At 38.1% G+C, this 72,089-nt stretch overlaps 1 long non-coding RNA gene across 1 annotated transcript; it reads left to right on the forward strand.

Annotated features, from left to right (window-relative positions):
- Positions 1–5,294: 5,294 nt before the first annotated feature.
- LOC309825343 lies at positions 5,295–34,851 on the forward strand. Its single transcript, XR_014297027.1, has 3 exons — positions 5,295–5,568; positions 8,162–8,277; positions 34,782–34,851. It is a non-coding gene; the product is annotated as an uncharacterized lncRNA (long non-coding RNA).
- Positions 34,852–72,089: the final 37,238 nt, after the last annotated feature.

The raw sequence follows: 72,089 nt of genomic DNA on the forward strand, positions 1-72,089 counted from the left end.
AAGAAAAGAAAATGACGCCACAATATATATTTATGGTTACTAACTGAATTAAACACATGGAATAAACACGTGGCCTCTAATTTTAAATTTCCTTAATCATAGACAATCTTATGTTGTACTTTCTCACAGTACCATGCAGTTTCTTACCAAGAAAGCTGCAATGTACAGCTGAACAATGTAGATGATGGATTATTTACTGCAGTAAAAGGAATTTGGTCAGCTTTATGCACAAATTCATTTGTAGATTCTGCTACAGATTATCTTTTGAGGTAATAATGTTAGGGAAACATTTTCATTCTAATTACAAAAAAGTATTACTTGGTAGAACTCAAATACCTTAAAGTAAATTGTGGACTACATTTAGATTTTAGATTTTTATGTATAGAATTATTTATATTCCAGATGAAATACTTAGAGCTAGATGCATTTGTTTAATTATTGTACATATTAAAATGTATAAAATATTTGCCAATACACTCAAAAACATAAATCAAGGGAAAGGAGAAATTCCTGATTGCCTTAGTTAGAAATACTGACACACTAGTTTATCTTACGAATGATCATATCCAGTAGCTTAACTAATAACCTGCACCATTGTCTATTCTACAGTGAAAAGAAAATTTGAGCACAAACATGACTGAACAATGAGCAGATGAAAATGTTTACATTGTTCTAAAAAATGGTTTCTTTTAACTCTAAATATTCTGCTTTTCAGAAATCAGTCTTCTAAGAATAACCTGTAAACTCATTAATTTGCTCAAAAGTACCAACTTTAAAAATGAAAAAAAGGGCTTCCCTGGTGGTGCAGTGGTTGAGAGTCCGCCTGCCGATGCAGGGGACACAGGTTCGTGCCCCGGTCCGGGAAGATCCCACATGCCGCGGAGCGGCTGGGCCCGTGAGCCATGGCCACTGAGCCTGCGCGTCCGGAGCCTGTGCTCCGCAACGGGAGAGGCCACGGCAGTGAGAGGCCCGCGTATCGCAAAAAAAAAAAAAAAAGAAAAAAGGTAAAATATCAAAGCTCATGTCTTAAGAATAGCTTATAATAATTTTATTCTAATATGGTGCTCTTAATACTTCAGTCAAGAGCTCATTATTGTATATTTGAAAGCTTTATGAAACTGCTTTACCTTTTTCCTATATAATACTATTGAAAATGGTATTCAAATAAGTTATAGGCTTCATGTATCCACTAAAATTTCACCATAAAATAAATCATTTGGGGCTAAGACACAGTTTCTGTGAGCAGAGAAATATCTAAAAATATGCAAAAAATAAAAAGGGCAAAGAAAACGAGTATTTTTCAGGCTTCTATAAAATATAATGTGCGATTATTCAGTTTTGGCCTACGGTGCAGTTTATCTTTTTGCATGATCATCTGAGGAGAGGGAAAGGCAGGGAGGAAGGGTAGTGGCTTGGTAAGCAAATGAAGAATGCCCTGCTTGGCGCTGTTTTGAAGCACTTGAGAAGTTTGCAAACACTGTAATTGCAACACAAAGGCCACCCCTACTCAGCTCGACCTTTGATATGAAAACTACAGATCGCTTCTTCCTTTAATAAAGCAGCATCTCTAGAGAGCAACATTTGGGTCCTGCTGGTTTGGGAGTTAACACCTTTCTCCTTTTTCAGAGGACATTTTCCTCCTAGTAAATTTGGATCACAGGTGGTTTTACTGCTTTGCCTTGCGGCTCCTTTGCAAGCCACCAAGCAGCTTTAGTGCACTGGCCTCCCAACCCAGTGAATCATTAAAACAGGTGGGGGTCAGATGGGTGGGTACATGAAGGGATTTCCAAAACTGGAGATTTTATTTCCATCCCTTAAAAAAAAAATCCCTTAAGCTGCCTTTGAACTTTGAAAGATAATTTTTGGATTATCGTTTTCTTGTTATTTGCAAGGTGTGAACAGTGGCCATGCTATATCCATGAGCTGTAAGCTTAGTGGTATGTAATAATTTTGTGGAAAATATTCTGTGGCCTCCCAAATAAATAGGTACACGTAAAGTCAATTTACCCTCTAGAAAATGCTATCTTTAACAATTTGACACTGGACTGAGTCCCAAGTATTCAAGGACTCAAGCAACTCCAATGACCAGCCCAAGGAGGAACTTGGCAAACAGAAATTTTCTATGGAAAGACTGGCCTCAGTGTATCAGGAAAGGGATGGCACACCAATAGGGTAAATGAAGAATATTTAATCAAGGGACTACCTAACAGTGTGAGGTCAGGGTTACAGGTAGGTAAAAAGTGGCAGAGCGCCAGTATCACCACTAGACCTGAAAGGCAAGGTGAGGAAAGCAGTTACTGGGACCCGGAGAAAGAGGGAGCTCCAGCTGATGAAGAGCTACACCATTGGAGGCTTTTCCCAATTGAGAAACCAAGCTGCTGACAGCCCACCATCTGCTATGGAAGAAAATCCCCAACTTCCTTCCCCTGAGCTCTCTAATCTTCTCCGTGCCTGTGTCTCTGTTACAAAGCTTAAAAACTTTCCAAAGGGCAAATGAGTTCCTCTCAGGTCATAGGTCGAGGTTGAAATGAGGTTTTTTTAGAGGTCAGGTCTCTTCTTAGGTCATGTAGTTTCTCCTGCACATAAAGAAACTAAAAAAAAAAAAAAAAAACTAAAAGAGAAGTTTGTAGTCTTTCTCTATTCTTTCAATATCTGAATGATTTTGTGGCACATACTTCATGTTTATTGGAAAAAAAGTCCCTCGTTTGTTCTCTAGTTTTTCATATAAAACACATATGCAAATATTTGGAAATGAAATCCTATGACTCATCTCTTTCTCTTGTAATTACGCTCCATAGATGTAGAAAATAGTTTATTTTCCCCTTTGAAGTGTGATACAGGGTTGAAAGTGCAGTTTCTCTGGAAATGAGTACTTGCCTGAGGGGTTACATGCGTTCTACACATCCTGTGCTCTTGAGCTCTGTCACCCTCCTGGTCATAGTTTCCCTCATTCACTTTCTCTGGGTAAGGCTTTATTTACCCAGATTTGTCTTACAGCCAAATACTAATTTTATGGTTTTGATAAGTGTCTAATCCATATCTACATCTCAGTGGTAACAGGATGTTAAGCAGGGCTCTTCCTGTTTGGGTTTTAGCTGAGACCCAAACCAGAGGTGACAAGCGTGCTGCCACCTCACAGTTGAGGTGCTGACTAGCGGGACTTGTACAGGAGGGGCTCTTGCTTCCATCAGCTAACCATCTGATTCCAGCGTATAAAGCTTGAAAAGCTCAAGAGAGAAGAAGGGGTTTCCGAGAGGATTCTTTAGAGAGAGAGAGGCATCAGAATACTTGTGGTTCTTTCTGGTGAGAGAGGGTCGAGAGGTACATCTTTGTTTCCTCAAGTGAGAGGGGTTTTAAGGCCACACAGAGACTTTCATAGGTACGCCATGGAACTATGGAAGTACGGTAGACTGCAGTCATGCCTGAAAGCCTCATGAGGACAGGTGTCTAGCTGAAGTGGCCCACAGTGACGGAGGAAAGCACTGCTCTTGGAAGTAACTGCATGGCCCACAGACAGAGGCCCACACGGGGAGCCACGTACAAGTGCTGTCTGAGTGGTTTGGGGGGTTCTTCCCAACAAGGCTTTGGAGGGTCAAGGAGGCCTCGTCACAAAGAGCCCGGATGTGACCTCCAGAGACTAAGAAGTTGCGGAATGTAAATGAGACATCTCTAGTGATGTGGGATCTCAGAAGAACCCAAGAAAATATCCATAAAAGAGTCACTGTAAACACCTGCCAAATGCAGAGAAGTGAAAAGTCATGGACGTTTCAGCGGGGAGGGAAAGAGCTAGGTCCACAAAACAGCTGTGAATGGCTGGGGGAAGAAAAAGAATAAAGTTCTTCTGTGATTTGTAAATATAAGTTTTACTTTGTTTAAAAAAAAAAAATGACTCAAATCTCCTTACATGTAGTGGGCATTCTTTTGTCAGGTGGAGAGAGCCTATGGAGGTCCTTTACAAAATGCTGTGTCCTACGCATCACACACACGTACACAGACTCCCAACATCTGAACGCTACAGAACACTTCTCTATGGATTTCAAGCATCCTTTCTATTAATTAACAAGAATTTGTTACAGGCAGTGTGCAGAAAACACTAGTGCAATAATTGGAAATCTGTGTTTCAGCTAGGTGGTGATTTACAATAAACAAGGACTTGGAATTTTCTTGACTGCTCTTCAAATATATGCCTCTGATCAGAGAGGGGTCACACATACATAATGCAGTTTCTACCTCTCTGTCCTCTGTCCTTATAGTCTTTTCTAAGACTCAGAATTTAGGCAACAGCTCACACACACACACACACACAAAAACAAAAACAAAAACAACCTCAGGCCTTAGAGTGCTTCTCTTTGTGCCAGAACACATTCTTTGGGGTCAGAAAAGGGTGTTCTCCCTCGAGAAGACACATTTCAGCCCCATCCTATAAACCCTCTTCTTAAAACACTTCTCTTCAAGTGTTATGACCTCACTGTAGCCTCTAAGTCCTTTCATATGTCTCCCTCAAATTCCCCTTTCCAACTTCCCTATTCTGGTAAATGACAGAACTATTTTCCCTAGTGACCAGTATCAAAATCATAGTCATGTTTTACTTCTTCTTCTGCTTTGCCCTTAATGTCCAAGCATCCCTCTTTATATTTTCCAAACACCTCCCACAGCTATACCTTTCTTTGCAGTCTTATAAAGTGTCACCTGTTGCCTCAATTTGTTCGGTCTTCAAAATTGTTTTTTCAACTTCCAGTTCTCCCCTCTTCTGGTTTATCCCACTCACAGCAGGAAAATTACTCTCGCTAAAACACAACTTCTGTCTGTCCCTCTGTTGCTTAAGAACATTCTGTGGCTTACCACTGCCCTCGGAATAAACATAAAATTCGGAGCAAAACTATAACATCATCTATGATGCCGCTTCTCTTCACCTCGTCAATTATATACTTCACTCCCACTCTGTAAAATGCCTTCATGTCCTCAAAGGCAATTTCATTCATTCACTAAAAAATGCTTGCAATTCTGCTAGGTGCTGGGGATGCATCAATGAAAACGAAAGCCCCAGTCCTGGAGCACACATCACTGGAGTCTAGAGGGACATGCGCACAAGAAAACAAGTTTCACTCTGGGAAGTACAATATACTATTGGATAAGAGAGGCGCATAATATCCAGGCGTGGATTATCAAGAGAAGGCTTCTCAAAGGAAGTGACATTTACCCTGTGGCTTGAAGGCAAAGCAGCAATTACCCAGGTAGAGAGTGGACAAGCAGTGCCCCAAGAAGAAGGCAAAGACTGTGTGAAGGTCCAGAGGTGAGACTGAGCATGGTCTGTTCAAGTAACTGAAAGAAACTCTGCTCTGTTGGAATTTAATATAGTGGTGCCTAAGAAAGAAGAGAACAAATTTGGAAAGCCAAGACAAAACATGTAGACTACATTCTAAGAAAAATGTGGAGCTACTGGACATTTTTAAAGAAGGAAAATATAATGAGAAGATTTATCCAAGAAATTACACTCTGGCTGAAGGTGCAGAATGGGCCAAGAAGGGATGCAGAGGACCAGGGAAAAAGCCACTTCTAGACCTAAATGTAAGTTTATGGTAGCCTAGACTTGAGTAGTGGGAGTGAGGATAGATGTAAACCACTGAAATTAGAAAGTGCTTGAGATAAAAATGATAGGGGTTCTCATTAGCTGTGAAAATGGTAAGTCAAGTTGAAAACCAGATTTCTTTTTTGGGCAATTGTAAGAATGACGGTCTCATTTACTAAAATAGGAAACATAAATGGAATGGATTTGAGATTAGAGAGGCTGGTTTAATTTTTGACAAGTTGATCTGGAGGTGTCTATGAGACTTCTAAGTGAAGCAGCACTATAGACAGACAAGGAAGTGGGCATGAAGCTCAGGAGAAAGGGCTGGGGCCAAAATATAGTCTTAGGAATTGTGAAGGTGGTGGTGAAAGCAACAGGAATAGATGAGGCCACCCAAGGGCACTGAGAGGAAAAGCAGCCTTTGAAGAGCCATAGCCCTGAAGAGCACCAGCATTTTTAAAAGGCATAGAAGGGCTTCCCTAGTGGCGCAGTGGTTGAGAGTCCGCCTGCCGATGCAGGGGACACGGGTTCGTGCCCCGGTCCGGGAAGATCCCACATGCCGCGGAGCGGCTGCGCCCGGGAGCCATGGCCGCTGAGCCTGCACGTCCCGAGCCTGTGCTCTGCAATGGGAGAGGCCACAACAGTGAGAGGCCCGCGTACCGCAAAAAAAATAAATAAATAAAAGTAAAAAAATAAAAATAAATAAAAAGGCATAGAAGGTGCAAAAGAAGTTGAGGAAGAAGACAAACAGATTGCAGTGGCATCAAAGGGCCACAAAAAGGAGAGCTTTCAGAAGAGGCCAACATTTTTCAGTGCCATTAAGAGCCTAAGATAAAGCTGCAAAGCTGCACAGTAGGTTTGGCACTGAGGTTGTGCTGGCTGTCACCTGTGTCCCCAGCCTTCTTCATCTTGCTCCATGCCCAGGAGTTTGCCCAGTGTGGATGGCCCCCGTTAACTCTATCCTATCTTCTGTTGGAGTTAGACCAATGGTGGGCACTGGTAGAAGATAAGAAGGAGGGAAGAAGGGAGGAGAGGATATTTTCCCCTCGGCTTCTTCTTTGTGGATTTGCTTCCTTGACCTAAGGTCACAGTTCCTGTCAGGTAGTTCTCTGCTCACCCCTCTTGGGGTAGGTTGGGAAAGAGCTTCCTGCATTTATTAGCTCTGGAGTATCAGGCTATCCCTTGAGGGTTCACTGTACTCTACCAATGGATTTTTATTGTCTTTTTAAAATAATTAATTAATTAATTAATTAATTTGTGGCTGTACTGGGTCTTCCTTGCTGCATGAAGGCTTTTCTCTAGTTGTGGCGAGAGGGGGCTACTCTTCGTTGCAGTGTGTGGGCTTCTCATCGCGGTGGCTTTTCTTGTCGTGGAGCATGGGCTCTAGGCCCGTGGGCTCAGTAGTTGTGGCTCGCAGGCTTCAGGAGCTGTGGCACGCGAGCTCTAGAGCGCAGGCTCAGTAGTTGTGGCGCACGGGCTTAGTTGCCCCACGGCATGTAGGATCTTCCCAGACCAGGGCTCGAACCCATGTCCCCTGCATTGGCAGGCGGATTCTTAACCACTGAGCCACCAGGGAAGTCTCTGTCTTTTTTTTTTTAAATTACATTCTCTTCAAATTATCCCAGCTTGAATGTCCCACCTCTTTTCTTTCGGAAACTTGATTGACACAATGGTCATTTGAGACTTTGCTGGGAGGCCTTTCTGGGGTGTGGTGGAGGCAGAGGCCAAATTACAGATGGATCAGAGTGTAAGTGGGAGGCGAGGAAAAGGTAATGGTAAGGAGAGCAGTTTTTCTAAAAGATTGGCTATTAAAGGGTTCAGATAGAAGGGATAGGGACCATAGAGAGACATCCAGAGAGGTTTTATGGATTTTTTCTTGACGTGATCACCAAATTATTTGTGAGAATAAGTCAGTATAGGAAGAGACGTTGAGGATACAGTGAAAGAAAGAAGCACTGGAGCATGGTCCCCTAAGAAGTAATATGACCCCCACCAATAGAAGGGTGAATCTGAGGCAGAAGGAAGGGAGGCACATATGGCTGGCACACAGGGGAGTCTGTACTATGAATGGGAGACTGAGGCTATTCTACCTTGATGGCTTCTCTTTTCCTTGTGAAGTTGAAAGTAAGGTACCTGATGAAAGTGAGAGTGATGAGGTTGCAGATTTTAAAAGAAAAGAGAAGTTCTAAGTATTTTGAAAAAATAGGATTATCAGAACTCTTTGAGAAGTCAGTTGAGTCTGAAAATCATGCATTTAGGCTCGCACCAATGTGTAAGTTTGTTTGAAATTTCCCCGGAGGCACTGAGCAGTGTGGGTTCTTTCAGAAAAGGTGAAGAATTAGACTGGGCCAAGGCTGGGTTTTTCCATATACTTAAACTGAAGGACAATCGGAGAAGAGGGTAGAGGGATTAGGAAGCAAGCATTTGAAATAATGGAGCATAGAATTTAATTTGGATAGAGAAGGTAGTGAAAGAGAGAAGGGTCTAGTCAAGAGACTAAATGTCCCAGAGAGACTGAAGACAGACATGGTGGGGCTAATAGAGTGGGACTGGTGATCAGAGAGCTGATGCTTGAACTTAATATTTCAGTAGAGCCCTTCTGAATACGGACAAGGTCCTGGATGATGGCTGATGTGGAGAAAATATAAAGGTCCTTGGACATTAGCCTTGATGGGTGATCCATGGGATAGATGGTTGCCATTCCTCAGGTAATGTCTTCTTTGCATAACCTGACTTTCTTTTTCAAGCATATTATTTATAATTAATGCCTCATATGCCATTTATCAAATTGCTGTAAATCACAAATATACATAGTAATATTTAAATGTGAGAGGGTTATTCTTCACAATTCCAGTTTTGAGTCATTTAAATCCTTTACTTAAACATATTAACTTCAAAAATATCTTTTTAAAAAGAGAAAACAGGTGGGTTTCTTAAACCAGGCTGCCCAGAAAAGTTCCTCATTTGGTTTTCTAATTACAAAAGCACAGAAGGAAGGTTTGGTTTGAAGTTTTAATTTACCAGAGCTATACCGGATTAGTTTTTCTACATGCAATCCAGTATTTGACAGTTGTTAAATATTTGCTTTAACCATGAATTTATTTTGAGTACAACACAATTGCACCTACTATCTCTGCATGACTCTTTTAGGAATTGCCATACACTCATAATATTTAACTAGAACAATGAATGATTTAAAAATAGAAAATGCACAAATTACTGTACTCCCTTGGAAACACATAAGCTCTGACAGAAAGTGGAATAAAGTGGTTGTACAAAGAGCTTCAACATAATTTTTTTCAAAAAACCTTTTCTTTTTGTTAGCTTGAAATATATTTAACTCTTCAGTGGGATCTCTTTGGAATACACACTCAAAATCCAGTACTGTGCATCAAGCCTATGATAGTGGGCCTTAACTTTTTTCCCTTTGAAATAGTAAGTTATTATATAATAATGATAATAAAGATTCACATCTTTGAAATTCATAGACATGTGCACACATTTATGTATATGGACCTGTGTATAAGTTTGTCTATATACATATGTGTGTGTCTATCTTTCAATTTAGCTTTAGATCTAGATATATATCTAGATATAGATATATACTTATTATATACTTATTCTGATCTTGGTATAAGAAGGTGACACTATTACATTGGATAAAAAGTTGTGATGGTCATTTTAAACTGGAAGCATCCTCTTACTCAGTTTATTATGTGACCAAAGAGTAACTTAGGTGATGGAATAAGGATACAGTGGGTTTCTGGCTGGAAATAAAGATACAGTGTGTCTTGGTGCCAAGAAAACAGATATGTTCAATTGAACAAACATGAACTTGGTCTCATTAACTTCATGATATAAATCACTGTGACAACCATTCAGTCATTCATGAAACATTTATTGGAGGTCCACTCTGTGTTAATCCCTGAAGATAAAGTAAGTAAGATATGGGATTTGCCTAATACGGATTGGGTTTGTAACTGATCGATTTTATTTAATGTCTTGTGTTTTATTTGTGGAAAAGATATATATTCATCCTGGAAATGTTTTTTATAAACCAATGTATGCCAAGAATTTTTTAAAATTTTAGTAGTTTTTAGTTATAAATTACACTGATTCTCATACATCACTCCTATTTACTTTATGAAAACTATGTCTTTCTATGTTGTCCTTTCTATGACCCACAGCATATTTTGTTGATTATTTATATTTTCTTCAAAGTCTTACAGATTATTATTGTATTTCATAGCATTTCTTTTGATCCTAGGAAAAAAATATTTGTAATTACCAACAAATACTAAGATTTAAATGTAAAAACTCTCCATGTCTATGTATATAAGCTGAATTTTAGAAGAATTAGAAGAAAAATGTGGATATTCCAACTATGGGGTTTTGCTTTGATTCATAAATTGTTTTCCCCTCAACCATTACAAACTACAGATGCTACAGATGTGACCAAACACTGAGCGTTAAGCAACTAAAACTGTTCAAGCATGATTCCTGCTTTGTTACCTTTCAAAACCTGTAACAATCCTCTACTCATCAATAATCTTCTGCAATGACAGATTTTCTGACCATTTCCAGGTGCATTTGAGGAGCCAGAATATAATATTTCTATATTAATGACAATGATTAAAGCACTAACTTAAATTATAATTTGTTTAGGAAATATTTGAAATATGTAAAGACTACCAATAATCTTATTTATTATGCTAGCTAGTTAAATACCTAATTTTTTAATTGCTAATCACATTGATTTTAAATACCAAAGATTTGGTTATTCATTTACATATTCATTAAAAACATTTTACAACATCCTCAAAAATTAAGTAATATCCCTACTACTTCAATGCTAGCCACTGAGTGTACAGTGGTAAGTAAATAAGAGTCCAGACACTCACGGAGCTTCTAGTCTGAGGCTGTATTATTCAGCCTTGGGTGCTTGTTAGAAGTACAGATGTCTGGGCCTTTGTTCAGAAGATATGGGATTTGGACTAGGAAACTGCATTTTTTAAAAAATCATCCCAGGAGATTTTGAAGCACATTCTCAAGTCTCCTTTTGATGGCTAGTCTTTGAGAGTAGATCTTTTGAAATGTTTATCAGATCATCATTCTTCTACTTAAAACCATCCAACAGCTGCCTGCTGAGTTTAAAAATTTCCAAACTGCTTAGCACAGCCCCTGCCTTCTTCTTTAACCTCCTTTGGCCAAGCTTTTCCTAATTGGTGAAACCGATTTTACTGGCTTGCTCTGTTCCTGAAAGCCAGCAACCTCATACTGTGCTCAGGGCCTCTGCCTTTACTATTCCCTCTGCTTGGAATCCACTTCCTCTATATTTTCTCATCATTCAGACCTTGACTCAAACACCACCTCCTCATTGGCTTTTCTAGTCCACTCTTACCCTGGGATTCTCTACCAAATGCTTCCTACAATTGCCTGATATGACACATCTGAGCAACGTGTAAAATAATGGATTTATAGGACTCACTCCACATGTCATCAATCTCCAAGCCCAGGAATCTGCATTTTTGACAAGGCACGTAGGTGAGTCTTATTATCAGGCAAATCTGGAAAACTGCACTACCAAATGTTCTAATTATCATTTTCACAGACGCTATCACTGTCAGAAAGGAGCTTTGTCTGGGTGAGAGCAGGAACTTTAGGTTATTCCATTCTCTGCTCTCAGGACTTGTACATGGTCTGGGCACCTTGTAGAAATGGCTTAATAACTGTTTCTTGACTGAATGGATGAAACACAGGTCTAGGGGAATCTCCCCATCTGGTGTTTACATGGAAATAATTGGCACTATTTTTAGGGTTTAGCTATTGTTGTTAAAGATGGAGTTTAATTTTTAAAGGTTGATGTCAAGTGATTTCAACCTTCCTTGAGCCACAAAAGTATCTGTAGTTTGATACCAAAATAAAAATCTGAAATTTTTATTGTTCTTCCAATGGCTATGTTGATACTCGAGTGACCTCCAAGGAAACTCAGTCTTAGATTTGATGGTTGTTCAAAACGAAGTGATCACTGACATCCAACTGAAGTGTCAGAATACCTAAGTAGTTATATTTTTAGGCTGAATTATAGAGGTTAAAAAAATGAGAAATATATGATAGCTAGAATACAGTTAGTTGCAAAGAAAAAGAAATCTACGCGTACAGATACTGGTTTAGAAGATTTCCATAACAGGATGTTTTTGTCTACTATAGCCAAGTAACCCCTTTAAACCTTTCAGCTGGTTGTTTATGACTCATACCCATAAGGCCCCAAAGACCAGCTCCTCTCAGCCAAAGAAGATTATCAGTGGAATAGACAAGTTTTTCTCAGTGTGAACTTGCATTGCATATGCGCCCTTCATTGTTGTAACAACATGAACACACCTGAGAGAGGGAGAGGGGAACAGGCAACTATTTGTGATAGTTGGTGCACCCTAACTACAGTGCAAAACACATGTTGTTTTGCTCGCTATCTTGGTCAAATATTTGATACCCTTAATGAACACTCAGAAGAATCTCTCAACTCCCAAAGGGACTATAACTTCTGAATTCCCTTCGGTTAATCATATTGAAGAAGTTCAATAATTATTTGTTAGTTAATGAAATAGTCTTAACTGATTGAACAAAGTGTTTTCATTAAGTTAAGTAAAAAACATTTTTCTACTATCTTTACTCCCTAGCTTAATATTACTAATAAGCATAAGATGACACTTGATAATGCTTTCAAATCTCCTATAGAACCTGATTAAGGCAAAAGAAGTAAACAAACAAAAAAAAGCAAAACTAAACACAAACACACACAAAGAATTCAAACAGCTCAGCTATTTTGTTAAAATTCATGATTTTCAGTTTGTTTTCTCTCTTTTCTCAGAAGAGATGTTGATGTTAGTTTGAAAGATATTACTCATCAAAATTGTGGCCCAATATAATATCTCTATTAAGTTGAATCTTAAAGCCCTCCTAGACACTTCGGATCTAGCTTCTTTTTAGAAGTCTCTATAGCGATTTGAGGCTTATTTGTTAAATGTGAGAGAGGAAACAGTGACATAAATTAATAAATAGACACACAAAATATTAGTATATGATTTCAAAAGATTACACTGAAAATAATCTTGGCCCTACACAGATTTAGTAGCACCTATCGATTAGGGAGGAACACGGTGAATGACTAAAAGGTCTGAGAAGGTAGATTTTGGAGTCAGAAAGTTTTCTGTTTTATCACTCACTACTGATTTTCTGCCGTCATCTTGGGAAGAAGCTTAGTTTTCTTAAGCCTCAGTTTCCTAATCTGTAAAATGGGGATACGACTTAATTCCTGAGGATTTTCTGAAAATTTAATTAGATAGTGTTTATTAAACTGCTCAGGAGGGGCCTGGTATAGAAAAGGGCTCAGGAAATTGGTGCCATTATTTAAATTAGTTTAAAATTCTATGAATTCTCCACCTTCATTTTGGGAAGGCAGTATATATTCCATATCACGTAAGTTGAATATAAACACACATGCATACTAGCTTTATATATCACAGTTATAATGTATGTATACCTATATATGAAGTTTGTATAAAAATGAGTGTGTCTGTAGCCCTAGACAGCTCTGTATATGTGTGTATTTTGGAAAAGTAGATAGTTGCATCAAGTTCATTAAAATTGAAATTCATTTTAGGGCTAAGAATTAACATTTTATTTTCTCTCTAAAATGTCACACAACTTTGGATAATTTTCTACAATTACTTATAATGTGATAAAATGTTATTTACTGATATTATTATGCCTCAATTTACATTACATATATTAAAATTGAAATTTATTTTAGGGCTAAGAATTAACACTATTTTTTCTCTAAAATGTCACACCACTTTGGATAATTTTCTACAGTTACTTATAATGTGATAAAATGTTATTTACCGATATTATTATGCCTCAATTTACATTACATATTTTATTTTGTATATATAAAAAAACATTTTAAAATAAGAAGAATATAATAGGCTAATAAAATAAGATTATTTAACTTGTATAAATAGGTTGAAACTTAAACATAGTATGACAAGGGTTATATTGATAACAGAATATGATTTATCATGAGGTGCTCTGTTTAAAGAAGCAAAACCAAACAAAAAATAATTTAGGAGAAAGTGATGAAGTAGTTGTTAGATTTTTAATCAACTATTTTTTTTAATCAGCCTTTGCTTCTGAGGCTTCTACTTGTTAATGATTATACTTCCAACTATGTTAGCTTAGTGGACATTCACAGTACTAGAATCTGCATATCACTGTGGGAAGGGAGTGGAAGTTACATTTTCCTAGTCTTCACCTCTTTCAGTCAATCAATCAACATTTATTAAATATTCATCCACAAATATACCAACTATATGCCAAGTACTGCTCTAGCCAACCATGAAAAGATAGAAAAGGTCCTTACTCTTGTTAAATGTATATTCTAGTCAAAGGAGATGGGCACTGTAGAAGTAAGGAAATAAACTAGGTGAAAAATCCAATAGTGATGTAACCATTATGTTGAATGAATGAATGAATTCTGTTGCTCTAGTCATAATGTGGGTGATCTATATTCCTCTAGGTGGCCACTTAAATGTTCTCTCTCAGTTACTAAGAATCTAGAAGCTCAACTCCTCTTAGGATCACTTTTCCCCTATGCATAGCCCTCTCTGGTAGGATTTAAAAGGGCTCTTGGCTGGGGCTTTCTCTTGTGCCCATCATCTGGTCAAGAGGTAGCACTCGTGTGTCCTTTGTCAGGGTAAATTCTGGGAGTCTAGGCTGTTTTCAACTCCGCGTCTTCTTCCTGCTTGTCTCAGAGCATCCAGTCTTCTTCCTTCAGACATTTCTGGGTGTGAGTCTGTATCCCACAGTTTAAGGGGACATAGGTCAAGATCACTGAGTAGTCTTACCAAAGTCTCTGCAGCAGGCACAAAAGAGGGGGATATATCCCCCTTTCCTCTTTACTGTAGAGATTTTTGGGGAGCAGCACACCAGCAATTCTCTCTGAAAAAATGATTTTTAATCTTCAATATCTCTTTTGCCTCTTCCAAACAATTTTATAGACTGTAAGTTGGTGGTTAACCAAGAGTTGCAAGACCAAGCTATCAACTCCCTTGAAAAGTCCTGTGTAGGAAGCCTAGCACCTCACTTCAGAATACTGAAGTATTCTTCACCTCTCCTTTTTGAACTCAGCTAAAACTTAGGTAAAGAGTCCCAGTTTAAGGTCTTGTAACTATAATGAGTGCACTGCACTACTTACAGTTAATAAAGTTAACTTTAGTATTATTTTAGTTAAAATTTCAAATTATATTTATTATTTTAGTTAAAATAAAGTTATGTGACAGAATCAGTGGACAGCTCCTTCAGAGTGGATGGTTCAGGAAGGCTTCTGACAGAAAAGGATGAGCCATGAAAATATCAGGGAAGAGATAGCATTTTGAACAGAGAAAAGAGCTGGTGAGGAAGATCCTAAGGGAGGAAAAAATGGCTTGAGAATGATCACAGAACAGACAGCCGGCGAGCACGGGTGGAGCGTGTGGGTGAGGGGGAGAGATAAAGTCAGAGAAGTGGTCAGGGGCCAGGACTTTCGTGCTCCGTAAACCAGAGAAAGAAGGTTTTTTCGTTGATGGATTGGAAGGGGGATAAAAAGAGGAATCAAAGCTAACTCCTCAATATCACCAAGTGAGTCCAGGCTAGTCATAGAAACAAAGGAAAAGTAGAAAAGCAAGGTCCTGCCCTTTTATGAGAAGGAGTCATGTGGCTTGACATCAGGCCAAGACTTTTCAGTTCATGCTAGTAAACTTATGCACAACATATGGCTACCGGATTATCAGGTTCAAATGTTCCCTTTTTTTTTTTTAAACTCACCTCTTTTTTTTTAAATAGGAGATGGAGCAATCTGCTCTCTTTTTATTTTAATTAGTTTATTTATTTTTGGCTGCATTGGGTCTTCGTTGCTGCGTGTGGGCTTTCTCTAGTTGTGGCGAGCGGGGGCTACTCTTTGTTGCGTTGCGTGGACTTCTCATTGCGGTGGCTTCTCTTGTTGTGGAGCATCGGCTCTAGGCATGTGGGCTTCAGCAGTTGTGGCTCAGGGGCTCTAGTTGTGGCACATGGGCTTAGTTGCTCTGCGGCATGTGGGAACCTCCCGGACCAGGGCTCGAACCCGTGTCCCCTGCCTTGGCAGGCGGATTCCTAACCACTGCGCCACCAAGGAAGTCCCAAATGTTGACTTTTTGAAAATTAAACATATTAATCAGTCTTTTAAAGGGTCTAAATTCATGCCATTTCCTGGGCTCCTTCCTTTGCCACCATAACAGCTGTTCTGGTTAAGAGTCTGCCTTATTATCTGCTTGAATTTCAGCCTTGATTCAGCATGTAAGGGGTTACAGAGTCCTCTGTGCTTTAAAATGACCTAAAATTGTGTAACAGTCAACAAATGACTCAGAGGAAAGTAAGGAATTTCACTCTAGACTCTCAAGAGCTGGGAGCTCAGATGCGGGCTGTGAGCATTCTCGGAGGAGCTATGCTTTCTCCAAAGCTGCACCTCTTGACAAGAAATGTCAGTAAGAGGATTATGAATGTCTATCTATATTCAGTAATGTGAGCTGAAGGCAAGGTTATGGAGGAAAGCCATGGAGATAAAGGAATTGAGTTAAATTTGCACTAAGAAATGAAAGTGTGACGAGTAAAGAAGTCATAAGATTTCATGAGTTCAAGAGAGAATCTTTATTTTCTCCTAGTTTGTCAGAAAGTGGCCAAAGGAGGAATCTGGGAAGTTCATGGGACCTGGAGAAGAGATGGAAAGCAGAAATAGTAGATGCTGAAACACTCTTTTGGGGCATGGTGGTTAACAGCATGGGCTCTAGAGCTAAATCGCTTGGGTTAAGCCTATTTTCTCTCTGAGAAGTTGTGTGCCCAGCAAGTCATTCATCTCTCTGTGCCTCAATTTCTTAACCTATGAACGGGAATGATAATGCTCTGGATTTCCTAGCGTTGTAAGCATTCAATGAGTGCGTGTGTATGGAGCATTTAGAACATGGCCCGCACTGTGGGAACAGGATTAAACATAGGTAATCAGGGACTCTTGGGATCATACCGAGGGGGTTTCCCCAAGTAAACCTGCAAAAACGAGACTGGTGGACAGGATCCAGTTCCGTTTTCTTTGACAGGTGTTATCAGTATAGGCAATCTATACAGGTGACCTGTGTAGGTGATCTATATAGAACTAGCGTTTCTGAGATGGAATGCAATCAGAAGCGAGGTTCACACATGGTAATGGATGATAAAATGAAAGGCTCAAATAGGATTATGTTAACCGAGGAGCACAGGGACACACAGAAAAGAGAAGGAACTGCAAAGCGAGATGGTCTTAGATAGCCTGCTGAAAGCAAGCAGGAGAGGAGCCACAGGCTGAAAGAAGAGTCAGATGGGCAGGTTCAGGGTAAGGAGAAGAGAAAGGGTATGAAATCATTCAAAATGCAGATGCTAAGGCAGTGACTATACTAAATAAGTAAATAGATAAGTGGGTAGATGGCTAGATAAAAGTTCTAATTCTTTTAGGAGCTGCTGCTAAGTGAAATGAATCAGTTTTGGCTACAGATGTAAACACGGGAGGAAAAGAGAAACGATGTGTTGAAACTGACAGATTGCTCACTTCAAAAAGATGAACTGTGTTATAGTGTCACCCACTGAGAGAGAAACCAGACCCTGGGGAAGTCAGTTCTATCTGTTCTCAAAGAATTCATTGGGATCTGAAGGGTTAATGTGGGAAAGGGTGTTATTAGTGACAGGAGGCTTTAGTCCTCTTCCTAATACCCGAGGCACAGACCAAACACGCTGCTCCAAGCATAAGGCTAAGATGGTAAATTTGAAAGAAATAGCTAAGTTGTGTCTGCCACATCTTTGTGGGCTCCGTTTAAACTGATTCAAGTGAAAAATCCTGGCTGATCAGCTTTCACAGCTGCTTTGCTATGGGGAGCAGCTGCTGTTAATGCCACGTGAAATACTCACATGGGATGCCAACAGGCAGAGTGTGATTCAGGGCAGGGTACAGACTCAGGGGGCAGAAACTGGTAAGCACAGTGGGAAATGGTATTTCATGTTTCTGAATGGATACCTTTCTTAATTTATTTTAATTTTGTTATTTTTTAAATTGAGGTAGAAGTGATATATATTAGTTTCAGGGGTACAACATGATGATTCGATATTTATAGATATTAAAATAAGTCTAGTTACCATTGTCACTATATATAGCTACAGAATTTTTTTTCTTCTGATGAGAACTTTTTTTTTTTTTTCTTTTTTTGCGGTACGCGGGCCTCTCACTGTTGTGGCCTCTCCCGTTGCGGAGCACAGGCTCCAGACACGCAGGCTCAGCGGCCATGGCTCACGGGTCCAGCTGCTCCGCGGCATGTGGGATCTTCCCAGACCGGGGCACGAACCCATATCCCCTGCATCGGCAGGCGGACTCTCAACCATTGCGCCACCAGGGAAGCCCTGATGAGAACTTTTAAGACCTACTCTCTTAGCACCTTTCAAATATGCACTACAGTATTATTACCTATAGTCACCATGCTGCACATTACATCATCAGGACATTGATTTTATACCTGGAAGTTTGTGCCTTTCGACTCCCTTCACCCATTTTGACCACCTGTACCCACCCCCTACCTCTGGCAGCCACCTATCTGTTCTCACCTATCTATGAGCTTGGTTTTGTTTGTTTGTTTGTTTTTAAGATTCCACATATAAGAGAGATCATACAGTATTTGTCTTTCTCTCTATGGCTTGTTTCACTTAGCATAATACCCTCAAGGTTGAATGGGTACCTTTTTTAAAAGTCAAGAGTAGAGAAGCAGAGGTGATGGAATTATTCTGTCAGGCACTTTGTCAACAAGTAACAAGACATATCAGGCTTGCCTGACTCTCTGCTTGCTTCCACTGGGCATGAGTTTTCAGGGTTATTTAAGTTCTAGTATGTAGTCGGGTATAGGTAAAGCAATGTCATGAATACAACTACATTTAGCAAAATAGGATTCGCAATGCAACCAAGGACAAGAGAGAACTATAGGAAGGAGCCAGAGAAAGGTTGGCCACTGTTGAAATTATCACTGTGAGGCTCTCAGTTGTTATCAAGATGGCTGATAATTTCAAGATCTCTGGATTCCCCACCCAGGCACTTGAAGCCAGAACTGGGTTTAGGAGTGGAGAGGAATTTAAAAGAAAAGGGGGAACTGGGTGATAGTGGAACTGGAACTAACTACTGTGAGTCTAGGGAGGCGGAATATTCAATAAGGACAGGAAGAGAGATAAGGGAAGATCAAAACATCATATCTAAGCTGCAGGTGGAGAGAAAAATCTAGGATCAGAAGTGATGGATCTGTCATTGGGAGGAAGAGCATAGGCAGCAGGATGGGAGAGCTGGTGAGGGATGGCCTGATGGATTAGGGAGTCTAGAAACGTCTTCAGGGCCAAGGGAAGGTGGAGAGAGGGTTCTGGAACAGCTGTAGCTAAACCCATGGCTGAAGAAAGTTCATTATGGGTATATCACGGTTTGGGATTTGTCTTGAGAAAAGTCAGACCGGAAAGACAGTCAGGAAAGAGCCATCAATAATTCCTAAGACAGCAAGATCAAGAGGCAAAGATAAGATGAAAAATCAGGAAGCCAGCTCATTTTTAAAAGAATTATATCCTTGGATTTAAATGTACGCTTACTGAACTACAAAGAATTTAAAAAGTTAGCAAAGCCTTCAAAACTTCTAGTGGGTGTAATCTAGATTTTCTTTACCTCCCCATAAACAATTATATAAGGGGTAATTTAAAATACACATTCAGAGCAGACTTGAATATTAATGTATTATAGGAAACAATTTGGCGAGCAGGAAACAGACTTTCTCTTTATTGGAGCATCTTTAGCTTTATGAAACATTCTAATTTCTTTTTTAAAAGACTCTGGAGGAAATACAGGCTACTTTGCAAACTGAGTCAAGATAATCTGAGTCTGCAAAGTATGAGTAAAGGGGTAGACATGGAGCGTGTACCCTAGAGGACCATAACCCCAGGCTTGTCCAGGTTTCCAAGTTCAGTTCAAACAGGTCCTGGGCAGCCTGAGGCCAGATCTGCCTGCCAGGGGAAGGAAAGAAAAGTGAAATAGAACATAGGAAAGTTAAAATTACATTATAAACGGATCAGAAAATCCTCCTGTTTTGCTTAGAATGTAATATCAAATCCTGATGCAATATCAAGGACTCTATCTCCTAAGCATTAAGAACCATTTCTGAGGGCTTCCCTGGTGGGGCAGTGGTTGAGAGTCCGCCTGCCGATGCAGGGGATATGGGTTCGTGCCCCGGTCCGGGAAGATCCCACATGCCGCGGAGCAGCTGGGCCCGTGAGCCACGGCCGCTGAGCCTGTGCGTCCGGAGCCTGTGCTCCGCAACGGGAGAGGCCGCAACAGTGAGAGGCATGCGTACTGCAAAAAAAAAAAAAAAAAAAAAAAAGAACCATTTCTGAGCAATCCCATCCCATCAGGCATAGCACAAAACCTGCACACTGAATACAGTCCCTACCCTCTGATTTTGTGATCTACATAATAAATCCCTGAGTCCTCAAATCAAAATCTGTAACATGATTCATGGATACTAAATTTTAAGACACTGGCAAATATTACTTTCTACAGTATCAGAAATCTGTAGAACATTTTTAAGACCCCTGTGAAATGTATTATCTTGGTAATCTGGAAAAACAAGATGCTCCGACAATAAGAACCACATACTGTTTACTCAAAATATCATCCTGACCCAGGTTAAGAAGACTTTCCATAAAAATTCAGTGTCAAACTGGCAAAAAAACCAAAGGATAACCAAAGCTCAGTTGTATGTTAAAGACACTGAATTATTGACTTCCTGAAGGGATTTTTCACAGAGAAGACTTACAGATGACTGGAGAATTCTTGTTCACGTTAATTAAAAGGGTGCATAGATGTTTTCTTCAAGCAAGCACAACACCCAAACTCATTTAACAACAGGGGAGCATGTTATTTTCTCTAAAAGTTCCAGAATGTAAGCTTAGTTACTAGAGAGAGGAGATTGCATAAAGGATTGTTAAAGAGGCAGAAAACATTTTGGGAAGACTGCTCAAAATGAACACTGTGAATCAGAACTGTTACATTTCAGATGCTTTTTTCTCACTATCATTCACTATATTGTTCCTTTATACCAACTTTTGTTGATAATTATATCAACTTTCACTGAGTTTTGTTGATACTAGTATTTCATAATGTCTACCGGTTTATTTTTATCGTTTTTCCCAACACTCCCATGTACACAATGTGGGTATCTTCCATTCTGGAAAGAATTACCTAAAACAGTGCTTCTCAAACTATCTACACTGAAGGACCAGCTTTTTTTTTTTCTTTTGCGGTACACGGGCCTCCCACTGCCGCGGCCCCTCCTGCTGCGGAGCACAGCCTCCGGACGCACAGGCTCAGAAGCCACGGCTCACAGGCCCAGCGCTCTGCGGCATGTGGGATCCTCCCGGACCAGGGCACGAACCCGTGTCCCCTGCATCGGCAGGCGGACTCCCAACCACTGCGCCACCAGGGAAGCCCATGGACCAGCTTTCTTGATGTTTTGTTTTCATTCTCAATCTATTGTGAATCCTATCACACAACAACGGAAATGAATTACTGGCAAAATGAAATTAATACAACAAAAGTGTAGAGACATAAGTCACATTTTTATTATTAAATTACTTAGTTATATTGTTGTGTCAAGTTGCTTCAAAGGTTTTTAAATGCTGACTCCAAATGTTTCCATTTATCTCATTATACACCAGTAACAGTTCTTGGATTGGCAGTGGTCCATGGTTCACAACTTGAGTAGCACTGACCTGGAGGGTTCAGATTAACCAAAACTATCATGGTCACCCATAGTCCCGAGAGACATCGAATTATAGAGATCCTACTCTATATAGTATACAGAAATAAACAATGGCTTTTATTTATCGAGCATGCTTTTACTTCCCAAAGTGTTTACATGTTCACACTCCCATTTATCTTCAGGCAGACTACGTGACAGGTAGGTGAAAGTTCATTACTTTAACAGCAAGAGACCAACATATCTTCATCATGGAAATGCACACACTTAGGTGCACATGTTTTAGCCTACTATTTTCTAGTACTACACTATAAAAATCTGGATAGAACACACCCTATGCAAACCACACAGGTCCCTGCGTTACTTATCTTTTCAAAAAACATTTACTGAGTGCTCAAATGTGCCATGCACTGTGCTTGGCCTCATATGTGAGTAATCTGAGAGGCGAATAAGATGTTTCTTACACTCCAAGAGGGCGGATGATACAGTCAGTTTAGTGCAAGGCATAATGTGACACAGGTAATATAAGTACTAAACCAAGTGCCCTAAGAGTGGAGAGGAAGGAGAGGTCAGTTTTGCCTGGAGAAAGTAGCATTGGGGTTTGGTCTTGATGTAGTTGTGGGAATTGCTGAAATGGATTTTTGACGAGGAGGTAGCATAACACGAACAAAGTGATAGAATTATGAAAAGACAAGGAGAATCTAGAAGCCTGTTCTTCCTAGCTCCGACTTTGGTTATGTGAGGATGGCCTCTGGGGAATAAAGCTGGGAAAGAAGGTATATGCTAAATCATGGAAAAGTGAGTCTGGATCCCTTTTCCTTCCCACAAGTATGAGGGCACTGCTGAGTGGAGCCTCTCAGCTCTCAACCCTACTCACTTTGACTTAAGCCTTAATCACCGTCCCCAGAAGGCAAGCTTTACCATACAAAAGTTAGAAAAGGATAGATATTAGAGAAGATATGATGGGGAAATTTAAAAAAGAGAATTACATCACACAATACACAACAAAACTTAACAGAAGTCCTGATTAAACATTTACATCCTTTTCAATGACTCACCAAGTTTCTTACTGGCTACCAAGACAGTTTATCTCTCTTTTAACTTCTCCTTCTCTCTCTCAGACCAATTAAAAGTCTCTCTTCTTATGTAATCTTGTATTACCATAGTCCTCATCCCATTCCATAAACGAGGGACTATCATTAATATCATCTCCCTTAGAATCTATACAGGGAAAATATAAATAACATTCAGATCTCTTTCTTTTTCTCTAACTTGATTGGAGACACACAGATATTTATTAGATGGTGGTTGGCACTGAAATCGTCATGTGGTATAAGGGCTGGGGGACAAGTGGCAAGAAGAGGAAGCTGCTTCAGAGTGAAGAAGCAGAGAGAAAAACAAGGATGACAGAAAACACAAGGTACTTGAGACAGACAGAAAGAATAACCCCTGAACATGACCTTCAGATCCACTTTTAGCTCCAGATCTACTTGGACTCTTTTCCTTAGATACATATACAGTGGTCCTTTATAGCCTTACAGAACATCTCTTTTAATTGAATTTAGCTCAGTGAGTTTTTTATTATGAAGATGCACCACACTTCCTACTTGATTGTAAAGGAAGAGAAAAATAATTGCATCAATCACCTTTAAAAAATGTCCAAGTCACACATGGTATAAAAGAGACCGAGGGCTTCCCTGGTAGCGCACAGTGGTTGAGAGTCCACCTGCCCATGCAGGGGACACGGGTTCGTGCCCCGGTCCGGGAAGATCCCACATGCCGCGGAGCGGCTGGGCCCGTGAGTCATGGCCGCTGAGCCTGCGCGTCTGGAGCCTGTGCTCGGCAACGGGAGAGGCCACAGCAGTGAGAGGCCCACGTACCGGGGGAAAAAAGAAAAGAAAAAAGAGACCGGGTATTAACTGTGTTAAGCATACTCTAGGCTGATCTTTCTCTCCCTTGTTTTAATGAAGCAGAGGCTGGGCAAATACAGGTTTTTGTTTGTTTGTTTGTTTTTTGGCCACGCCATGCAGCATGCAGAATCTTAGTTCCCTGGACCAGGGATTGAACCCGCACCTCCTGCAGTGGAAGTGTGGAGTCTTAACCACCGGACCAACAGGGGAGTCCCACAAATATAGTTTTAAGTTGCAAATTTTAGAAGTTATATTTTCTAATAAGAGGAAACTGATGAAGGAAGAGGAAATACTCTGGGAATAATGGCATCGGCATGGTGGAGACACGTACTGCTTTCAAGCTCCCCACAATTCCCTCATTTTATGACACAGAATGGTGAAGAAAACCTAATTAAAAATGTAATAGTTATATTAATTCAGATGTGAATTTAGAACTAAAGTAAAAGGGATTATTTTCTTCTCAAATGAAGTAAAAATGTAAACCTGACAGGTATATGATAAAATCACAGAATCTCAACCCTGCAAATGGTCGTAGGCTTTTCAGGCTGAAGTATGGGAGATGCTCTGTGTACTCGGGATAGAGATTCTTCCCATCAGCCATACTATAACATCATCTGTATTGTCACCTTTGGCCATGAAGGACAGCAATAAATATAGTGCTCTCAGGAAAGCTTAGTCAGGGTTCATGGACATACCGTCAAGAGAAGAGGTAAAGTCACTAGCAGGACAGAACAGGCTCTAGGTTTCATAACACTGTATTTTATGATAAAAAGGGTTGGTAGCTAATAAAATTCAGTGATTATGACATTATTTCCCCAACCATACTTAAGGTAATACCAAGGTTACCCAAAGCAGATATTTTAATGAATTCTTAAAGACCAGAAGGCATTTTTAGATTTCCCAGCTGTAAGAGTTCTAAAATATAACGGTTAACATTCAACTCAACAGAACAGTAAAGCAAAAACGTTTATTGCTGGTGACATTCCAGGGAACACTTAAAATTGCTTTATGGCCTTTGGTAATGAGAGTGGACAGCAGTGTAACAATACATAATAAGGTGAGTTTAGTTTTATGTCCTGAGAACAATCTGCTTTACCCTTACTGTTCAATTCTTTAAACTGTTCCTGATTTAAGTAATTTCAAAAAATAGCTGGCCAAGTGACAGTTCTAACCACTGCAGCAAATGGACTATGTGGTAGTGTTGAAGTCTACCCCTGAGCACTATTATCTTAGACTTCCAGGGAATTTAGTGTAAGTGAAGGTGTCTAATGAAACAAAATAGGCTATTGTGGAAATGAAGGAGTGTAACTTGCAAGGCTAGGGCAAAAGTCATTAAGGCTTCACTTTAACCTTTGATTATTCATTCTGAGGGGAGTCAACTGCCATGCCATGAAAAGCAGCCCTGTGGAGAGTCCCCTGTGCTGAATAACTGAGGCCTCCTGCTAGCAGCCAGCAAGGAACTGAGTCCTCTTGCCTACAGCCCAGTGAATGCCCCAACACCTTGACCATCACCTCATAAGGCACCTGGGGCCAGAACCACCTCATATAAGCCATTCTTGAATTGCTGACCCACAGAAACTGTGTGAGACAATACATGCTTATTGCTGTTTTAAGATGCTAAATTTGGGGGCACTTTGTTATGCAGCATTAGATAACTAACAAGATAATACCATGATCAAGCCATCCTTAATAGGGAATCCCATTTACCATTGCTCAGATACAGCTATGTTTTCTCTTCTCTTGTCTGAAACTTCTGTTACATGGAACTGAACTGAAATCTAACAAAACGTATACCTCTTGCTTCTGCTTTTTACTGAGCCCACCCATGGTACCTCCTATCTGACAAAGTGTTTACTATCACTTACTCCAGACAATGAAAGTTATAGGCTTTTAACAAAAGCAGGCTCTGTAGCCAAGAGAAATAGTACCTTCCAACGGCAGGCTGGTTTGAGAAGATGTGATGTGAAGTTCTGAATTCCATATGTTAAATGAACTACTGTTTCTCCTGTTCCCCTTCCGTTTCTAAAAGGGTCTCAAAGCAGCTGCCACCTCTAAGCTCTACCTTCATGTGAGATTTTATAGTTTTCCTGGGCCCCTAATTGAGTCCATGGTAAATTCATAGTTATTGTTATAGTTGTTATTTAATGCTTTTTTTAAAATAACAACTTCAAAAATACAGTTTAGGTATTCTTCTTTTTAATTAACTTTCTCCTCATGTCAGTAGAAGCAGGTTGCATTAAAAAGTGCCTTGAAACATTAATCCAGCTTCTTACCTTCACTCAGAGGATTTGTTGGGAAGATTTCCAAGACGCTGCTATTCTCTCAGATTAGGGCACAAAGGGCTAGTGGAAAGATCATGGAGATGGGAGGGAGAATTCAGTTCATTTTCTATATTTACTCACATATTCTCACTTTTTAATTTCTCAATTATTTTCTCATCACCCACGGAAGTTTCTTATTAGGTCTTGGGTACGCATGTTGAAAATTAATTTGGTTTCCACTGTGTTCTGCTATGTCAGCATTTCCATAATTACACCCCACCATTGGCTGTCTCCCAGATGATTGCTAAAATTATATGTCATGGGATTTAACCACAGACCAGATCACAGTGTTTTTTAATCTTCACTAGAATTCCTTCCAAATAACTAAAAAGCTAATCATCCTAACTCTTTAATTAATTTATTTATTTTTGGTCCCTAGTCTGGGCCTTTTTAAGTACTTCTCTTGAACACAAGTTCCTTTATCTTTTCAATTTTCAAGTTGCTTTTGGTTCATCATTTTGGGGAAAAGGAAGAGGGCTTGCGTTTCTCCATAACCCCAACAGAAGAGGATCCACGAGCCAGTTTCACTAATAATTTGCAGGATGTTCTGATGCACAGACACATTATTTACCATATAATAAACTTATTGAATACCTACTTTTGTGACTACCTAAATCTCACACTATCACTTCTTGATTCTAGCTCAGGAACCATGTTTTTTAGTACCCACATCACAAATAATCCAGATGAAAGCAAATACTGCTAGTGATATAAACTAAATTTACCAGGAAGGCTAACTTCTAGTTTGGGTTCTAAATTTCTAACCATGACATGGGTGAGTCTCATCACACTTCAGGTGCCAGCCATGCCATTTGTAAGACAGGAAGGTTGGAATAAATGACCAAAGGTCACTTCCAGTTCTACAGGCCTAGAGCGTCTGTAACACTGACGGCAGCTCAAGATGCCCACACTTAACTGTGGGCACATGTTCCCCCAGCCTCTTGGTCTTGGTGTTCATGCTCTCTGGGCCAGCAGTTCTGCCTATACCTTTTCTTTGCTCTGTCCCTGCAAACCATATATATATATTTTGGGGGGGGCGGGGGTTGGTTTGGATTTGGTTTTGGATTCCCCATCTTTATTTCTCCCTCTAAAGTCTCAATGAGGGAAAGGGAACATGATAGAGATTTGCTGCCTCTTGATGTGAATTATGCTCTTCTAGATTCTTTAGAAAATAGACCCGAAAAAGGCCTTGTCACCCAGTTATTCTTTATGTGCATATCAGCTCTTTCTGGAATGTTCTCTTTTCATTATTTGGTTGTTTATTGATTTTAGGTCTCCCCCACCAGGATGTACTCTCCGTAAAAATAGCCATCCGTGTGCCCTATTCCCTGCTTCAGCCCCAGCACCTAGGCCATTGTCAGACAAAACAATAATTGTGGTTGTTTGTATCAACCTATATACTCAATATGCTAAATTAATCAATTGAACCAGAATCCCTTCCAAGGAAATCTGGCTTTTGAGGGAAGTATGCCCCCAAAGACATCAGAACTATTTAGAAATAGCAGTGGTTCAGAAAACACTTAATGTAGTCACGTTAAGTAGTCCCCAGTGTGATATGAGGCAGAAAATCGAAAAGAAAGAAAACATTCCTAGACAGAGGAGTGTCTAGTAAACCTTCTCTAAATAGTTTGCAGCTGTGTGGCATGTGGTTTGACTGGATAAACAAACTTAACAAGCACATTTGGGTTGGAGAATCCTGACTATAACTGTACTTTACATCTCTTTCTGTGGTCAGACACAAGGTAAAAATCGTAGGGGTGCTATTCTTCATAACTGTGTCATCTTAGGTTACGGAAATCCCGCATTAATTTGAGTTCTATAAATACAGAATTTACGAATCTAAAGCTGACTTCGTTTTTTAAGTAGGTGCTGTTTCTGAGAAGAAATATTAAATGAAAGGGAGGGAATATAAATGAAATTTTGAAAACTTACAATTCATGACTTAAGGACTTGTTCTGCTTTGTCATTTGGTTTAAAAGAAAGAAGGAACTCTTCCAAGTTCAGTAATAAATTGTGTATTTGCCTGGTGTTTTGAAAGCTCACTGCTTATTTATTAATTAAAAAGTCCCTTGAGACCGTTATGCAAGGGGATACAAATGTAAAAGATTAAAAGGATTGATAAAAGCTCAATTATTTGTATTCCTTTTATATAAACCTAAAATTTAAAGATATGACTCACCGAAAAATTATGTCAGAGAATTTTGTTTTTCCATAAAAAGAAAAATAATTATTCTGAAGTGTCTAATTTACAAAACTGCTATGTCAAAGTGAGGATGTTTTGAGGTTCGTTATCTCATAATAAGCAAATATAAGTCACAAATTATGACAATGCTATCAGTACAGTGGCACTATTAGTGTTTCTATTTCTGTAACTAAAATTTGAGTTCAGAAATTATTACAAGCAGAAGTTTGGGAATATATTTTAATGTTTCTTCTAGTACTTTATAAAAAAAGTTTATAGATATTTGATTGAATGGATTTGGCAGTCAACATGCTTTTTTGATGAATGTGAGAGGAATTTGGAGTTGAATTAATGTGATCTGAAAATCTAAGTAATGTTAATGAAAGTCAGTGACAGAAAGTAACATTTAATTTCCACATAATACTTTAAATACATAAGATAACCTCAAATTCCTCTGTGACACAAGACATATTTCATTTACCACAAAAACTTAATTTTTTAACTTAGAGATTTTTCATACACTAGTGCATAAAATTGTAAAAGCAACAGAAAAAAGAGAAGGAAAAAGTAAGCCATAGTGAAACTATGAGGAGAGAATCACTGTTAATATTTTAGAGTATTTTATTTGTGCTGTTTCTTTATTTTTAAAAACAAAATTAAGATTCTATAGAATGCACATATTTTTATATGCTAGCTTTGAGAAGAAAACTTAAAATTTATTTTTTCCTAATTATAAAAGTCATATGTTTGTTGTAGTAAATTTTAAACACAAAAAAAATTAAAAGAAAAAATAAGAACTACCCAGAATCTCATTCCTTAGAGAACACTATTCGGACCAAAATACACATTGGGATTTAATAATTGATACAAATGGCAATGCAATCAGTAGGTAAAAGAAGAACTATTTAATAAATAATGTTGAATAAACCAAAAGAAATATATGGGATTCATACCTCACCATGTACACCAAGATAAATTTCGGTTAAATGAAAGATATAAATGTAAAAAATAGTCATAGAATAAAATGGGAAAATTCCTTTATAATCTTAGGGAAGGAAAGACTTAAACTATGACTCATAATCGAGCTATAAAATATGTATATTGCATATATATTAAAACACATGCATGTTAAAACCTAAATATCTAAAACTTAGGAAAAGTCAAAAGAAAAATGGCAAACCAGAAAACATTTGCAACTCATATCACAGACAAAAAACTAATCTCTCTAATATATACAGAGCTGCTAGAAATTAAAAATAGACAAAGGGGGGGGCTTCCCTGGTGGCCCAGTGGTTGAGAGTCTGCCTGCCGATGCAGGGGATACGGGTTTGTGCCCCGGTCCGGCAAGATCCCACATGCCGCGGAGCGGCTGGGCCCGTGAGCCATGGCCACTGAGCCTGCGCTTGCGGAGCCTGTGCTCCGCAACGGGAGAGGGCACAACAGTGAGAGGCCCGCGTACCGAAAAAAAAAAAAAAAAAAAAATAGACAAAGGGTATGAACAATCAGTCCATGTAAAGGGAAAAAGTGGTTCTTAACACACATGAAAAAGTACTCCAATTCACTTATAATAAGATAAATTCAAACTACACTGAGGTATCATTTTTTACCTAGAAAACTGATAAAAATCCAAATATGATAATATACTGCATTAATGATACTTTGGGGAAATGAATATTCCCATACATTAAAGATAGAAGTAAAAAATTGTACAAATACTATGTGGTACAATTTGATAGTGAATATCAAAATCACAAATGCATATACTTTTGGACTCAGTAATACCAAATCTGGAAATTTATCCTACAAATAGAGTTCCGTCATTCTTTGAAATAGAAAAATATTGAAAATAATCTCAATGTCCATCAATGGCAGACTGGTTTAATAAGTTATGGTGTGTCCATAAAATGGAATACTATGGAGCTATATATTAAAAAAAAAAGCCGTACAAAAGAATGAAAAATATCTCTGTGAAAAGAAATGAGTGAAAAATCATAATTAAAGATCTCTCAGGACAAATTTTAAGTAAAGAAAAGCAGACCATAGAAACTGAAGTTTGTGGTGAAACTTGGGTAGAAAGATTTGTAAGTGATTTTATATCCTATGCTTTTCATTCTTGAGCTATTAATTTTCAGCAATCTCTAGCTTGGTTGGAATACCATTTCTAGGATTTTTTTTTTACAGGTATGTGGGCAATACATTCTGTAAAACTTTGATTAAGGTTCACACATCTGTGAATGTAGTTCTGTTGTCCTCATACATGAAAGACAATTTGGCTGTGTATAAATATTTGGGATTACAATTTCCTCCTCAAATCTGTAGATGTTTCATTTTCTCATTCTCTTCTGACATACACTGTAGAGGAGAAATCTGAGGACTGCTTCATTTTTAGTACATTGTAGGTCTCTTGTTTTTTAAATTTCTGGGATTTCTTTTTACTTTTATGACTAAAATTTGTGTTACACTTAGTCCAGGTGTGAATCTTTTTTTTCAGTGATTTTGCCTAGAATGTGGTGACCCCTTTTGACCAGCACAGTCAGGTCATTTTTCTTTTTCCTCTAAAGTAAGTTTTTACGTTACATCTTTAGATATTCCTTTTCTAACATTTCATGTTTTCTCCTAAGGAACACATGATTCTATGGTTAAATCTTTATTTGTTTCATGTATATCTCACCTCCTTCCTCACATTTTTTGATCTCCACATCAGGAATTCAATTTTGAGAGTGTCATCAATCTTGCTCTTTACCACATTCTAATGTGGATGTAATTTTGCTATTATACCTTAAGATTTCTTGCAAGGTATGTGTGTACTACTCACTGTAAAATAATAATAATCTAATAATTAGGAATAGCAAGAACAATAGGAAGAGGAAGGTCGTAGAATACAAATAGATGTCATTTATAAGAAATTACTTAAGATGAGGTGAGCGAGTAATAACCCCTTTAAATATTATTTCATTTAGAACTCAACATGAACCCCTTGAGAAGATATGAAAGCCACAGTTCTACAGAAAAGGGCACTGGGACAACATAAATTTATTTGTTTAAGATCATATGACTAGCAGATGGAGGAGCTGGATTAAAAACAGATCTGATGACTCTAGAGCTGGGCCATTTCTTGCCCTAAGGAGTCTTCTGGGGTCACTTTTAGCAAATCCTTCCTATGTAATCGTCTAGAAATTCTCTCCTCATGTAAACCTTCCTGAGTGCCTGACACAGTGTTGGCATAGTGTGCATCAAACAGATGAGCAAAGAATCATTATGTCACTCAAAGCACATTCTGGCACAGGGTAGGTCAGGCAAGAAACCAATCTAGTAGGCATGGGTAGATACTACCTTGGGTTGTACATAATGACTCTAGGATATTGAAAGAGGAATTCAAATGAAAAAAAAATACTGTCTGTGTGATGCAACAGACAGGAAACACTTACTGGTGGAGTCATACAGGGGCATATTTACATCTTCCCAGGTCTGGTTAAAGTCCCACCTTCTCAGTGAAGCCTTTCCTGCTAGACCAAATCATCATTTTCTTCTCTGCTTTCAATTATATTTACTTTCTGTTAATGTCTCTTTTTCACATCCTGTCATAACATAATCTTGTTAAAATTTTTCAAGTGTTTATAAATTGTCTGCTGAATAAGCCAAGCTTCTTGAGGGACAGGCATTCTGTCTCATCTTTCTTTTTATCATCCTGCTATTGCTTGGTACTTGGCTTATGCAAAGTCACCCAAAAGAAGTTTAAGTTGGACTGAAGTGATATAAGAGTAGTAAGTGATCATAATAGCTTTGTAAGGATGATCACTGTAGGGTTCACAAGCTACACTTTTTCCTTTTGTGAATACGGCTGAAGAACCAAAGTTGGAACTTTCATCAATCAAGGTCCAGGGAGGAAACAGAAGGCTCTCTCAAAGAGATGATTAGAGAGATTTTAATGAAGAGAGTATTTTCAGAAGTGTGGCCGGGTTAAGGACCAACAAAGAATGGTAAAGTACTCCAAGGGCAGCAACCTTGGAACGCCATTACCACCTCAAAGCCTGAAGGGGCCAAAGCATGGTGGTGATACTGAGTCTGATGAGAGCTAAGTCGTGGGAAATGGACCAACTACAAGTAAAGGAACATATTCGCAACCAAAACACATTCTAGATCTTTCCCTATGGCTCTCTCTTTGGCTTTCTATTTCCTTCCCCTCCTCCCTTCCCCTTCTCTTCTGCTCTCTGATACCTACCTGGTCCCTCCCATTGGATGAACCCAAGAGAAATTTAAAAGGTGAGGGAGTTAAGATGATGCAGTTGGTAGAAGTCAGCCTACTGGAGGCTAGATCACCATGGAAAAGAGCAGAGAATACACCTAAAGGACAAATGGAGGATAAACAGCACAAGACTCCTTCTTGTTTTCTGTAGATATTACTATTTCTAAAACTTGTTGCTGTACATGACTATTTTTACTAAATAATAAAAGGATGGTCACCAGATGCAAAATTATTATCTATCACCAAATAATAATGTATACAATTCATTCATCATTTGTTTCATGTGTTTTTTTAATTTTCCTTAAAATCATCTTATATTGTTCCACTGATTTTATATTCTTATTAGAGTTGCTATATTTTAAATAATTCATCTAACGATAGTGAAAATGGAACTTACTCTTGTTTTAACGTATGATTTTCAATGTTAACCTTTACTTCCTATTGAAGTCTATAATTCTTCACTTGGTATGTTCTTCAGGATTATTTTGACCTTCACTTTTTCAAACTACATATTTACTTTAATTATTTAAAGCATATAAGAGGATACAAGTATTTAAAAAATATTCTTTATGAGAAATGCAGAAGTGTATTAGTACATTCCTTGCTTATGGGCAAACTTATTAACACTGTTTAGTCCTCAGAAACTAGCAAGAAACCACAATGGCCTGAGAGGCTGAAGACACCAACTCCCCTTCTATTAACACAAAAATAAACTCCTAACATACTCTGCAGGACCAAGGGTCCTTGACTCACCTTTTTAGCACCCCATGTTCACCTGCTAAATGAGGCACAAATTTTGACACTCCAGATTCAGTGTAGATTTAACTTGTCCCCCTAAAGTCACATTTCCTATTTTAATGGATATGTTAGAAGAATTCAACCATTTCTACGCTGATATAATGACTGACGATTGCCTACCACAACCCTAAATCTGCCTTTCACATTACCTGAGTAGCTGGTATAATGCTATTTATTGGGATGGAGAAGACCTGGAAGATCTACAGAGAAGAAGAAAATTTAAGGGTTTAGTTCTGACTTGTTGAAACAAAGGGGCCTGTTCAACTTCCTAGGGAGTAACTGGCTTTGGCATTCACAGAAGAGGCCTGGACTGGAGATATGAAAAGGGAAGCTGTCATCATAGAAAGTGCTTAAAGCCATGAGCCTGAATAATATCACCAGGGAGGAAGCAGAGTTAGAGACCTAGTATTTTAACAGCTCTTCATGGATTACATTAGATAAAGGGAGCTTTCCAGATATTAAAATGTATTTTTTAAACTGTAATGATTAAAGCAACGTGATATTAAATTAATAAAAAGTCCAGAGACTCAAGCATATATGGGAGTTAATACATGACAAATGTAACATTTCCATATGTAGAACAGGCACAGATTATTCAACAGAACATAATCAGCATTGGATTTCTTCTCTATTTTTCTTTGGATATCACTCTTTTTAAAAATGTGTTGCTATTTTGATGATTTCAACAAACAAAAATGAATAGCTAAAAACCTGGAAAAATGTTAGATCCTGTCATTAATCTATATGGAATTTATTTTGTTGTAACTTACAAACAAATACAAGTAAAAAAGTTGTTTTTGTAATTCTGGGGTAAGGAAGGTATACCTAAGCATGGCATATAAGATAGAAACATATTTAAAAGTTTACAAAGAATGAATAATGCAATAAAGCAATAAAAAAATGACACACTAGAAAAAATGTTTTCAACGAAACTGACAAAGAATTATTTTCTCAATATAGTATATGAAGATTTTTTTTTCTTATTAGTATTCCATTTTATACACATCAGTGTATACATGTCAATTCGAATCTTCCAATTCATGAAGATGTTTTATAAGTCACTATTAAACAACTAAATACATCCATGGAAACATAAAGGTTATGTCAAACAACAACAACAAAAAAATCATGAAAAATATGAATGGTAAATAACTTGTAAAACAATGTTTGGGATATTTAATCATAAAAACAAACTAAAATGATAGTGAAATACTATTTTTCATATTATTGGATAGGCAAAGATACTACTCAAAATATATATCAAAAGTCCTAATACTGACTAGGGCAGATACTGTTTTCCAAAGAGAGCAGTAGCAATATATAATCCATGTCACGTTTTTCTTATAAATGCAACATCAACTCTCCTCCATTGAGCAGTGGGGTCTATGTCCCCTCCCCTTGAACCTCAGTGACCTTTTCTTTATTTTAAAATTAATTAATTTATTTTTGGCTGCATTGGGTCTTCATTGCTGCGCAAGGGCTTTCTCTAGTTGTGGCGAGCAGGGGCTACTTTTCATTGTGGTGCACGGGCTTCTCATTGTGGTGGCTTCTCTTGCTGCAGAGCACCAGCTCTAGGCACATGGGCTTCAGTAGTTGCAGCACGCAGACTCAGTAGCTGTGGCTTGCGGGCTCTAGAGCACAGGCTCAGTAGTTGTGGCGCACAGGCTTAGTTGCTCCACAGCATGTGGGATCTTCCCGGACCAGGGATCGACCCCACATCCCCTGCATTGGCAGGTGGATTCTTAACCACTGCACCACCAGGCAAGTCCCAACCTCAGTGACCTTTGTAACTGCTTCAACTAACAGAATGTGGTGAAGTGATACTGTGTGACTTCCAAGGCATAAAATACAATATGGTTTTACCTAGTGTTCTCTCTCTCTTTCTCTAGATGATTTCTCCTGAAACCCAGCCACCACCATGTGAAGAAGGTAGGCACTCAGCCAGTGCTTAACATCAACCACCAGACACATAGAAATATGAGTGAATGACCAAATCTTCATATGACCGTAGCCCCTACACTTCTAGTCTTCCAGCTGAGATCCAGATATCGCAAAGTACAGCCAAGCCAACCCTAGTGTGTCTGAATTTCTCACCAATGGAAACCATAGGTAATAATAAATGATTATTGTTATTCAAGCCACTAAGTTTGGGGGGTGAGTTTATAAATGCAATAAAGGTAAGTAATACACTGGCTTTCAGCACCATATGTCAAGTCTGAATACAGGGCATAACTGTTGACTAATTTATCTTGAGGAAGCACTCAGACAAGTGCACAAGTATTTACATACAGCAAAGTTGATTATAGCTTCCAATTTTTCACTCCTATAAGCAAGATAATGTCCAACAATTTGGAATTGTTTAAATAAATTGTAATATATCCATAAAATGGAATGCTATTCAACCATTCAAAATATGTGGTAAATCTGTATTTGACATAGGAGTTCTTCAATTGATATTATTAGGAAAAAATCAGATTTCAAAATATTGTACGTATAGAAACTCATTCTTTGGGGAATTTTTTCTCTTTATTTAGGTACAGAAAGTCTTTAAAGATATGCATCAAACTTATAATGGCAGGGCTTCCCTGGTGGTGCAGTGGTTGAGAGTCCGCCTGCCGATGCAGGGGACGCGGGTTCGTGCCCCGGTCCGGGAAGATCCCACATGCCGCGGAGCAGCTGGGCCCGTGAGCCATGGCCGCTGAGCCTGTGCGTCCGGAGCCTATGCTCTGCAACGGGAGAGGCCACAGCGGTGAGAGGCCCGCGTACAGCAAAAAAAAAAAAAAAAAATTATAATGGCAGATATCCTTTATATCAAGTAAAACAAGCTATTTCTATTTTAGAAATTATAAAGAGAAAACCTCAAAGCATTTAAGACATTTTTCTCAATTAATGCTCACAGGTGATGTGGGATAGGCGTTACTAGTGCTTTTTTTTAAAGACGCGAGCTGCACATGTCATATTTTGAAAACCTGTAAAATGCTGTCCTTGTCCTTCCACTCCTCCTTCATCTCCTTTCCTATTCCTGATCAAACCGCCAAGTGCGTCTCTTGCTCTTAACGTCTAGCAAGATGGGAAAAATAATTTACTTGAGTGAATGTGCACAGATACTACCCTGCAAATAAATGTCATTGTTTTATGTTATTGTTTACACATTGGAAAGATCCTGGAAAGTATTATTATGCCTATTTCTATAAATGGGGAAAATGTCTCAGAAACTCTAACTGGCTTGTCCGTTATCAGTCAGAAATGATTTGAAAAGAAACTAGATATGCCATCTCCAAATTTATAACCTTTGCACTGTACTAGGAAGCACTGCAAAGTGTTTCACATTTCTACTCTACGAATACTAGGTATCATGCAAAGAGAACCACACAGTCATATTGCCCTAGACATTATAGTCCATGTAAATTAATACTCATTTACTTTAAGCAGACCTATGAAGGTAAAAAATAAAATTACATGTTGAATTTCACAAATAGATTATTACTGAAATGATAGAGTAAAAAAAAAAAAGAAGCTAAAAGTTAAAGTGTTAGTTTTAAATCTGTTTTAATTAGGTACCAAGTGAATTCATTTATTTCGAGGACTATACCTATACCGTTTATTGAATACATTCTACCTATTTTCCACAGTCTAAAAAAGTTACCAGATGGAGATTATTCCAAACCTTGATAATGCAGGACGCGTCCAAGGCATAATTGTGAATTCAGTAAAATTTATCTTCATAACTCATTCATATTTCCTTTATCCTTCAGATTTCATTATCTAGAAATAAGGACATGTGTCTGTTTTCCCCACGGGAAGCTCTGCCGTAAAACTACTGTTAAAGTATATTGTCTGGCAATTCTATATCACTGGCCCAGAAGTAAATAAAATTTTTTGACAATTTCAGTTTTAAATTAGTTATCCTGTCTTATAATGTTTGATTTTTAATCACATTGTTTCAGGATGCAGCATGGAAATAAGCCAGTGAGACTTTTATAAATATCCTGGTAATATTTTGCAAAATATTTTCTACCTTAACATAACTTACATAGAAGTGTGCCATTGATTAGGGAAATGTCAAAGAAATTATCAGCTATAGCTCACATTCTATATTGAGGAGGAAATCGAAGCTCAGAATACCGTTACCCAAGGGTCAAAAGCTAAATAAAGAGTATTAGAGCCAGAATTAGAAATCCAGTTTCCTAGATCGTAGTCTACTTCCTTCTCTCCATGGCTCCATTTCTACTCTATGGCAACACCACATCTGCCTAGTTGTATCAAAGAAAACTAGTGACTACTTTAGTCCTCCGGGATAGGTTGTCTGTTGTCTGTGGGATATTCATAACACTGTGGTTGTTGCTGGATTCTGTCAAATTAACAAGACGGTTCTCAATGTGTGCTAAGGATGTGCCTCATGCTATAGACTGCATCCAAAGCCATTGTTTAATTGAGTGGTCATGGCAACCTTCCTAAATCATGGCAACCTTCCTAAATCATGGCAAATTATTAAGCAGCATGTGGTACAAGTGGGACCAGGAAGGCTCAGGTGTAATAAATGACTGTCCTTTAGAGAGTCATTTCTTCATAATAGGGAAGTAATCCATTAGGGAAATAAAAGAAACTTTGTAGCAATGAAGCATATTGAAAAATCTTTTATTCATAAAATCCTTTGCTTCTTGTCTGAATTAAAGCAGGAACCAAAGATTCATTTCCCTGAAACTTATCAAAACCATGCAAATTCACTTAAAATAGAATTATTCTTTGTCTTATTATTTATATTGTGGCATAAAAATAGCAACTACTTTCCATAAAGAATTTTAACTTTCCATCTGAAGTGTATTTATTCAATTCAGATTTGTATGCTTAAATACAAAAAAAAACAAGCAAAGCTAAAAAACTCAAAGGAAAACTTAAAAAGTATGATATTATTAGTGTTTAGAGAAGTGTGATATAAAGCAAAATGTTGAAAACCCAGGTAATTCATAAAACAGAAGAATTTAAACAATACATGTGTTATCAGGAATAAGTCTATAGGTACTGCACCAAAGGTAATAAGCCAAGGACAAGAATATCAAGAATGTAAGTCTACCCTGCCCTATAATTTTTCTTAAAACCCACGTACATCTTGTCTGTCATCTATCATCAGTTTGCATATACCATTTTTAAGCATGTTTTTTCTTTTTTGCTACATATTAATTTTTTTAAACTTTTGTGGGTAATAATTATAAATGGATATACCAAAATTCAAGCTGCATTTTTATTCTTCTATTATTTTAGCATTTTTAAATATTAGTGAATAAACTTCATACAAAAGCATTTCTGTTAACATTTGTTGGGTAAAAAGTGGTTTGAGGATACAGCACAATTTAATGGGAATCTCAAAATGAATAATAATTTAAATCTCTAAAGGAAAAAGAAAGAAAAAAGTTTATATATTACATGCCCACATTAAAAAAAAAAAGTCTAACATCTGGGAGTCACGATTAGGCATTCAATTAAGGCAAATGAATGTCAAGAATTTCACATGGATTCCATTAATCAGATTTGCTATTACATCATTTGGAGTCCTTTATTTCTCCACTTCATAAATAATATCTCTTCAAGGACCTGCCTGTGGGTGAAAATAGGACATAGGATTTATATTAGTCTGAAGAAACAGATGCAGAAGGGGTATATGCCTGCAAGGCTCTCTGCTCATCACCCATACTTAATGCATTGGGCTATGAGAAAGTAGGTTGATTTGAAATGTAAAAGGCTCATGTTTTTTCTTTAAATATGGACTTTTTCTTTAAAAAAATCTTTTGGAGTTAAAAAAAAATTGATTATCGGCTTCCCTGGTGGCACAGTGGTTAAGAATCCGTCTGCCAATGCAGGGGACACGGGTTCGAGCCCTGGTCCAGGAAGATCCCACATGCTGCGGAGCAACTAAGCCCGTGAGCCACAACTACTGAGCCTGCGCTCTAGAGCCCACGAGCCACAACTACTGAAGCCCGTGCTTGGGCCTAGAGCCCATGCTCTGCAATAAGAGAAGCCACCGCAATGAGAAGCCCACGCACCGCAACGAAGAGTAGCTCCGGCTCACCGCAACTAGAGAAAGCCTGCACACAGCCACGAAGACCCGATGCAGCCAAAAATAAATCAATAAAATTAATAAATTTATTTTAAAAAATTTGATTATGACACAAGTCTTGGAAAGATTTCTGAAAACCGGACAACTTAGATTAGTAACTTAATGTAAAACTGTGAAACATAAAAGGAAATAACATACTTCTTCTACAAGTGTAGAATAAGTGCGTGTACTTAACTCACTAATAAGGAAACCAGGAAGATGATAACACTGGTTCAAAGAGTATTTGAGGACGTGAGTGTCTATAGGAAATGAGGAAAGAAAACCAGAATAAGATTGCTGAGTCAGCTACAAAACAACGTAATATTCTATAGTCAGTAAAACCATAACATTTGTGGTTAACTCTTCTACGAGGAAGAATTCATTTGTATCTCTACCAAATAAAAATCTATAGTTAACATGAAACACAGAGTCTGGGCCTTAATCAGCAGTTAATAGTCACATAAACAAAGCTCCATTCCCCTAGCTCCCGTATAACATTGAAAGAAGTTCTACTTTGTCTTATTCTTAAATTTTGGATAATTTTTCTTAACACAGTATTTAGAATGATGGTATTATGTCTGACAGATCATGTTTATCAAAGGAAATAGACCTACAGTTCACTGGTTGAGTTATGAATAGTAACCACTGAGCCATTAATTTGTGTTTTAAGAAAAGAAAGCTATAAAACCACTCTAGGGCAAATCAACCGAAGACATCCTACTTTCCAGTTTGAAGTAAAACTATGTTTAAAGGTTCTGAATCATGAAAACTCTTAAATTATGTTCGGAAAACAGTGAGAGATTCAATGTGACTAGAGTTTAGAAAGTGCTTGTCTGATCCTAGGAAGTTGGGCTAGAACTGCAAAGGCCTTGCAGGTCAGAATAAGGAACGTAGACTCTTTTCTGAAGGTAATAGGGAGCCTTTGGGTGTTTGCAAAGCAGGAGTAATATCATCAGACTAGTTTTAAGGAAGGTTCTGATAATTTCTTCTCACATACAACATATTTTATTGCCCTTTTAAAATGTATTTTCTTTCTAGCTTATCTGCAGTGTTAATAACATGGTTTTAGTTGTATACAATGTTGATGTGTGGAGGATTGGGAGAGGGTAAAATAGGATCACTGCTCATAGGCTAACTAGAGACTTGATATGGGTGAAGAGGAAGTTAAAAATGTTCCTTCCCGGGCTTCCCTGGTGGCGCAGTGGTTGAGAGTCTGCCTGCCGATGCAGGGGACACGGGTTCGTGCCCCGGTCTGGGAAGATCCCACATGCCGCGGAGCGGCTGGGCTCGTGAGCCATGGCCGCTGAGCCTGCGCTCCGCAACGGGAGGGGCCACAGCAGTGAGGGGCCCGCGTAACACCAAAAAAAAAAAAAAAAAAAAAAAAAAAAAATGTTCCTTCCCTGTCAGTGTGAACGTGACAGTGTGAGTCATCCTTTACCGTTAACTTTGACTATAATCATTGGCAGTGGGGGGCAGGTGGTGAGAAATTTTTTTTTATTAATATCTAATTTACATATGATAGAATTTACCATTTTAAAATGTACCAGTTATACTTTTCAAATGTTAACAAGATTGTGTACCCACTGTCACTATCTAATCCCCAAATATTTTCATCAGCCCCCTAAGAAATCCCAAAGCCAACAGTAGTTACTTCCCATTTTTCCCTCTAGCCCTTGGCAACTACTAATTAATTCTCTGTATCTAGAGATTTGTCTATTCTAAATATTTCATATAAATCAATTCATAAAACATGTGGCCTTTTGTGTCTGGTTTCTTTCCCTTAGCACAATGCTTTCAAGGTTCATCCTTGTTGTAGCATGACTCAGTATGTCGTTCATTTTTATGGCTGAAAAATATTCCATTGTGTAGACATATCACATTTTCTTTATGAAATCATCAGTGATGAATATTTGGGTTATTTCTACTATCTTGCTGTTATAAATAAAGTTGCTATGAACGTTTGTGTACAGGTTTTTCTGTAGATATATATTTTCATTCTCTTGGGCATATCCCTAGGAATGGAAACGTTGGGTCAAATGGTAACCCTATGTTTAACTTAACTGCCTAACTGTTCTCCAAAGTGGCTGCATCATTTTACGTTCGGACCAGCGATGTATGAGTGTTCTAATTGCTCCACATCCTTTTGTTCAATTTTTGATTACTGCCATGCTGTTGGGTGTTAAGGGTTATCTTATTTTAGTTTTGATTTAGATTTCCCTGATGCCAAATGACACTGGACATCTTTTCATGTGCTTCTTGGCCATGTATATCTTCTTTGGAGAAATGTCTGTAAAAATCCTTTCTCCTTTTTTTTTTTTTTTTTTTTGGCGGTATGCGGGCCTCTCACTGTTGTGGCCTCTCCCGTTGCAGAGCACAGGCTCCGGATGCACAGGCTCAGCGGCCATGGCTCACGGGCCCAGCCGCTCCGCGGCATGTGGGATCTTCCCGGACCGGGGCACGAACCCGCGTCCCCTGCATCGGCAGGCAGACTCTCAACCGCTGCGCCACCAGGAAAGCCCTCTCACTGTTGTTTTAATTTGCATTTCCCTGATGCTATATAATGTGGAGCATCTTTTCATATGCTTATTTGCTATCTTTATATCTTCTCTGGTGAGGTGTCTGTTAAGGTCTTGGTCTCATTTTTTAATTGGATTGCTTGTTTTCTTATTATTGAATCATAAGAGTTCCTTGTATATTTTGAATAACAGACCTTTATCAAATATTTTATCTTTTGCAAATAGTTTCTCCCAGTCTGTGGTTTTGCCTTCTTATTCTCTTAACCCTGTCTTTCACAGACCAGAAAATTTTAACTTTAAGGAAGTTCAGCTTATCAATTATTTTTTCACAGTTTGTGCCTTTGGTGTTATATTTAAAAAGTCATTACCACATCCAGTGTCTGTGTTGTCTTTTCAATTTCTTGATAGTGTCCTTTGAAGTAGAAACATTTTCGATGTTGAATTTCAATTTATCTATGTATTCTGTAGTTGCTTATTGTTTAGGTGCCATATCTAAGAAAATATTAGCTTATCCAACATCATGAAGTATACACCTATGTTTTCTTTTAAGAGTCTGATAGTTTTAGCATTCATATTTAGGTTTATGACTTATTTTGACTTACTTTTTGTATATGATATGAAGAAGGAATCCAATTATTTTGCTACTGGATATCTAGTTGTTCAGCACACTTTGTTAAAAGACTATTCTGCATTGAATTGTCGTGGTATCCTCCTCAAAAATTAACTGACCATAAATATATGCTTTATTTCTGGACTTTCAATTCTATCCCATTGACCTATATCTATACCTTTATCTATAAACTCATTCCAGTACCACACAGTGTAGATTAATTTCATTTTATACTAAATTTTAGAATGGGGAACATGTGAGGCTTCCCTTTTTGTTGTTCTTTTAAAAAATTGTTTCAACTATTCTCCATCCCTTGTACTTTGATATGAATTTTAGTACTAAATATCTTGCCAAGTTCTGCAAAAAAGACAGCTGGGATTCTAACAGGGTTTGCATTAAATCTGTAGCTCGATTTGGGGAGTATTCCAATCCATGAACATGTGAAATCTTTCCATTGAAAGTCTTCTTTAATTTCACTTAACGATGGTCTTGCACTTCTTCTTTTTTTTGCAGTACACAGGCCTCTCACTGCTGTGGTCTCTCCTGTTGCGGAGCACAGGCTCCGGACGTGCAGGTTCAGCAGCCATGGCTCACGGGCTTAGCTGCACCGCGGCATGTGGGACCTTCCCAGACCGGGGCACGAACCCGTGTCCCCTGCATCATCAGGTGGACTCTCAACCACTGCGCCACCAGGGAAGCCCTGCACTTCTTCTTTAGTTACATTTATTTCTAAGTATTTTATTTTTGATGCTATTGTAAAGGAATTGTTTTTTTTTTCAATTTCATTTTCAGATTGTTTACTGTAAGCATAGAGACATATAATTAATTTTTATGTATTGATTTTGTATCCTGCAAGCTTGCTGAACTTGTTTATTAAGTTTAATAGTTTTTTTTTTAGTGGACTTCTTGGTATTTTATATGTACAAGATCATATTATCTGCAAATGAGAGAGTTTTGCTTTTTCCTTTCCAATCTGGATGGGTTTTATTTTTTTAAAAAAATATATTTGATCTCAGAGTGGGAGAATATATTTGCAAATGAATCAACGGACAAAGGATTAATCTCCAAAATATATAAACAGCTCATGCAGCTCAATATTAAAAAAACAAACAACCCATTCCAAAAATGGGCAGAAGACCTAAATAGACATTTCTCCGAAGAAGACATGCAGATTGCCAACAAACATATGAAAGGATGCTCAACATCACTAATTATTAGAGAAATGCAAATCAAAACTACAATGAGGTATCACCTCATATGCCCAGTCAGAATGGGCATCATCAGAAAATCTACAAACAACAAATGCTGGAGAGGGTGTGGAGTAAAGGGAACCCTCTTGCACTGTTGGTGGGAATGTAAATTGATACAGCCACTATGGAGGACAGTATGGAGGTTCCTTAAAAAACTAAAAATAGAATTACCATATGACCCAGCAATCCCACTACTGGGCATATACCCAGAGGAAACCATAATTTAAAAAGACACATGCACCCCAATGTTCATTGCAGCACTATTTACAATAGCCAGGACATGGAATCAACCTAAATGTCCATCGACAGACGAATGGATAAAGAAGATGTGGTACATATATACAATGGAATATTACTCAGCCATAAAAAGGAATGAAATTGAGTCATTCGTAAAGACGTGGATGGATCTAGAGACTGTCATACAGAGTGAAGTAAGTCAGAAAGAGAAAAACAAGTATCGTATATTAACACATATATGTGGAACCTAGAAAAACGGTACAGATGAAGCAGTTTGCGAGGCAGAAATAGAGACACAGATGTAGAGAACGAACATATGGATGCCAAGGGGGAAAGCGCAGGGTGGGGGGGGGAGGATGAAATGGGAGATTGGGATTGACATATATACACTAATATGTATAAAATGGATAACTAATAAGAACCTGCTGTATAAAAAAATAAAATATTCAAAATATATATATATATTTGATATCTTTTACTTATTTGTATTAAGTTATTAAGTACAATATTACATTAGTTTTAGGTGTACGACATAGTGATTTAACATTACTATACATTGTAAAATAATCACCACAATAAGTCCAGTTACCATCCATTGCCATACAAAGTTGTTACAATATTATTGACTATATTCTCTATGTATACATTATATCCCTATGATTTACTTATTTTATAGCTGGAAGCTTGTACCTCTTAATTCCCTTCATTTATTTAGTCTGTCCCCACACCGCCCTCCCCTCTGGCAACCACCAGTTTGTTCTCTATCTATAAGTCTATGTGTCTGTTTCTGTTTTGTTTTTTAGATTCCACATATGAATAAAATCATATGGTATTTGTCTTTCTCTGTCTGACTTATTTCACTTAGCATAAAGAATGTTTTTTATTTCTCATTCTTGCCTAATTGCCCTGGCTAGAACCTCCAGTACAATGTTGAAGAGAAGTGGTAAGAACATACATCCTTATCTTGTTTCTGATCTTAGTAGGAAAGTTTTCAGTCTTTCACCATTAAGTATGATGTTAGTTGTGGGTTTTTTTGTATACAGGATTCCCTGCTATCCAAAAGTAGAGCATTCCTATGAAACCTTTTGTAAGCTCAAATGGTATAAAATAAAGAAGCAATTAGCAAAGGATACATCTTGCTAAGGGATGCACAAAGTAACCTGAGATAAAGCATGGATCTGGAAAAATCCTCTTCATATTTCTTTTGGTTAGTGAAAACAGTTACTAATGTAGGTCCTTAGTAAAAGTGAAGTGTTATAAAGCAAATTTTTGAAAAGTGGGGGACACCTGTGTGTGCTTTATCAGGCTGAAGAAGTCCTATGTTTAGTTTGTTTGGTATTTTTATCAGTAAAGGATACTGAATTTTGTCAATGACTTTTCTGTGTCTACTGAGATGATCACATGGTTTTGCCTTTTATTCTATTTATATGGTACATTACATTGATCGATTTTCATGTATTAAACTGACCTTACATTCTGGGATAAATTCTACTTTGACATGATGTTTAATACTCTTTCTATGTTACTGGATTCAGTTTGATAGTATTTTGTTAATGATTTTTGGGATCTATATTTATAAAGAATATTGGCTTGTAGTTATTTTGTGTTATCTTTGTCTAATTTTGGTATAATAGCAGTTATTGGTCTCATACAATGAGTTTTGATGTATTCTTTCATCTTTATTTTTTTGGAAGAACTTGCAATGTATTGGTGTTAATTCTTCTTTAATAGTTTGGTAGCTTTCATCAGTGAAGTAATCTGGTCTTAGGCTTTTCTTTGTGAGATGTTTTTTATTACTAATTCAATATCTTCACTCGTTACAGATATATTTACACTTTCTATATCTTTTCCCTAAGTACAGTGGAGAATACCAATATAGAGATAGACATTATTTAAAAAGTATATATATATATATATACACACACACACACACACGTGCACACACACACACACACACACACACACAGAGGCATCAAAACGCACAATAACTAAATGGAAAATTCACTAAAAGGGCTCAATAACAGGTTTGAGCAGGCAGAAGAATAAGTAAACTTGAAGATAGGTCAATTGAGATTAACCAGTCTGAAGAAAAGAAAAACAAATAAAAACGAACATAATCCCAAAGACCTGTAAAATATCATCAAGCATATTAAATAACATATGCCTAGACAAAGTTCCAGCAGAAGAGGAGAGAAAGAGGCAAAAAGAATATTTGAAGAGCTAATGATGGGAAATGTACCCAAATCTAATGAAAAACATTAATCTATACATCCCAGGAGCTCAACAAACCCCAAGTAGGATAAAATCAAGGACAACCACACCTCAACACATCACATTTTTGGAAAGACAAAAACAAATAGGGATTCTTTAAGACAGCAAGAGAGATGCAACTCCTCTCAGACAAGGAATCCTCAATATGATTAACAGCTGATTTCTATCAGAAAGCATGAAAGCCAGAAAGCTGAGGGATGACATATTCAAAATGCTGAAAGCAAAAGAATGCCAGCAAAGAATCCTCTATCCAGTAAAACTACTCTTCAAAACAAGACATCATTCCCATACCTTCCTTTTGTTCTTTAAACTTGGTTTATTTTTCTTCTTTGAATATATTTAAAATAGATGATTTGAAGTCTTTGTTTAATCTGTCCAATATCTGAGCTTCCTAAGGGACATTTTCTATTGATTGCTTTTTTTCATGTTATAGGCCAAATTTCTTATTTCTTTGCATGTTTAATAAATTCTTGTTGAAAAATTGACATTTTTAAATAATGTAATGTGGGAACTATGGAAATCAGAATCTCCCCCTCCCCAGGGTTTGTTGCTACTGCTGTTTGTTGTTGTTTGGTGACTTTTCTGCACTAATTCCATAAAGTCTGTATTCTTTGTCATTTCTGGCCATTGAAATCTCTGCTCAGTTAGGTTTGTTGTCAGCTTATAATTAGGAAGAGATTTCCTCCAATGCCTAGAACCAATGAGTCTCCTTATCTTTGACAAAGGGCTCTGAGTGCATGTTAGGATATGCCTCCATCATTGTGCCAGGCAGTTAGTTGAGAACACTGCCTTAGCCTTCCCTTCCAGCTTGTGCAGAACCTCAACACCAGCCAAGGGTGAGAACCTAAGGCCTTTGGAGGGCTTTCCTGAGAAGACACACAGCCCTGGACAGCTTTCTAGATTACCAGGAATATCTCAGAGTTTACCAAAGCCCTTATGGACACCTTATTTCCCAAGTTTTCCTTTTAAGCTTTTTGATTAGTCTGTCGTTTGCTCCAAATGCTATCCATGACTCAGGCAGCTACAATGTTAACAATTTTCTGTAATTGTTTTCTACAAAAGCCCCAAAGAAAAGACTTTTCACACTGAAGGAGCTCTGAGTACGGTCAAATAAAGACAACCTTGCAAGTAGAGTGTTCTAGAGAACCATTAGATAAGTCAAATAATGCCGGTTCTCTGGGAACAGAACTTTTAAGGAGTTCCAACTATATTCTGCTCCTTCCAATGGCTGCCAGACTGCTGGTTTTCACTATGATTATGTGCTGTTAGTTTTCAAGGCTACCACTGAGCTGGGAAGTGCAGATGAGAAGAGGGCAAGTTAAAATGCCACAAACCTTACTGTTCTTAGCATGGCTCAACTATCTTTCTCAACTGAACAGTTTCTGAATTGCTGAACTTCTTTGGTTAATTTTCAAAATTTCAAGAAATTGATTCTGACCATTTTTGCCAGTTTTCTCATTGCTTTTTATGAAGGAGAGAATTTTCAGAAGTTCACTCTGGCACTTTTGCTTATGTCACCTGATGAGAGCTTTTTAAGAGAAGAACAAAAAGAGAAAAGGGATAAAGAAGAGTACAGGAAAAGGAAAATATAAGTACAGGAAAAGGAAAAGAAGAGTACAGGAAAAGGAAAATATAAGGAAGACAAAACTGGAAACTTCCAAGCAGCTTGAAGTTGCATGAATGTCACTTCTCTGTACACAAAATTATAATTGCTTCTTAATACCAATCTTACTTGCAGAATTTCAAGGCCTGAATATTTCCGCCCTATGTAAAGCTTGCAACTTTTCCGTGCCCTGTTTCTCAAAGTGTAGCCACTGTTCCAGTTAGGCAACCCTCCTGTCCACATCTCTACGACCCTGATCCTTCCTCCTACTCACACCCACCCACGCTGCAGCTTACTGCGTCAGTCTCAGGCTCTGGCTGGAGACTGCTGTGCTGGGGCCATCTCTGCTCTCAAGCAGGAGGAAAATATGGGCCTAAGTCAGCAGTCCCCAACCTTTTTGGCACCAGGGACCAGTTTCATGGAAGACAATTTTTCCATGGACTGGGGCTGGGGGATGGTTCAGGCGGTAATGCGAGTGATGGGGAGCGATGGGGAGCGGCAGATGAAGCTTTGCTCGCCCACCACCCACTCACCTCCTGCTGTGCAGCCTGGTTCCTAACAGGCTGTGGACTGGTACTGGTCCACGGCCCGGGGATTGGGGACCCCTGACCTAAGGGATTATCTGTGAAAGAGCCAAAGCAGAGACAGATTACTGTCCTGCCCACATCTGGGTTGCTGATTTCCAGCCCAAAGATTTTTCTTTCCCTATAGGAAAAATCTGTTTTGTTCCCTATAGGGACAGAAAAAAAGTTTTTCCCAGTTCGTTCAGACTACATGGAGAACAGAGTGACCATTAGCATCAGTCAGAAAGAACAAGTAGACCAAAGCTAATCTAGCCCCGGTGTCATACTGCTCACTGAAGCCAGTGACAAGAGAAAGTTGTGACCAGTGATATCACTATGTGTTGGGTCCTCTCTCTAACGGAAAGATGCCTTGGCTGGAAGATTTTAGACCCTGTACATAGGAACAAGAAACAGATGAGAGCACATATTTAAGAAGTGAAAGAAAGTATAGGTTTGAAGAGAAAGGAGCAAAGTTAAATGTGGTTCAGTAGTTTTTGTATCATTGTTGAGTCTGAGCCTGGTGCCAAATGCAAACCAAAAGACCTCTCTTAGTTGTCTGGTTCATACGGTAATTAGTTATAGTTTTATTCAAATTGATAGTTTTGCAAAACAGGATACATTAACCCAAATCACTTGGGCTAATCTGGGTTGTTTCCAAAGTCCACAGTTAAAAAGAAATTATCCCCTTTATAATAAAACAGAGATACCAAAACCTAATGCCTTCAAATGATCAATGGCTACCATTTTGCTACCCAATCAACAATTTTCATTGCACTGGGCTTACCTGGGAACTGTCTATCCACATTCTATCAAATTGATCCTCAATCTTATTAATCATTTAGATATTAGAGAAACCACATTTAAATGGTCTTTGTAGCAGGGATTTTTCCTACTTCTTTTGAAAGGTGGATAAATATTCAACTGATATCTAATAGGAAGTTCTTCTGATTTCACTGCAGAAAAAAGACATTTACATGTGCACAATTTCAAATTATGGTAGAAAATGTTAATCACTCATTTAGTACTTTAACTCAAAGATTATATAAATAACGTTCTCTTTAAAAAAGACTAAAAATGATAGCTAGTGGGAAGCAGCCGCATAGCACAGGGAGATCAGCTCAGTGCTTTGTGACCACGTAGAGGGGTGGGACAGGGAAGGTGGGAGGGAGGGAGATGCAAGAGGGAAGAGATATGGGGACATATGTATATGTATAACCGATTCATTTTGTTATAAAGCAGAAACAACACACCATTGTAAAGCAATTATACTCCAATAAAGATGTTAAAAAAAAAACCCAAAATAAATGGAAACAAATTTCTGATTTTAAACTTTTATGGAAAATATACTTTTAAAGAAGTGTGAAAATTTGAATACTTCATTATCAATGAAAATGAACTACATTTTCATAAACTCATGATAAAATGTTTATTAAGGAGCTAAAATCTAGCAATTTCTAAAAATAATAGGATAAAGATTTATCTGAAGAAGTCCATGTGGTTTGATGTGGTATTAGATCTTATTTTCCATATACTAGGCAAAATATTCATAAATGCATTTTTATCTTTTCACTTGAAAAATTAAAAATTGTTGGAGGCAATATGTTAATTTAATTGCATTTTTTCTTGTTTCTGACTAATCTTGCATACTCAAAAAGGAAAACAGTTGGGATTGCTCTTTATGCTAAATTGATAATAACTTTAAATAAATCACTGGTATTATTTGAACACGGATTTCAATCTCTTGATTGAAAAAGACATTAAAACAGATCTTTAGTCATCTAATGACAGGAAACCAATTATCATAGTGGGTCAGAGTATGGTTTTCATTTAGAAAATACTCTGAACACAGTAAATTAGGAAACACTTTTGAGGAAGCATCTTGGAGGTATCAATAATTATTTTCAACTATCATAAATTGTAAGAGCCACTCCTGAATGCAAATCTGGCCACTTTCCATGAATTTGGTGCAGTTGTTCAAAATTTTTCCAGGACTGAAATAGTCAGTGTCTCTCTTGACTCCTGAAAAAATTCACAAACAGCTGGAAACTAGGTTGGAATGAGACACTAGCAATTAAACAATTAAGATTTTAAAACAAATGCTTTTGTGTAGAAAACATTATTTTTCTACATAATTAATAGCTCTAATGTTATCTGCTACATATTCAAAGTGAGCAGAAAGGCAAATGTTTCCTCAGAGAGCACCCAGCCCAAATACCAGTAGACTGACCGTATAACATCCTCAGAGGCAGTACCAAGCTGAGTGCACAAGTGCCCACAGAGCTCACCAAAAGGACAGATATTGCTACTAGAGTGTTCCAAGGCTTGGCATCTGGGTCTTGGCAAGCCCCAGAGATAGCCTTGGGTCTTGTGCCTATTGCTAAAATAAAACAGGAAAGAAAGTTCCACAGTACAGAGTCTAAATGATGCTGAAAAGATATATAGGAATGAAAAGTAATTCAAAGTTTAACAGTAGCTTTTAGTAAATAATTGGCTTTTCTATACCAATTAAATATACTGGGAGAATGTCAAAATAGTTTCAAGCCTTGGGATAATTTTTCGTTGACTTTAAGCATGTTCTAAGTTAATTGTACCAATCAATTATATTATTTTCCAGTAACTGAGGGTACACATATATCTTTAGTGTGAATAATAAGAGAAGGAGGGCAGCCATAGTCTTATTCTCAGATTTCAGGTAGTTTTAGAGTGCTGTGAACTATTCTTCATTCCATTTCTATGAAATTTAAGGTCTGACATGTAGAAGTCATAATACAGCTGTTGGAATATAAAAACGAATTGTTTTAGGTATCTGATTCTGTAAAGGTACTGTTTTTCTTGGCGCTATAAATTGTAGATTTATAGATAGATTCTGAGAAGTAGCATGGTAATAATAAGAACTTTGAAAACTCATAGCTTTAACTCAGTAATTCCACTTCTTAGAAATCTGTCCAAAGACACTAATTAGATATGGACAAAGATGTATTTGTAAGGATGTTCACTGTGAAGGTAAATAGCTAAATAATAATACAAATATCCAATCACTGGGGATGTTACACCCAATAGAGTATTCTGCAGCATTAAAATCATTTTTAAAACTGTTTAACTGGCATAGAAAAATGCTCATGATATATTAAAGGCAGAAGACAAAACTATATAAACAACAGAACCCCAACTTGAAAAAAAAAATCAGGTGTATACTGACTCAGGACTAGAACAAATATATAAAAGTATTGGCGTTGTTATGTCTGGATAGTGAATTATGGGTATTTTACATTTCCTTCTTCATTAATCAGCATTGTTAATATATTTTTTTAAAGATCATACAATGAACATTTTAAAATAGGCAAATAGGAATTAAAAGAAAGTGCGTTATTACTGTATTAGCAGAATGTATATGGTTTGAAAAGGCTGGAAATCAACCACAACTTCTTTAAACATGAAACACTGTAAGCTCTCTAGAGGCTCTTGGGAATGTCACCCAAGCGTTAGGATTTCTTTTTCTTTACTGGGGATATGGCAACAAATTCAAAAAGGAATCTTGATACTATTGCTCTGGTACAAAACTTCAAAACAGGAAACAATTTTATGGTGAAAAGTGACCTCATGATAAAATCAGTTTATTTCAATTTATTCCAAATGTTAAACCACTTGCAGTTTACTTTCCAAGATATATACCTTGACCCATTTCTCCTATACTTAACACTGAAAATTAGTCACAGCATTCTTATTGGGCATCTGTTTTTTAGTTAGAGATCTTCAGTAATCTTTATTTTGCATTAGCAATTTATTTACCTCTAGTGCCTCTTAAGAATATTTATCATTATATCAAAGAATTAGATTATATATATATTTCCAAACATATCTGAAATTTGAATACTCTAAGTATTTAATACCAATACCTACATGTTTTCATACAAATTTCATGTTTAATCACAAACATAAAGCTCTTCTGCTTCTAATACCCTCCTGGCAGCTGGCTTAGTATTTCACTTACTCGGGGTTTAATTTTCACTAAACAGATTTTTTTAAAATTCCAAACAAAATCATTGTAATCTCTGTTAGATGCTCATTTAGCAATGTGTCTGAGAGGTGGAGCTGACTTTCAACAATGGCATCAAGAGAACATTGCATTAAATCAGGTTCTCTCTCGTTCTGAGGATGGCAGTGCAAGCTCAGCTGGGCCGCATGGTCCTCAGCCCAGCCCTCGGCAGAAGCAGTGAATTCAGCCATAACTACAGCAGAGTCTGATCATTCTCCTGATGAAATTACACTGATCTAATTTGCACGCTGTGAAGACATTTGGCACTGGCTGGATCTGAGCCTTGACATCTTCATTGGAACTAAAAGTACGCTAAGAACTGACATTACATTTCACATTCTCTTCTGCCAGGTTGCGGCATTTCGTCCTCTTTAAAGGCATTATTTCAAGAACATTTAATTTGGCTTTGACATGCCTGCCATTTTGCTGGGTGGAACATACTGCGCCAGAAAAGCTCAGCTGCAATAAAGTTTGGCACCAATAGCCCACCATATACCTGCACCATCCTGTGCAATTTAATTGGCATTCAGTGGGTTGATAAATGGATTGGCTTAATGAGGCAATATACTTGACATATGCAGGACTCCCCTGAGGAATGGGATTCATTTTTTTCACCTCACACATCAACATGTTACAGATACCAACACAGTCACCTCTAGCAGTTGTGCTATAGCCAATGGATGACATTCGCTGGGCTGACCAATAGCACTGTCATCTTTCAACCATCTCATTCCTTTCTCCCTCAGCACCAAGCAAAGTATGGCTTTTAAATTTTATTGCCTTTCCAAGAACATGGTATATCTCTCCATCTATCATCTTTAATTTCTTTCATCAGTGTCTTATAATTTTCTGCATACAGGTTTTTTGTCTCCTTAGGTAGGTTTATTCCTAGATATTTTATTCTTTTTGTTGCAATGGTAAATGGGAGTGTTTTCTTAATTTCACTTTCAGATTTTTCATCATTAGTGTATAAGAATGCCAGATATTTCTGTGCATTAATTTTGTATCCTGCTACTTTACCAAATTCATTGATTAGCTCTAGTAGTTTTCTGGTAGCATCTTTAGGATTCTCTATGTATAGTATCATGTCATCTGCAAACAGTGACAGCTTTACTTCTTCTTTTCCGATTTGGATTCCTTTTATTTCTTTTTCTTCTCTGATTGCTGTGGCTAAAACTTCCAAAACTATGTTGAATAAGAGTGTTGAGAGTGGGCAACCTTGTCTTCTTCCTGATCTTAGTGGAAATGGTTTCAGTTTTTCACCACTGAGGATGATGGTGGCTGTGGATTTGCCATATATGGACTTTATTATGTTGAGGAAAGTTCCCTCTATGCTTACTTTCTGCAGGTTTTTATCATAAATGGGTGTTGAATTTTGTCAAAAGCTTTATCTGCATCTATTGAGATGATCATATGGTTTTTATCCTGCAATTTGTTAATATGGTGTATCACATTGATTGATTTGCATATATTGAAGAATTCTTGCATTCCTGGAATAAACCCCACTTGATCATGTTGTATGATCCTTTTAATGTGCTGTTGGATTCTGTTTGCTAGTATTTTGTTGAGGATTTTTGCATCTATGTTCATCAGTGATATTGGATTGGAAGAATCAACATTGTGAAAATGACTCTACTACCCAAAGCAATCTACAGATTCAATGCAATCCCTATCAAACTACCACTGGCATTGTCCACAGAATTAGAACAAAAAAATTTCACAATTTGTATGGAAACACAAAAGACCCCGAATAGCCAAAGCAATCTTGAGAAAGAAAAATGGAGCTGGAGGAATCAGGCTCCCTGACTTCAGACTATACTACAAAGCTACAGTAATCAAGACAGTATGGTACTGACACAAAAACAGAAATATAGATAAATGGAACAGGAGAGAAAGCCCAGAGATAAACCCACGCACATATGGTCATCTTATCTTTGATAAAGGAGGCAAGAATATACAGTGGAGAAAAGACAGCCTCTTCAATAAGTAGTGCTGGGAAAACTGGACAGCTACATGTAAAAGTATGAAATTAGAACACTCGCTAACGCCATACACAAAAATAAACTCAAAATGGATTAAAGACCTAAATGTAAGGCCAGATACTATCAAATTCTTAGAGAAAACATAGGCAGAACACTCAATGACATAAATCACAGCAAGATCCTTTTTGACCCACCTCCTAGAGAAATGGAAATAAAAACAAAAATAAACAAATGGGACCTAATGAAACTTAAAACCTTTTGCAGAGCAAAGGAAACCATAAACAAGACCAAAAGACAACCCTCAGAATGGGAGAAAATATTTGCAAATGAATCAACAAAGGATTGATCTCCAGAATTTACAAGCAGCTCATGCAGCTCAATAACAAAAAACAAACAACCCAATCCAAAAATGGGCAGAAGACCTAAATAGACATTTCTCCAAAGAAGATATACAGACTGCCAACAAACACATAAAAGAATACTCAACATCATTAATCATTAGATAAATGCAAGTCAAAACTACAATGAGATATCATCTCACACGGGTCAGAACGGCCATCATCAAAAAATCTAGAAACAATAAATGCTGGAGAGGGTGTGGAGAAAAGGGAATACTCTTGCACTGTTGGTGGGAATGTAAATTGATACAGCCATTATGGAGAACAGTATGGAGGTTCCTTAAAAAACTACAAATAGAACTACCATAAGACCCAGCATCCCACTACTGGGCATATACCCTGAGAAAACCATAATTCAAAAAGAGTCATGTACCAAAATGTTCATTGCAGCTCTATTGACAATAGCCAGGACATGGAAGCAACCTAAGTGTCCACCAACAGATGAATGGATAAAGAAGATGTGGCACATATATACAATGGAATATTACTCAGCCATAAAAAGAAACGAAATTGAGTTATTTGTAGTGAGGTGGATGGACCTAGAGACTGTCATACAGAATGAAGTAAGCCAGAAAGAGAAAAACAAATACCGTATGCTAACACATATATCTGGAATCTAAGAAAAAAAAAAAAGGTCATGAAGAACCTAGGGGTAAGACAGGAATAAAGACACAGACCTACTAGAGCATGGACTTGAGGATACGGGGAGGGGGAAGGGTAAGCTGTGACAAAGTGAGAGAGTGGCATGGACATATATACACTACCAAATGTAAAATAGATAGCTAGTGGGAAGCAGCCGCATAGCACAGGGAGATCAGCTCGGTGGTTTGTGACCACCTAGAGGGGTGGGATAGGCAGGGTGGGAGGGAGGGAGACGCAAGAGGGAAGAGATATGGGAACATATGTATATGTATAGCTGATTCACTTTGTTATAAAGCAGAAACTAACACACAATTGTATAGCAATTATACTCCAATAAAGATGTTAAAAAAAATTTTTATTGCCTTTTGTATTGTCCCAGACACAAAGGAAGAAGACAGCCCCCATGCTTTATTTATATAAATCTCTATTTTCCAGGAGATCACGCAGCCTTGTGGTCTAAACAGGTTGGTTTTACCTGCTATAAAACCATGACAGTACTATAAAATACAAGTAATAATGAATTCTAGTATAACTACTGACGTAGTCAACCATGTACAGGAGCAAGTAGGTGCCATGCTATCTTCAGAAATGCTGGTTTCAAGAATGAATGAATTACAACAACAAAGAGACACCATTTTTCACTATTCAGATTAGCAAGGATTAAAAAGAACCATAATGCTGAGTGTTGGCAGGGGAGCAAGGAAACAAGGGCCTCATGCTCTGCTGGTGGGATTCTAAATTAATACAACTTTTCTGGAAGGCAAATGGCAATATGTATCAAAAGCCTTAAAAATGGGCATAGCCTCTGCTAAGCATGTCTACTTCTGAAAATGTATCCCAAGGAAATAAAGATATACCTAAGATGGATATTCAATAATGATCATCACATTGATTATAATAAGAAAAAATTTAAAACAATCCAGGTATCTAAAGAAAAGGAGATTGCCTAAATGAAATACGTGATGCCTATGTGCTACAACACTATATAGACATTAAAATGATGTAGTAGAAATATTTGTCCTGAAAAAATGTTCTTGGTGTCTTTTATGCCAGAAAAGTACTAGCTGCATAATTACTCATCTTTCTGTGAAAAATTTATATTAAAGATATGTATAGTCACACTCAAAAAAGCAAAGGATAAATAGCAAAATAGTAATAATGCTTGCCTCTGGAGGTGGGATCAATTAAAGTTTCTTTTTAATTTTTTCTTGATGCTTATCCTTATTTTTAAAGAACTGATTTAGTTAAAGGATTTAATTCAGATGGCATTTTAAACTTGTCAGGGAATTGCATTCTGACAACAATATATATTTTTTTTTTTTTTTGCGGTACGCGGGCCTCTCACTGTTGTGGCCTCTCCCATTGCAGAGCACAGGCTCGGGACGCGCAGGCTCAGCGGCCATGGCTCACGGGCCCAGCCGCTGCACGGCATGTGGGATCTTCCCGGACCGGGGCATGAACCCGTGTCCCCTGCATCGGCAGGTGGACTCTCAACCACTGCGCCACCAGGGAAGCCCAACAATATGATTTTTAGAGATTCTTTTACTGTGTCATAAGTCAAACCATGCCCACGTAATTCAATTCTTCTTATGGTCCTAGGTCATTTAAGAAGTTAGTTGCATGGCTGTCAAGAAAGATAATTCATCTTAGACAAATGAAGTTTCTTTCTACCTCCAGCTTCCTGGAATTTCTCAGTTCACTAATAACAGCTTAGTAGTAGAAAGCAGCAAATTTTTAGAACACAATTGACATTCAAAAGAGTTCTGGAGTTTACATCTAGTCACAGTCCTCATTAAATGAAAACTGCTAAGTCTATTCTGGTTTTGTATTTGTTTTTTTACAATGCCAAAGATTTGTAAAAAGATAGAAAATATAAGGATGCAGACATGAAAAGCTTATTTATTTAGATTTGCTAAAGACCCATGGGAACCATATTGTGCCTGGCAATAGGAAAGATAGGGTACCCGCCTTCAAGTCTGCCCAGGCAAATAGAAAAGGAAAGATAAATGGGATGAAATGAAAGTGCTGTAAAAAGGAGATCAGCTTAGGGGAGCAAAGTGTTCCATGAAGACCAATTAGAGGGCTCGGTCAGCATTCGACCCAGGCGGGACGAGGTGCCGTATGAAAGATGTCCAGGGCAGCTGCACCGCTCGCAGCTTAGCTGTCCTCTGTGCCTTGACACTACCTGCCTCTGGCTTCCTTCCTGCCCCAGAGGTGGGGAGCCCACCCACGAGCCACTGCTCATTTCAGCTGGGGGCCAGTTTGCCAGTATGATGCTCTCCATTCTGCTCCAAAGGAAGTTCCAACATGCAAATAAGCCCAAGGAAATGAAAAAATGAAACGGTGTGTGACAGTTTCTAATTACTGCATAAAAACAACATATGGAAACTTCATTGTCTATTTCATCTCCCAACATGTACCGTCAAGTCAGACTTCCTTTACTCTATCACTCCCTTGAGCATTTGGACCTGATTTATTTCAATAAGAAGGTTAACAAAAAACACAAAAAACACTTTCTGATGGGATAATACTGTTTTTTTTTTTAATTTTAAACACCTTGATCATTGGGAGGTTTTCATAACCTTGCTCTATTTTCCATTAGAGTTTTCTCATTGTATTCTAGTTAGTTAATTCTATTCCCTAGGGTTGTTCAAAACCTGGATTGAAGTTGTCCATTCTTCAGAAGTTTAAATTAACTATCCCTAAGTACCTTTTATCTACACTTGAATGGGTCCCTAATCACTTATTAGAGAAGGCAGGAGGACAAATTCAGTACCTGTAATCGGCTGGAATATTCTAAAGGCATATGAATGGAGGTCAAAAAAGAAAAGTAAAGCAATGCTTGATGACCTCAAAAGCAACAGGAAGGCAAATAAAAAAGCAAAAGTTAGTGGGTTCAAGAGACCTGGAGTCTGGCCCCGGCTTTGCCACCACTATACCTGTGTGATCCTATCTCCTGCTTTAAAATAGGACTTAGGCTATAAGATTTCTCAGATTCCTTTCCTCCTTCCTGCATTCTCAGACTATAGGGACTGATTTAAATACTATCTCTTTTCTGTATGGGACAAGATACTGTTCACCAAAGGTTGCCTGCATTTCAGTGCTAACCTTAGGGTAAAGTTTAAAAGTTGAGGCAAGTCCTGGGCAGCAAGGCGTACATCAAGTGCCCATTTGCTGAAAGCAAAACCTTCCAGTTTCTCCTCTCATCCCCCCTGGCCACAGAAGCAGAGTCAGTTAATGAATCAGAAAAAAGCTGGTTACCAGATGTCCTGGCTTATTAACACGCACATCACATTCTGTAATGGCATTCACGGAGCAAGCTGTGTGGAACCGAGAGATGGCAAAGGGAAAAGTTCTCCTCTCGGATGAGCTTCAAAATGTGGGTGTGCTTTGGTGAATTTCAGGAATGGTGGCTGCACAAGTTCGTTTAAGCCCTTGTCAGGCATTCTATCTAGTGGGAGCTTGCCTGTGTTACAAAGAACCCTTTCTCCAAGGTCATAGGATATCATGCCCTTCTCAGTCCCTCCTCTTTCCTCTAATCTGTGCAGAATTGCTGACGTGAACTCTTATATGCAGAAAAACAATAATAATAAACTTAGCAGCAATGCAAAGGAATAGCCAATTCTGTTTGATTGGTTTTCACCACAGCTAATTTTAAAGCCACCCATTATTCAGCTCTACAGTCTAATTTTATGTTAATATCCTGAAAGTTGTCAAATCTTGGCAAAACCTATGCATAAATTACACAGAAAGTAGCTCACAGGAGGGGGAAAAGTAATGACTGTCATGGTTAGCCAAACCCATTAATAGTCTGACAAGCAATAACCCAGGAGCTCTGGTCAACTGCTGCAGACATCTGTGAAACTTTTGCAATTAGTATCATTTTTTCCTTTTTTTTTTTTTTTTTTTTTGCTGTTGTTGGAAGAGGTATCAGCTGCGAAATAGCATGCAACTGACTGATCATTATTAGGTCTGCCGGTAAGGATTGGGTTTATCATCTCTCTTGGTTGACCACTGCCCTGATTTTTATAAAAAGCCACTTTGTTTTTTAAAGTAATGCCATGTTTCTCAGCACTGAGATTAGTATTTAGAAGATGGATACCAATGGTGTGTGGCTACTCAAAAAATAAAAAAATAAGATGCTTCAATCTCTAATTCATTACTGATTTTTCTCCCTGTGAGGCTGGGAAGAAATACAGATGGAGAGACTAAAATCTCTCTTCAAAGCTGCACCTTGGGGCTTCCCCGGTGGCGCAGTGGTTGAGAGTCCGCCTGCCAATGCAGGGGACACGGGTTCATGCCCCGGTCTGGGAGGATCCCACATGCCGCGGAGCGGCTGGACCCGTGAGCCATGGCCGCTGAGCCTGCGCGTCCGGAACCTGTGCTCCGCAATGGGAGAGGCCACAACAGTGAGAGGCCCGCGTACCACAAAAAAAAAAAAAGAAAGGTGCACCTTGGGTCCTAGGCTTGCTGGTAGATCATCTTATTGTGCCTTCTCCTACCTTCTTCCAGGCCGTGTGTGTGTGTGTGTGTGTGTGTGTCTGTGTGTGTGTGTGTGTGTGTGTGTGTAATATACACACATACATAATCTATTGCTCATTTTCCTAAAGAATAGTGCTGGGAGAATTAGCTGAGTTTCCCAGTATGCCTATAAAGGCTACTCAGTTTTTCCCCACAGCTGCTATAGCTGATGCATCTAGTATAGTGCCTGGCACTGAGTGGATACTCAAAAATGTTTGTTGAATGAGTGGATGGGTGGATGGGTGGATGGACGAATGTTAGCAGGGTATGATCCCATTTAAGACCCTGCTATTGTAGCTCCATGTGATGATTTCATGCAGAACTTCCTTGCTGCTAAAATTCATTGCCCATGTATAGGGTTTTCTCAGAGAATGCTGACAGACAGCTTGCTCTTCTTAAAGCTTATAGCAGTCTGAAATGCCTGCCTTACAGAATCATTTGGTAAACAAACTTTCCAAGCTCCTGCTTTGCACCAGCTCCTGTGCCTGGAAGTAGGGATCAGAAGATGAATAAAACACAGTTTTTGCCGTTATAGAGCTCTCAAAATACTCAGAGGCAGCCATGTAGAAAGGTGATTCCAACAAAACATGGCACATACTATAATGCAGGTTTCAACAGACTTCACGGACCAGCATGCTCTACCTGGTATTTCAGGGAAAAGCACAGTGGTAGAGACACCTGGACTGGGTGGTAGTAAAAAATGGCATGGCAGAGAAAATGAGGAAGGGCTTTCAAGGTTCAAGGTCTGCATGTGTGGAGATACAGAATAGTAAAAGGCACAGAATTTTAGAGAACAGTGAGATGGTCAGTGGCTAGAAGCAGAGGGCATGGGACGATGTGGCAGGGGATGAGGCTGGAAAGATGAGCTGAGGGAGGATAAGAAGTAGCATTGGTGCCTTACTAGTGACTGCGGAGTTCACCGTGCAGGCAACTGGGGACAAACGGAAGCCTTAACCAGAGAAACAACTCTGTAGGTATTGTCTACAGTGGCCAGAAGGAGTGGGGGAGGAAAGTGGGAGAGGAAGAAGAGAGGGAGTGCGGGGTAATTATAGAAAAGCATTTCAGGATATACTCAGGATATATGCCCAGGAGTGGGATTGCTGGATCATATATCCAGAGAAAACCATAATTCAAACGGATACATGCACGCCAATGCATGCATGGACATATACACACTACTATTCATGGAATAGATAACTAATAAGAACCTAATGTATAGTACAGGGAACTCTACTCAGTATTCTGTAATGGCCTATATGGGAATAGAATCTAAAAAAGAGTGCATACATGTGTGTGTATAACTGACTCACTTTGCTGTACCACAGAAACTAACACAACATTGTAAATCAACTATATGCCAATAAAAATTTTTTTAAAAAAGTCATTTCAGGAGCCTCATAAAGAGACAACCAGAAAGAAGAAGAAGCAGCAGATTTTAAGACATCTCTGCAGCAGAACTGTCAAGACTGGGTGACTGATTGCATGTGGGGTAAAACAGATATGATAGAGGATGACTCCCAGCTTTGTGTAAATGGTAAAGCCTTTAATTAAGACAGGGACACAGAAAACAGCTGGCTGGGGTAGGTGTAGGAGTGAAGGGATTGCAAGGACATAGGGAAAGACAACATGTAAATTTTCCAGAGACGAGTCTTTGGAAAATAACGAGTAGCTCTACGCCAAACCATTTCCAACTACCCCTGATAAAGCCAATGAATCAAAAGAGAACAAAACCCGAATCTAACAGATGTTTATCAAAGGCACACACAACTGGAAAGATCTTCCTTTTAAGAAACCATCAGGGTGAAAAACAACTAAAATATACAAATAATAAATGAGTGCTTTGAACTTAAAGAAAAAGAGCTCATTAACAGGAAATTATTTACAACCTATGCGTTCCGAGGTTTCTGAACTGATGGCTGGACAAAATGCTCAACCTGACCTATTTCTTCTTCCTTCTCTAAGTACTATAGTAACATCTACCAAATGAAAATGATTTTCATAAAATACAAAACCTCCCAGACAGTCACAGTCTTCAATTTGGCAACACATGTGGATTTCTCTCCAGCCTTGTCAGACAGAACATATTCTGGACAAATCAAGAAAGAAGGACGTCCCGGAGCAATCGCAGAAATGAACGCCAGTTGTCTGAAAAAGAAGTTTGCCGTCATCTTGGGACACATCATTTCTAGAAACAATGACCCATTTGGCAGCTTCACACATGTTCCCATCTCTGAAAGCTTTCCAACTTTCCAGGCCCTACTTTCTTCAGGTCTGGGATTTTCTTGAGTATAAATCTTTGGTGAAGCAAGTGCAGAATCTTAATTCCATTCAGTATTACTCATTCCATTCACCCTTTTTTTCTTCCTTGTGTTACCGACCCTTGTTTCACTGCTTCAGAGACCTTGTCTGGGCACCTCATATCAAATGACAGCACTGTGGAATGTCTAATTATGTCACTGTTGAATTTATACAGCTGTCCTAGATGGTCTGTTAAACAGTGCTGGTCCTGTGACTTTTGAAAACAGCCTTTGTTACAGGGAGGATATGCCTTTCCTTGTAAGAGAAAGTTTCATTTTGGACCAGTCAACGTCTGAAAGGCCCTGAGTTAGTATTATTCAAAATAACAAGCTCTACTTGTTCAGTTTCCTTGAATTTCTATTGATTACTTAAATTATAAAGGGTACGGAGTTATGTGTCCCTGAAATCAGAAAATACTCCACCTGTCTTCAAGCATCTGACAATATCACACTTCATTGAATTTTCAGACTTTAAAGGGTTCTCTTACAATACAGTGGGGTTTTCCAGAATATGTGAACTCTAGGTCAAAAGAAATTTCCTGGATAATTTCTAACCTATAGACCTAGGTTAAGAGAGATTCTGGGGAGCTAAGTGTTTTCCCTTTTGAAAGGGAGGTCAGACTAAGTTTCAGGGAAAGGAGGTAGGGTCACAGAAGGAAGAATGGTGATCCAGTCAAAGGAGAGCCCTTTGTTGGGGAAGCACAAGGTGGTGGAGTCTCTGGAAGCAAAGAGACCCTGTCTTCAGTGAAGGCCTTTGACTTCTGAACTCATGATCTCCTTTATGAGATTTTCTTCAATGTCAATTGCTCTTTTGTTCATGTTTGCTTCTTAACCTGATTTCCATTGCAGGGTGACAGTTTTTCCCCCTCCCCATCTTTTGGATCTTCAGATACAAATAGTCAAAATAATTCCTTCAAGTTCTTTGTAGAAGTAGGCTGTTTTATTTTTTCATTTCATTCAGAGTCACAGTTTGAGTTCTAATTGTGTTGCTATGAAATGAATGCATTGTTTTCCAACATTATTATAACCAGAACTAAGAATGTGCACATTGTTCTTCATCTCATAAACCACTTTCACAACACATCTCATCTATTAATGCAGAATCCTTGAATAACTAATTTGACACCACCAGAAGTAACAAATTTTAAAAACTGAATCACCCTTTCTCAAAAGATAGCTTTGTAGATATGTACATAGGACAAATAAAAATAATAAAATGTTAAAAGTCCTTCCCGATAATTAAATTTTAAAATTTACCCCTTTTTCCTGGTCCCAAACATCCTTCAGGAAAAGGGTAGAATTGAAGTCTGTTTTCAGATTATATGTTTGAATCTAAATGAAGCAACATTTTGGTTGTTTATTTAGCTAAGAAGAATTAAGCTAAATTTTCAGCACTTACGAGTATTTAGGAAAAAATGATTGTTGGTATTTTGCAACTACATCAGTTAATGTATATTCTTAACTCTGTGGATACTTTCAATAAGCTGATGACATAATTGTGTGAGTAAATATATTCTTTTTAAACATTACTGCATTTCAAATAAAAAGTACACAGAATGTACTACATTTGAGTGACTATCACTTTTTCTCTATAGGATGAATAGGCTAATTTATAACTTGCTAAGAGTCAACGAGGCCAAATGCTCTGTACAATGCAGAGAAAAACACCCATCATGAAATGGCTGAAGAGTACAAAGGGGTCATTGATTTATAAAGTGTACAATCTTTCGGTTCTCTGCTTTATATTATGGTCATTCCTCTATAACACTTTTATTCCTAGATCAATTAAGTCAGTAAAAGTGGTGGCATGTAAAGAAAGCCTAGGCTCACATTTGGGCCTAGGATCAGTTCTTGAGTAGTTCAAGGTTATGCATTTATGATTAGATAGAACTTCTGACCCCTCCCACTGACCCTGAAGAAGGACTGGAGACTGTGAGATACCATCCAATGTCCATTCTTTCCTTCCGGGAATACATTTTTACTTGGGGTAGAAATGCAAGCGACCTAAAGATGACACCTTTCTTCCTCCCTTGCAGTTAGGTGGCCAAATGACCATGAGATAAGAGAGAGTTCTGGGTAGTTGCTTAAAGGGAATTTATTTAACATGGACGTTTAACTTTTTGTCCTTTCTTCCTGATGTCTGGACTGCAGATGTGACGAAAGGAGCTCTGGTTGCCATCTGGAATTACGAGGTAAACTTGAGGATGGAATGGGAGTCAAAAAATGAAAGGATCATGGATTCCTGACAACAGTGTTGCTGTTACACGGCCTGGGCTGCTTAACTCCAGACTTCTTTCTATATGAGAAAGAAATCAACTCTTGTCAAAGTATTATTGCAGGTTCTCTATTACATGGATTCAATCCAAGGTGATAGGAGGGTAAGTATTATTTCAATTTTGCGATTACTGGGAAGGGCTGGATGACCTTCAGTTTCTCATTATATACAGAATTACATATGACAGGACATGATAATAATAATGACATTATTCCTATTTAATAAAATCTCTGTTCCAGTCACTGTTCAAAGTACTTTTTACAGTTCTTTTACAGATTATATATATATATATATATATATATAGAGAGAGAGAGAGAGAGAGAGAGAGAGAGAGAGAGAGAGAGAGAGAGAGTGTGTGTGTAGGTACAAGATATCTTGTACCCCTGAAGAGTAGGTGTTATTATTATCTCTGCTTCATGAATAAGGAAACTGAAGAGGTTAGGGAGCCACTTTTAAATGGTAGAGCTAGGAACTGAGCCCTGGACCGGTCTATGGTCTTAATCATGAAGTTATACTGCCTCCCAGTGAAGTAGCTAGCCATCTCCTGAGCATGTTTCTCCTCTGAAAACAGTATATATTCATCTTTTCTTTCTTCACCATTGATACCCCTTTGATATGAGGTGGAAACTCCACACCATAGAGCATGTATGTAATGACTCCTAATCCTGTCTTAACAGACTCAGTCACAGAGCCCTAGAAGGCTACCAGCTTAGCAAAATGGCTTCTGAGACTCAACACTGCCAGCCTTAGTTGGGGGGAAGGGGAGGGAGTAAAGGCCAAATGGGTAGTGCTTAGGGACATAAAGCATCTTATCACCGTGGAAAACCAACCAGTAACTAAGCATTTGTCTCCTAAAGTTCTATTCACAGTCTGCTTGAGTAAGGCGGTAAATAGCACATCAGATACTAAAGCAATCCTGAAAGGCTGTACGAAGATCCTTGAAACATAAAATCCCTTTTGAGCTATTACGTCTTCTAACTGTAAAGTATAAGAAGGCATGCTCTGATTCTTTTGTTTAAAATAAAAGAATTAATAATGCCATAGAAAACAACAGTTTCTCTTCTACTGTTGCTTTACGTTTTGTTATTGTTGCTGCTATTCATTTGGCATGGAACATCATCAAAAAAGACATAGAATAACAGACCACTAAAACTGGATCAGTCCTTTGTATCAGTCAGAATATTGTAGGCTAGATACAGAAAAAAAGAAGAAGAAAAAGGAAAAGATCTGCAAATCTCAGAAGCCCCAGGTAGTTGGTGGTAAGAACTGCTGATGAAAACAATCAGGCACTACACGTTAGTCAACAATTTTTAAAAATGAACTCGCATCTAGTAACAGTCAAGTCTAAACCTCCTTTGGCCTCATATGCAGATAGAGTTAAACCAGAGAAAATGCTTATGTTCCATGAAGCTCTCAGATAGCGACTTAAAAATGCCTGCTGACAGCAGCTTGGTTTAACTCCAAGAGACTAACCATTTCTGGCAACTGGATTTCAAAAGGGAGAAGGACATGAGAAGGAAGTCCTTCAGAATAGATTATGGCTGACATCCTTGCCCAGGAAAAGGAAGGCCACTGCCTCATTGTTTTGGGGCATGTGGAGAGCACAGCATCAACAACATCCCGAGTATGCGGGGACTGCTTTACAAGGATCTGAGAAACAAAAATAGAGAAAAAAGAATTCTAAAGCCTGACTAAAGCTTGAAAGGCAAAAGTAGACAAATACATGAGTCGTGAGCTGTTTCCTGCCACCTTCTACATATACTGTACTATAAATGGTACAAGAACAGTACTTTCCCTCATAACACTTTGATCAACAATGCTTTCTTTTCTCTCTCTCAGTAATTCTTTGTATGATATCTTATCACAATGCGTAGTATCCAAATATTTCAAAATATCCAGGTGCCTGAAGGAAGATTTCATTCCATAATCTACCGTATATAAAGTCATATAATTCCTTCCAGGGTCAAATATAAACAAACATAATTGCTACTTTAATGGCTATATCCAATGCAATTACTACACTGCCATAATTTTTTAAATTATTTTTGTTCTGGGCTTCCCTGGTGGCGCAGTGGTTGAGAGTCCGCCTGCCGATGCAGGGGACGCGGGTTCGTGCCCTGGTCCGGGAAGATCCCACATGCCGCGGAGCGGCTGGGCCCGTGAGCCATGGCCGCTGAGCCTGCGCGTCCAGAGCCTGTGGTCCGCAACGGGAGAGGCCACAACAGTGAGAGGCCCACGTACCGCAAAAAAAAAAAAAAAAAAAATTTTGTTCCTTTTATACTTTTAAATGTGGTGCATTTCAGAGACAGCTAGAAGTCATTTTTAGCTAGTTAGCTTTTCTGGGCAGATATAATGGCCCTGATGTTCAAGGTCTTGTAGCTGATATGAGTATATTTGTATTCAACATTAAGACCATTATTATCTGGCTGAGTTACTCATTCCTGCTTTCAAGATGCCACAATACAGGCGTGCTTGTCTATTCCTCTTAAAGGCACAGGGGTAGAGCCAGGTTGGGATGATGGTATGAAGGTGGAGGGAGCAGACAGAGTTGAATTCTCTGTATCTCTGTAAACTTCTAAAAGGTTTTCAACCTCTGGGGCCAGTTACTAGGGATCAACGCCATTATTAGAAACTACCACTGACAGCACAGAGTTTTACCTGTAGTCCTTTGTTTATACTTCATTTGTTCAAAGTATCATTTTCCTAGGATTGTTTTCTTATATAGTTTTAGAAGTTCTGATTATTTCCAACCCAAGAGAAAACTGATTGAGGGAGTGGTGGTGAACAGTACCCTTTTGTGATTCCATATTGCTTCAGTTAGAGTTTTCCACTAATGACAGCAACAAGGGAATTTTATGGAAGGATGTGGAGGAGCTCATGGAATTTGAGAGGTAACTAGTCAACCAGGTTTGAAACAAGCAGGTCCTGGTCCAGCTGCCACAAAAGGACATTTCTTCTGTGCCTGCAACACTGACCAAAATTCAGTCCCAGGAGAAAGAGTTTTGTTTTTTGGGGTTGTTTTTTTGTGGTACGCGGGCCTCTCACTGTTGTGGCCTCTCCCGTTGCGGAGCACAGGCTCCGGACGCGCAGGCTCAGTGGCCATGGCTCACGGGCCCAGCCGCTCCGCGGCATGTGGGATCTTCCCAGACCGGGGCACGAACCCGCGTCCCCGGCATCGGCAGGCGGACTCCCAACCACAGCACCACCAGGGAAGCCCGAGAGAGTTTAATTGACCAAATTCAGTTCGAGGTCTAATGGAATCAAGTGAAAGGAACAGAGGGGAAGGACGGCACTCAATGGGGAAATGACAATTCCCCGAAGGAAAGAATGATAAGAATAGAGAATGGACGCTCGCTGGCCAAGAAGCAATAAATGTCCACCTCCCTATTTTTGCTTTTGTGGGATAGATGACGAGACTTGCTGACTATCAGCAGGAGTACACCACTGAAGAAAAAAAGATGTACTGAAAGACTGAAGCTGAAAAACGTGGGTATCCTCATGCTAAAAACAAATAAAAGAAAATAAACTCAGTAAATAAAAACAAAACAAAACCAAAGCCTGCCTCTGAGGTGGAGTTAGGCTGTTCAATGGCGGTATCATGAACATTCTTTTCACCATTGTTTTTACCATGAGATTCTGGAACAAAACTTGGCAAGGGATGCCAGGTGGTCCTAAAGGTACTATCAGTCTGCTTGTCCAGTAGGGCTACTGTCTTTTGCCGTTTCATCCACTGTTACTTATTTACTCTCCAAGGCATGAGGATATAGTTTGGAAGCTTCGGTAGACTTCAGTTAAGTGAGAGATAGACAAGACTGCATTTGGAAGACTTCTTTTAGCTGCAGAAAGTTGGTGCAGTTGGGGCATGGAGTAATTCCTAAGGGATTCATGGTTTCAAACTGAGATGTGACCAGAGAAGGTAGAAGCACAAGTAAAGATCAAATAATTAGGGAAAACATATCATAGAATCATAAAATGTTATTGTCACCACAGACTCACACTGATTTGGAATGCCAAATACTTTGCTTATAAACTCACCTGATCTCACCCTATACTCAGGATACACATCACCCAACACTCAAGACACTCTGCTACTGGTCAGCTGCAGAGAAAATTACCTGTTGGCTTTGTCTCTTCCAAACCCATCTACTATAACACTGTTCTCATTATCTTTCGAAAATTTCAAACTGGATCCCTAAGGCTCCTAACAGTCTTGCTCCAAAAACATTTATTCCCCAACCCATACTCTCTCCTTCAAGCCACAGTGACCTTCTTATCATTTTCTCAAGCACATAGACATCTTTCACTATTTCATGACTTTATATATGTGGTTTCCCTTTTCTCAAATACACTGACCTTCTACCACACTGATGAACTTCCTTCTATCCTTCAAAACATTTCATCCCTTTTTTATCTTTGACACCTTCCTGAAATCCACCAAAATGAGTAATTCTTACCTTCTGTATTCCTGTAACACTTTGCATTTCTCTCTTTTGTAAGATAACTTTCATTGGCTTTTAGTGTTTATACGCCTAGGTCCCTCAGGCTTCATGCCACCTGAAGGTAGACATACATCTTATTCTTTTTTTGATTTGTCCTAACTTAAGAACAGTTTGGTCCATTGAAGATGCTCAACAAATGATTACTGATTGGCTAAATGAATGCCAGCTGAATTTCAGGGTCTCCTGCCATAATCCCTGAGAAAGGAGGGATCTTTTGACTCAATGTTATATTTTCCTTGCTACTAAAAGGTGTGTGTTTTGAGTTTTGTGTATATAATGTATGGCTTACCTTCACTTGAAATATTAAAATGAAATTTCTAGTTTTCCTTGTTTCACCTTGCTTTAGCCTGATTTGTGTATTGGTCTTTATAAATGTAAATTAAAGTCTTATGCTATTTAGGGAAGCTGAGATTAATCAAAACCCCTGTGCTTTAAAAAGAATATCCATATTTATTATTTGAATTATATATAATTCTGTTTATTTAACAACATTTTTCTGGATACAGTTTTGAATCTCATTGACTAGATGTCCATTTTCAACCCCGTCTCATCATATAGTATTCACAGGAGTGTTTTGTTTAAAAATGCACAAAGGTATCTTATTAAATAATGTCACAAACATGAAGTTCATTATTATGCAAATGCCATCCTCGGAACAGATTTGTTAATTGCAATTCATTTGCATAATTAATGAACTCCCAAATGAATTATGCCTTTGCAGATTTGTGCAGCATTGTTTTAAAATAAATTATAAAATACATGTCAAAGGAAGAGTGCTTTCTGGGTTCCCATAGCATTGTTTGAAAATTAATTACCAAATGCTTGTCAAATTAAAATGAGTTTGTAGTTTTTACAATGTTATTTTAAAATTAATCACAAAATAAAATGTCACTGCATTAAAGTAAACAACTTATTATCTTCTCCAAAAAGAACCACAGAAAATAGCATTTTAACTTCAATTATATTGTTTGGTATAGTGATTCTAGTGTTTTATTCATTTCATCTTTACACTGTGACTTAAAGTTGGTAGTTGTTAGCATGTTAACGTTTTGGTAAATTGAGATTTTTTTAAATTTTATTATGTAGCTTATTTTATATGGTTGATGATTAATGCATTGTGTATGAACCCAGTATGGGTTTATTCATGATAAATTGGACTTAAAGAACATTTAAGGCCACTTAAATCTGTTTTATAAACAGTATTCTTAAGGTTTATTTTATGGAAATTTTGACAGCTGTCAGTAATAATGATTGAAAGCATATAGCTTGGATGTTTTCCTACCTATTCAACAAACAGGGTGGTATCATTCCTTTCCTTGGTGCAGTAAAGGCTTTGGGCTTCCCACACTACTTTCTTCACTCTATGGGAGTTCTCTGTTCTTGTACAGAGACCATAGCTACTCCCAGTCCTGGACTCTCCAGTCCACAGGCAACCTCCATCCACCAGGAAATTAGATGGGAAACACCAGTATATCTGAACAATGATTTGGCCAAAATGCCTTTTGAAACAATAGATTTGGTAAAGAGTTTTTAGGAATTAAGGTCACCAAACAAATAGATTTTCAAAACACTAAAATACAACTATAATAATCCTTGCCTAGAGGTATGAGAACATCTAACAATAAAACACTTACTTAAGTTTGTTTTAATAACAGTATCTCTTCTTTGCTCATCTCTCCTTCTCCCGATCCTCCAAACCAAACCTGTGGTTTATATTCCACTTTGTCATTTCTTGACCATAGAATGTAAATCCATGGGGAAAAGCCTTTGCTTGACATGACCGCAACTATGCAAATTGATACCAACGAGACAATAATTCTTAAGTGAAAAGACAAAACATTTTGCTTCTGGTTTTTATTCTTTATATAGCTGCCCTTCTAAACCCCATGAGCTACTCTATGTTGCCCTTTCTATAAACCGATAAACATAGCAACCCTTTTTAAGAGACAATATTCCTTCTACTTCATACCTGGTGTGTGAATAAGAACTCAAGCGGCTCATGCAGATATATGAATTTGACTTCTTGCCATTTCCTCTTCAATTCTGGCACAGACATTACTCAAACACTTAAAACATTTTTTTTCCGATCAAATCAAATGTAACTACTATTGTCTAAGCTATGATGCACATTTCTTTGTTTAAATACCTTGGGATACTTTAACTTGACATCCTTTTCTGAAATTCTTTATCACTATGCTCATAACTACAAGACAATAAAACGTCCAATGGAGACAAACTATCTCATGACTAAAATTTTTAGTGGGCTAATAACCACATGCTGAAATCATAAGTTAATTTGTATAGATGCAGTCTCTTTCATTACGATCATCCTTTACTGTGAGAGAGCTCCCACTGCATTAAAGCAGACGTGCTCTAAGGGAAAGAATTTTATCTACAGTTTTTTAATGAACTGTAGTCTGCGAAGCAGTTGCAGACATGCCAGTCTTTGGAAAAATTTTCATTTTGATGAGAACAAGAGGAAACAAAGACAATTTTTGTTGATTGAATGTCAACCCTTTGGGAAGCTTTGTAAGGATTACAGTCTACTCGTGATATAAACTTCATGGTTGCTCTTTTTTTAGACTGGATTCATTTTGTTATACGAATTTCAGAAACATGGGTAAGATTGTTATCCTATGACTTATCAGAATCCAAATTTTCTTTATTAAAACTATGGCTTTTTAACTGAGGTTTGATGTCAATTTATACAGAATGTCATGTATATTAGAGAGGAAAATAGAGGGTATTTTTTTGTAAGTTCTCTCGGAGGCCCTTTCAGGTCCTTAAAAATGGGACTCTATTGTTTTTTTGGGAGGCTTTGCCAAGCTGCTTGTTGTCCGGATGAAGGTCAGAACCATAAAACCCAAATATATGTACCCTTTATTTCTAAGAGTTTTACCAAAGAGAAATTGGTTTAATGTTACTTTGTAAACCAAAGCCATTCCTGAGGCTGCAATGTCTAGAATGTTAGCTTCCTATGAATTCTGTTCTACTTATCTAAAATCTATTCCTGTCTTATCCCTCTTCTGATGATATTTCTAGGCATTAAGTATATGCTATTCCAAATTTGTAAGTTGAATATATACCCAAGCTGCAAGTCAGTAAAACTTTCATTTCTCCCCAAACAAGTGCCAGGTTATTTTTGTATTATCACTAGGCCTAAATAGAACATATTCTTCAGAAACAGTTCTGGAAAAGAAAATATCTTATTTCTAATAACAGGAAAAAAAATCTCTCATATTAGACTTTTATATAACATTGTATGTACATAAGCATGGACACATCTTGTTTTATTGCACTTGATTGTGCTTCAGTTTACTGTGCTTCACAGATAGTGTGTTTTTTTTACAAATTGAAGGTTTCAGGCAACCCTGCATCAAGCAAATCTATCAGTGCCATTTTT

Source organism: Grampus griseus, assembly GCF_964374135.1.
Source record: "Grampus griseus genome assembly, chromosome: 7".
NCBI lineage: Eukaryota > Metazoa > Chordata > Mammalia > Artiodactyla > Delphinidae > Grampus > Grampus griseus.